The 62,955-nt window shown below is 38.2% G+C and overlaps 2 protein-coding genes across 3 annotated transcripts; both read left to right on the plus strand.

The window, feature by feature from the left end:
- Positions 1-16,498: 16,498 nt before the first annotated feature.
- On the plus strand, positions 16,499-27,963 carry LOC133778822 (WAT1-related protein At2g37450-like). The gene is made up of 11 exons (XM_062218844.1): positions 16,499-16,701; positions 16,827-16,854; positions 18,438-18,590; positions 18,665-18,815; positions 24,063-24,187; positions 25,243-25,322; positions 25,453-25,530; positions 25,615-25,646; positions 25,958-26,082; positions 27,394-27,471; positions 27,901-27,963. Exons 1-11 carry the CDS (start codon positions 16,499-16,501, stop codon positions 27,961-27,963), a joined length of 1,116 nt encoding a protein of 371 aa, XP_062074828.1.
- Positions 27,964-51,305: 23,342 nt separating this feature from the next.
- On the plus strand, positions 51,306-59,724 carry LOC133834364 (monooxygenase 2-like). 2 transcript variants are annotated; one of them, XR_009893344.1, is made up of 8 exons: positions 51,306-51,628; positions 52,536-52,682; positions 52,817-52,882; positions 53,476-53,641; positions 54,508-54,736; positions 54,886-55,426; positions 58,840-59,012; positions 59,438-59,724. XR_009893344.1 is itself a non-coding variant. In XM_062263952.1 (6 exons), exons 1-6 carry the CDS (start codon positions 51,396-51,398, stop codon positions 55,407-55,409), a joined length of 1,365 nt encoding a protein of 454 aa, XP_062119936.1. In that variant the 5' UTR covers positions 51,306-51,395; the 3' UTR covers positions 55,410-55,520. The 2 variants fall into 2 exon arrangements, 1 of the variants encoding a protein (XP_062119936.1); XM_062263952.1 differs by lacking the exons at positions 58,840-59,012; positions 59,438-59,724 and having other exon boundaries at positions 54,886-55,520.
- Positions 59,725-62,955: the final 3,231 nt, after the last annotated feature.

Below are 62,955 nucleotides of genomic sequence, written 5' to 3' on the forward strand. Positions count from 1 at the left end.
CGACTAACTCAGATGGAGGAGCTGATGAGGAAGCTCCTGACGGAGAAAGAAAAAGATGAGTACAATTCAGGGGACGAGATGGAACTCTTCGCCCCCAGTATAGCAACAACGACGTACCCACCTGGCTTCCGTATGCCGCACCTGTCAAAGTTCAATGGAGACGGAGACCCGTCGGATCATCTAGGGATGTTCAGCACCTTGATGATGGCTCACAACATCGGCCCCGAGCCGAGATGTTTAATCTTTCCTTCCACACTGATTGGACCTACCAGGCAGTGGTTCAAGCAAGGTAAAAAGCAGTCAATCAGCTCCTGGAAGACTTTCTCGGCAGATTTCAAAAGGGCATTCCGAGCCTCCCAGGCCGCCCGCGTTCAGGCCGACTCCCTGGCTAATGTGAGGCAGCAGCCCGGTGAGACCCTGAAGGCTTACCTGAGCAGATTCGCGAATGTCGCTGCTCGGGCGAGAGACGCGGATGATAGCTCCAAACTTATGGCCATGAGAACTGGAATCCTCGTCGGAGGGGATCTCTGGAAAAACATACAAAGAAAGGGAGTCAGCTCGGTTAACGAGTTCCTTAACAGGGCCCAAGAATGGATCAACTTGGAGGAAGCCGAAGCCTCAGCCGCAGGAACCAGCCAGGTCCCTGATCAGCTCGCTGGAGCAGGGACGGAGGTCGTAGCTGCGACTCAAAATGTCACACAGAACAACCAGCTCGGTGGAGGCAAGAGAAAAGGAAATGGTGAAGGCAGCCAGTACGGCCAAAAGAAGAATAAGTCCGTGGACAAGTTCAAGCCCGTTTTCACAACTTATACAGAGCTCACCCAGTCTAGGGAGAATATCTTCCTAGCCAACTCTACTCGAGTCCCCTGGAAGAGGCCGGAGCCATTAAAGCACCACAAGGGGAAAAGAGATACCTCCAAGTTTTGCTGTTTTCATAACGATGTTGGCCACAATACCGACGATTGTAGGCATTTAAAAGATGAGATCGAGACGCTCATCTGAGCTGGCCCCTTGGCTCAATACGCACGGAACAGGGTTCCAACAAGTCGACCTGCTCCTAAAGTCCCGGCCAGTCAGCCCGGGTCTCGGATAGACCAGGATGTACCTCATCCCGTGGTAGGAGGAGAGATATCCACCATCTCTGGAGGTCCGCATATGGCTTGCACGAGCAGGGGTGCCCAGAAGAGATACGTGAACGAACTAAAATCTCACAATGGAGTAGAGTTCGTCTCGGAGCAGCGCCTGCCAAAGAAGCAGCGATTGGAGAAGCAACCGATCATTTTTACAGAGGAAGATGCGGGCCATGTCCAGTTCCCTCACAATGACCCTTTGGTCGTGGCAGTTCAGCTCGCCAATCAGAGAGTCAGGAGGGTGCTAATCGACAATGGTAGCTCGGTGAACCTCCTATTCCGGTCCACCTTAGAGAATATGGGTTTGACCGTCGTCGAGCTGAAGGCGACCTCCATGATGTTGTATGGTTTTTCGGGAAAAGGTTCAGCAACAATTGGGACGATCGAGCTGGTGATCACCCTAGGAGAAGGATCTCAGACAGTCTCCAAACTCCTCGAGTTCGTGGTCATTAACTGTTCCGCTACCTACAACGCCATTTTGGGACGACCTATGCTCATAGCTTTCGAGGCCGTCACTTCCGTTCGCCACCTCGCAATGAAGTTCCCCACTTCGACGGGAATCTGCACTATCCATGGCGATCAGCTCGCTGCCAGGGAATGCTACAGCATTTCCATGAAGGGAAAATCTAAACCCGGGCAGCTGGCACTGGCCATTCAAAATGGTGAAGAGGAATCTCAGGAACCCTTAGCTGATCCTGAGATTGAAAAACCTCAAAGCGCCGAAGGGGAAAATGTCGTCTTAAGCGAGGACATTGACCCCCGAATAGGCGAGGACAGATCTGAGCTCCAGGCTATTGAGGAGCTCGAGGAAGTGAACATCGATTCGCAGAATCCTTCTCGGAAGGTCAAGCTTGGAAAAAACCTCTGTAGCGAGAGGAAGGCGGAGCTGACCAAGTTTCTACGGAATAACCTGGACGTGTTTGCATGGTCACACGAAGATATGGTGGGAATCAGCCCGAGTGTCATCATGCACACACTTCATCTGGATAAGAGTGTTCCCGCCAAGTCCCAGAAGCAAAGGCATTTAGGAACAACTCGAGCTGAAGCCCTAGAGGAAGAGGTAGCCCGACTCAAGAAATGCGGCTTTATCTGTGAAGCCAAGTTTCCGATCTGGGTCGCCAACCCCGTGCTAGTTCCGAAGCCTAACGGGAAATGGCGGACCTGCATCGACTTTTCCGACCTGAATTAAGCCTGCCCCAATGATTGCTTCCCATTGCCAAGGATTGATCAGTTGGTGGATGCCACAGCAGGGCATGAGCTCATGTCCTTCATGGACGCATACTCAGGCTACAATCAAATCGCCATGAATCCGGCGGACCAGAAACATACCAGCTTCATGACCCTGACTAACATTTATTGTTACAAGGTCATGTCGTTCGGTCTGAAGAATGCCGGAGCTACCTACCAAAGGTTAGTAAACAGAATGTTTGCCAACCAGATCGGGAAAAACATGGAAGTGTACGTTGATGACATGCTAGTCAAGTCAAAGACTGCCGATGACCATGTTTCCGACCTAGAAGAATGTTTTAAGATACTACGGGAGTATGGCATGAGGCTCAATCCACAGAAATGCACCTTTGGAGTCACGTCAGGGAAATTCCTGGGATTCATAGTCAATACCCGAGGAATCGAGGCGAACCCCGACAAGATCAGATCACTGCTTAAGCTTCCCTCGCCTAGGTCGCGAAAAGATGTCCAAGGCCTGACAGGAAGAGTGGCAGCCCTCAATCGGTTTATTTCCAAGTCCACCGATAAGTGTTTACCCTTCTACAACCTGCTCCGAGGAAACAAGAAGTTCGAATGGACAGAAGAGTGCGAAAGCGCTTTCCTCGACCTGAAGTCACATCTGGCCGAGCCGCCCGTGCTATCCAAACCAAAAGCAGGAGAGCCTCTTTTTCTCTACCTGGCGGTCACTAAGGATGCATCCAGTGCCGTATTGGTCCGGGAAGAAGACCGAGTTCAAAGACCAGTCTACTACATCAGCAAGAGACTTCTTGGGGCTGAGTCCCGGTACCCGTTGATGGAGAAATTGGCGTTCTGCCTTATCACGGCTTCGCGAAAGCTCAGGCCGTACTTCCAGTCCCATTCAATACACGTCATGACCGATCAGCCTTTAAGGCAGGTTTTGCAAAAACCTGAAGCATCGGGGCGTTTGTTAAAGTGGGCAGTCGAACTCAGTCAGTTCGAGATTTTGTACACTCCGCGAACTGCTATAAAAAGTCAGGCCCTGGCCGAGTTCGTAGCAGAGTGCACAGGGTTCCGGGAGGATCCCGTAGAAGAGTCGCCCCAGGTCACCTCATCCCAAGCATCATGGAGAATCTTCGTGGATGGTTCCTCCAACGAGAACAGTTCCGGGGCTGGAATCATTTTGATATCCCCTGAGGGACATAGATTCCACTCGGCACTGAGATTCGGATTCAAGGCCTCCAACAACGAGGCCGAATACGAAGCTTTGCTGGCCGGGCTGAGGATAGCCCAGGAGTTGAAGGCGAGCTCCGTCCAGTGCTTTAGTGACTCCCAGCTCGTGATAAACCAGGTTCTGGGCGAATATCAAGCACGGGGACCCAAGATGGCCGCCTATCTGGCAAAGGCAAAAGCTGAGTTATCCGCGTTTGAGCGAGGCTCGATCGAGCAAATACCTCAGGAACAGAACGCCAACGCAGACGCTCTTGCCAAGCTCGCCACCTCTGGAGAGACGAAGACCTTGGGGTTAGTACCAATAGAATTCTTGGAAAAACCAAGTATAGAAGAAGTCAGGACGGAGGTTGAGATGATCGATACCAGGCCGACCTGGATGACCCCCATCCTTGAGTATCTCGTCGAGGGCAAGCTGCCTGAAAGACGTAATGATGCACGGCGAGTCCTGTATCAAGCTCCTAGGTATACGATAATCGGTGGGGTGTTGTACCGACGTGGGCACTCCCTACCTCCCCTCCGATGTGTTCTTCCAGGAGAAGCCAAGTCCATCCTACAGGAGGTGCACGAGGGATTTTGCGGAGACCACACCGGGGGGGGGGGGGGGGGGGGGGCAAAGCTTGGCCTTAAAGGTTCTGAGGCAAGGATATTACTGGCCAACTCTGTCCAAAGACTCGATCTCATACGTAAAGAAATGCGACAAGTGCCAGCGGTTTGCTGTGGTTGCATGAGCTCCTCCAGTCGAGCTGACGATGGTCTCGTCCCCATGGCCGTTCGCAGTTTGGGGGATTGACTTGGTAGGCGCCCTCCCTACTGGAAAGGGCGGGGTCCGCTACGCCGTAGTAGCCATCGACTACTTTACGAAGTGGGCTGAGGCAGAACCTTTGGCAACGATAACGTCCAAAAAAGTGCTTGACTTCGTGGTTAAAAGCATTATTTGTTGATTCGGCCTGCCCAAGAAGATCGTTTCTGATAACGGCACTCAGTTCGACAGCGACCTGTTCATCGAGTTTTGTGAAAGGCACGGAATTGTGAAAAATTTCTCCTCTGTGGCTTATCCTCAGGCGAATGGCCAGGTTGAAGCTGTCAACAAGACTCTAAAGGCGAGCCTCAAGAAGAGATTAGATGAAGCGAAGGGGGTCTGGCCAGAACAGCTCCCCCAGGTCCTATGGGCATACCGGACCTCGCATCGAACTCCTACGGGTCATACTCCCTTTTCCCTAACCTTTGGGAGTGAGGCAGTCCTCCCCGTGGAGGTTAAGGTGCTATCGCATAGAGTCCAGTCTTACGACCAAGATCGAAACCACGAGCTACTGTGCAATTCCCTTGACCTAGTTGATGAAAGGTGAGAAGATTCGCAACTCCAGCTCGCCCATTATCAATAGAAAATCACTCGCTATTTCAACTCCAAAGTCAAAAGGCACGCCTTTAGCATTGGCGACTTGGTCCTAAGGAGAGTTTTCCTGGCCGGGAAAGATCCAAAAGATGGAGTCTTGGGACCAAACTGGGAAGGACCATACTAGGTCATCGAGATCATTAAGGAGGGAACTTATAAGTTAGCTCGGCTTGATGGAGGGGCAGTCCCGCGGACTTGGAACGCCATCCATTTAAAGAAATATTATCAATGATTCACTTGTAAGGCCTAGGAGGGTAATTTTTTATGTATTAAGCAATGAGAATCAGCTTTTGTTTGTATTTGTACATAACTTCAAGTGTAACCAAAAGTAACCACGAAAGACCCTTTCCCAGTTACTTGGGGGGCATATGGTACCTGGATATAACCAGGTCTCCTTAATGACTTAGAAGTTGATTTAAATCTATTGATCGTTCTTCTTCTTAAAGAGCTCGAGATATGGATAAAAGTTAACGCGAACTAAGTTTTCAAATTAAGTTCCTGGTCCTAACCGGGTCATAAAACTTAGAAGTTGATTTAAATCTATTGATCGTTCTTCTTCTTAAAGAGCTTGAGATATGGATAAAAGTTAACACGAACTAAGTTTTCAAATTAAGTTCCTGGTCCTAACCGGGTCATAAAACTTAGAAGTTGATTTAAATCTATTGATCGTTGTTCTTCTTAAAGAGCTCGAGATATGGATAAAAGTTAACACGAACTAAGTTTTCAAATTAAGTTCCTGGTCCTAACCGGGTCATAAAACTTAGAAGTTGATTTAAATCTATTGATCGTTGTTCTTCCTAAAGAGCTCGAGATACGGATAAATATTAGCGCGAACTAAGTTTTTCAAGAAATTGTAACCAAAACGCGTAAAGGCAAAAAAGAGGATCAATTGAAAGAGTTGAATAAAATTGTCTCGAGGTGGAAGCACCTCATGCAAAGGTTACATAAAAAATATTTAAAAATAGTGAAGGGCACAAGAGAAGAAACGCCCTAAGCTCCGCCAGGTGGCCCCTTGGAGGTCGCCGTCTCGCCTTGTTCAGCTGCGCCAGAGCCTTCCCCGGTCTCAGAAGGCACCTCTTTATCAAGGCGAGCTTGGAACTTCACCAGCAAGCGCTCCCAGAGGCTCGTTGACATGAAGGAGAAGTCAGCGTCTGGATTGTAGGCCCAGCAGTGGTAGAACAGATCTTCCATGGACTTTTCCGAAGTTGTCCGCTCGGCCTCTAGGGTAGCCTGGGCAGCTTGAACCTTGATCTTCGCAGCATCTAGGTCTATCTTCAAGGTGGCGAGGGAGGTCTCGAGCTCTTGGATCTTCGAGCGGGATTTTTCCAACTATACCTGAGAGGCCGCCAAGGCATCCTTAGCCGCCTGCAGGGTAGTCTGATGCTCATTCCTCATGTCCTCGAGTTGAGTTTTGGTCCTGATGATGCTCTGATGAAGGGCGACAGCGCTCTGCGAAGACGGAAAGACAATTGCCTTAGAAAAAAGCAGGGCAAAGTATAACAATATAAAAAACCACAAAAAGGTTAAGGTTAGCTTACCGTCATGGCCATGCCTAGCGAAGACTCCAGCACGCCCACCGGGCTCCTGGTTTCGATGTCCCGGAGCTGCTTCTCGGTGAACTTGTATATGTGGCTGACGGCGTAGTTCGCCGACTCATACACCGTTCCCCAGAAGGCCTCAGGGTTCTTCCCCAGGTCCTGGGAATTGACTAGGATGCGTACATCGGAGGGTACGATGGCCGAAGTCCCGACCTCCGTTCCTGCGTCCCGGGCGGCGGATGGAGATCGCGGAGCCGGTGGAGGCATGTTGCTTCCCCCTGCAGCAGGAAGAACCGCTCCCGCGACCTGTGCAGCTGGGGCTCGCTCCTTCTCCTTTGCTGGAGACTTGGTGGGGGTCCCGGCGGTGTTCTTGGATGTCCGGAGCCTCTTCATTCTTGGCCTAGCTGCGGAGTTCCCCCCCGAAGACCGCACCTCGCAGACTCTCCTCGGGCTGAGACATTTCTTCTGTCGAAACACAAGCATGGTTAGTACAAGTTGACAATCATACAGAAACAAAAACAAAGGGGTATTGAGAGAAGTTCAAGTAGATGTATACTAAAGGGAATCCTAACCCCCGAGCTAGTAGAAGAATCTAAGTCGATTACTTCCCGAGCTGGCGCAAGTTCTGGGTCCGAGGCTGACTCAGGGCTAGATTCCTCTACATATTGCCTAAGCCCCGGAGCTACGGCACCCCCCCGGAGTGATGGCCACGACCGAAGGTTGGTCCCGTACTCCTCGAATAGGATCGAACTAAAGGCTAGGGTGTTATCTACTACTACGGTACCCCTAGGCCGGCTATCTTGGTAGTCCAGCATGAGCCGGTCGACACAGTGGAGCAGGGTTGTGTTCAGGTCCGGATCACTTCGATGATGGTGGACTAGCTGTCTAGGATTGAACCTAGCTAGCCGGGGGTCGGCAATGGCCCTATCTAGACTCCTAAACATGTAAGGGTTACCTTGGCCAGAAGGACCTGCGGCTGCTCCGGACTGGGTCCTCTCTTCGCCCGTCCCCGGGACGACCTCCAAGGCCCGCTTCCGGTTCCTCACGAGCGAAACTTCATTGTCCTCGTCCTCCTCATCTTCATCTCCCGCGACCTCCTCCACGATGGTGGGTCTGGTGTCGCGAGCTGGGGGAGGCCCCCGGGGCCTTTTCAGGTTCAAAGTCTGATTTGGGAAAATCAGCTTGCAGGCCACCATCGTCTCGTCTGTCACAAGTACGCGATAATCTTTCTCACTGGGGGGCAAGCCCGCCAGTGTCTCGTATTGGGCCCCGAGGGTCACAGATTTCTTTGTCCTCGCAAAGATGGCTGCAGGATTAGTCTAAGTCAGAAAGGGATTCATGAGGAATTGTATGATACTTAACGTACGAGCTAAAGTCGGAGAAAACTTACGAGGGAGATTGAAGTAGTGGTGCTCGCAGCTCCGGAACCCCGTTGACATAAAGAATTGATCTTTGAAGTCATTGGGGTGGCTGGGCAGCTCGATGACCGTAGCCCTATTAGGAAACCGGGTTAGGTAATAAAACCCGTCGCCTCGCCCCCGCTGATCCGGGCTGGCCTTGAGGCAGAAAAAGTATAAAATGTCTGCAGGAGTGGGGACCTCCCACTCGTGCTTCTGAAACAAGTATTTCAACCCCGCCAGCAAGCGGTAGGAGTTAGGGGGGAGCTGAAATGGGGCCAACTCTACGTAATTGAGGAAATCACCAAAATACTGATCCAACGGGAGGAAGGCCCCTGCCTTAAAATGCTCGCCGCTCCAAGCCGCGAACGATTCGTCGAGTGGCGCACAACGGGAGGTCGGGCCACCACAGATGCCTTCCCCAGTGCGATGTTGTGGGAAAGGAAGATTTTGTTGATTTTCACCTGGTCGGTAATTTTTGAGACGATCCTCTTCGCCTCAAAAAATGCATTAGGAGCCACCTCGAGCTCCTTCTCCACTGCCAGCCCAAAGCGGGGGATCGAGGAGTCAGGCATCACCGCTTTGCCTTTGTCCTGCTGGGAGGCCGAGCTTCCGACGGTCTTCTGTGGGGCATTCCTCTTTGGTGCCATCTGGTCGCCTAGCGAACAAAAGAAAAGATTTTAGAAAAGGCGACCTAAGCATGAGGAAGAATCAAAGTGTTATTTGCACGAGCTGAGGTAAGCCCAGCCCGTGGAGAGTGAGACCACGCGGTTCTATGAACACGCGTCTGTGCTCCCAACAGATCCCAGATTACTCGAATTCGTGTGTCAGGAGGGTCAGGATAGAATTTGCCTTGGAGGGAAAGTTCCAATAGGCATGAGAGGCAAAACCGCCTGTGAGGCGTGTCCCCTAAGCTACCCAGTTTTGCACCCAAAATATGTCAAAAATCCTACCCAGAAATTGTCCCCAGAAAAAGCATCCTGTAAACCACACTCTTAAGTGATTTCCTACAGCAAAAATACCCTAACCTAAAAGGCTTTCACCCTCCGTATCCACAAAACCCAGTAAACCCTTGCATACGACTACAGTAAAATATTTACCTAAGCTACAGTGAAATATATTTTCAAAACACACATGGTCAAGAGACTTACAGTGTTTGGCTAGGAGGTGGGTGAAGGTGTCGCCTAGGTGGAAACTTCGTCGGAGTGTTTGTTTCCAAAGCTTTGAAGGAGTCCTTACGACTGAGCTTCTTGAACGCTGGAAATAGCAGTCACAGAGAAGGGGGTTTTTCTTCTGAGATGAAGAGAGAAGAAGGAGACAATTCTTGAGAAATTTCAAATGAAAGGGTGGCCCATGCTTGGGGTGGCCATCCCTTTTATATACGTGAAGGATCACGTAAAGAGGGCCGTTGGATGGCCCAGACGTGGGATCCAAGGCCCTCCACTCGAAATACGAAACGACGGCTGGGCATAGGCTAGGCCATTAAATGTGGTTCTCGGAAGACGTACCGTCACCAACCATGATGTTCCACGTATCAGGCGCTTGCGTAAAATATGGAATATGAAGAGTTCGTGGGGGAGCCTAAAAGTCCCTACTGTGGCCTTATACGGCGTCGTATTCCACGAGCAGGGGCTTGGGGGACAGGTGTACGCCTGATCCAACCTCCTCCCTAACCTCCGACCACCACCAGAACCCCCATCCCCTGCGCGCAAAACCCCGTCGCAACCCCAGCCATCCCCATCGTTTTGTGCAGCTTTGAGCATCAAGAATCGCACTGAGCCCAGGCGCCACCCTTCTCCATTGCCTCCGACCACCACCAGCCCATCCCTCGCCTCAGCCTATCCTCGTCGTTTTGGATTTGGGGGCTCGCGAATGGAATCGCGCAGAGATGCGCATATTGAGGCTGTGTTCGTCGATGGCGCAGCTGGGTGTTCTTAGCTGGGTTTCACGGAGGGTGCGCCTAAGGTGAATCGCTGGTGGTGAGGGTGGGTGACCGGAGAAGATGGTGGAGATAATGAGGCAAACGAGTGGAGGACGGGGTGGTGGCGGCTAGGGAAAAATGAAAGAGAAGAGGTGGCTTGGCTAAAGACACGATATGGACTCAAGATTCAGATGATGAGTTTTTGCTATGTTAATTACCATAGTACCCCTCCTTTTGCTGATATTTTTTTGTTTAATTTTGAGTTCCAATATGTGATTAGTTTTCTCATAAACTGAGTATTTGTTAATTAAATTTTCCCATACAAATTACGAAAATTTTATGTAATGTCCCAAGTTCCCTAATGTGGTTTAATGCCTGGATTAAATGCATGATTATGTGAATTATATTATTATATGAAGATAATTGCATGCATGTGGGCCCACTTCTTATCAGAAATGCATTTTCGTAATTTTGGCCCATTGTGAGCATATATGTATATTTATGTGCATGTTTTTGATTTATGGGTGAGACCACATTATTATGTGGATATGTTCGAGCCATTCAGCATGAGACAATCCTAGAATGCAAGTTAGCGGTTTAGTCATAACGTGATTAATTACCGGGCTCGGAGTGAGTCTGAGGGTAATTTGATGCTTAGTACATTACCAGGAATGATTGGGTAATGAGATATGATTTAATTATTATTTGAAGAAATTGAGAGTAACGGGAATTGGAGGTCGTTAATTATGATTAACGGGATAGACGGGAAATGACAGTTTTACCCTTGCTAGCCTTGAGAGATTTTAAATCGCCCTAAGGGCATTTTGGTCTTTTGACCATGGGATATGCTTAAGCTAAGTAGGCTGTCCAAGGAAGTAAGCAGCCAAAACAGAGTTTATTTCTATCTCTCTCACTCTCCATCATCTCTCTCTTTTTCTCGGGTTAGAATTTTGAAGTAATAGTATTTTTAATAATTAATTTATTTTAAGAATTTTATTTTGAATTATGTATAATTGAATATTAAATTATAATGAAAACCAATCAAACACTACTCTACTTTATTGATATTTCGTTTCCCTTTTTAGTCTAAGAAGCATCAAGCATCAAGCCCCAATACCATAATAAAATTCAAAACATTTAACGACAAAATATGAGTTACTAAAAAAAACAGTAGAGTTATTGTAAAAAAAAAAAAAGACAATTTATTATTGCTAACATTGTGATTTAAACAGAGATGATAGTTATTTAAAAAAAATATGAAAATTCAGCTCCATTTTATTTTATTTTATTTTTTCTTACGTTTAATAGATATTTTGTTGTTTTCTTCAAAAAAAAAGGGAAAAAAAGATATTATGTTCTTATATGGAAAGATGCAGACACTACTACAAAAACAAGCTTTTAGGACATTATTTTAGGGCACTCACCTAGATGCGAGTCCTAAAAATATCTCTTGGACTTTTTAGGACACTCAATGAGAGTCCTTAAAGAATTTCTTTTAGGACTCACAACGCGAGCCCTAAAAACCGATGCGTGCCCTAAAAGTTTGAATTTTCTTTTTAACAAAAGTTGTTGGACTTTTTAGGATATTCATTGAGAATCCTTAAAGAATTTCTTTTAGGACACGCAAAGCGAGCCCTAAAAGCTTATGTGTGTACTAAAAGTTTGATTTTTTTTTTAACAAAAGTTCATGGACTTTTTAGGACACTCATTGAGAGTCCTTAAATAATTTCTTTCAGGACACGTAAAACGAGCCCTAAAATCTTATGTGTGTCCTAAAAGTTTGAATGATTTTTTTAACTAAAGTTTTATTATGTATTAAACCACAAAGAAAAAAAAATAACAGCCCATTCTCTCTCTCTCTTCTTGCTCTCTTCCCCCATTTCTCTCTCTCTCACGAACTCCACTGCCCAGCCACGAACGGCGGTGCTCCGGCCACCCCCTGCCTACACGCACCGGCCCACGGCGTTCCCAGGCTGCCGAAACCCCCAGCCCCGCGAGCCCATGGCCTCACGCGCCCCCAAGCCTAGTCGATGGAGCCTCCAAGTTCAGAAACTTTTGTGGGTTTCTCTCACAAAACCCCACTGCCTAGCCACTTACGGCAGCTCTCCGGCCACCCACTGCCTACATGCGCCGACCCATAGACTTCCCTGGCCCCCGAAACCCCCAGCCCTGCGAGCCCCTAGCCTCACGCACCCTTTAGCCTAGTCGACGGAGCCTCCAAAGTTTGACGACCATGTGGGTTTCCGAAGCATTTTGGGCATTTTTCGACCACCTCGAGCCACCCCGAGCCAAATGACCACAACCACAGTATTCCTTGTGCTTTGGGCTTCAAAACCCACTAAAGGATCGGACCGAACCACCACCGTGGGGTGGTGGCGCCGCCGTCACCATTGTAGCTCCAGTGGGAGCTTTGGCTACACTACTACAAAAAAGGGTTTTTAGGACTCGCGGAGCGCGAGTCCTCTATTTGAGAGCCTTAAAAACTGGGGTGTTTTAGGACTTGTGTTGCAAGTCCTAAAAGAATGTGCGAGTCCTAAAAAATTTTATTATTAATTTTAAAAAAATGAATTGGTAGCCAAAGCTCCCGCCGGAGCTCCGGCAACAGCGGCGGCGCCACCACCCGCGACGGTGGTTCGAGAAAACAATGATTGGCTTTCGAAGCCTAAGGCTCGGGGAATGTCGTGGTAGTGGTGGTTCTTCGTGGAACAGAATGTGGTGGCCAGATTGGAGGTAAAAAGTTTCAAACTCCATAGATTCCGACGAACACTAAAAATGAAATCCGATGACTTCTAACCCGATCCTTGGTTGGGTTTTGCTCGTATGAAAGTGTTGAGTACGATGGTGGTGGTGGCTCGACTCACAACGACCCAAGGTGGTCGGAATCTCGTCGAAAACTTTGGGAAAACCCAAAACCGATCTTCTCTGTTGTCCGTCTTAGGTGGTGCGTGAGGGTTCGAGCTTGCGGAGGTCGAAGCTTCGGTGGCCTCCAAAGCTCCCTGGCCGGCGCGTGCTGCTGGTGGCGGCGGGGAAGACGGCGGTCGGGCTCGACAAACTTTCAGGTGAGAGAGAGGGAAGGAGAGAGAGGAGAGAGAAAGAAGAGGGGGCTAATAAGTGTGGGTTTGTTTTTTTTAATTTAGTTATTTATAAAACTTTAATTTGTTTTTAGGACACGCATTAGATTTTAGGATTCACGTTCCGAGTTCTAAAAGAAATTCTTTAAGGACTCTCAACGCGAGTCCTAAAAAGTCCAAGAGATTGGAGGGAATTTGTGACTTTTTAAAATTCAAATTTTTAGGAGACACATAAGTTTTTAGGACTCGCGTCCAAGAGGTGTTTTTTTAAAACCCAACATCAAACTTTTTTAGGACACACAGAGATTTTAGGACTCGCTCTGCGAGTCCTAAAAAGTCCAGAAGCTGTTTTTAGGACTCGCATATATGTGAGTGTCCTAAAAGGATGTTTTTGTAGTAGTGCTACCATTTAATTTTTTAAAAATAAAAAATAAATTTTTTTAGGACTCATAATGCAAGTCCTAAAAACATTCTTTTAGGACTCGCTAAAAAATCTTAATTTTTACGCGAGTCCTAAAAATTTTTTTAGGGCTCGCAACGAACCCTAAAATGTTGTTTTTGTAGTAGTGAGGGTACAATTCTGCATATATATATATACTATAGTGTGAAAGCAGGTTAGGTTACGAAACCCATTATTGTCAAAGGTCATAATGTAAAGAAAATGACCTTCTTCTACAGTAAATTATTTTTGTCCCATTTGAGCTTTCTCACAGCTCTAAAGGGAGGTGAGGGAGTGAATAAGTCCCCTATAAATAATGACAAAGGGGAGCTCGTTGGCCATACATTAATGTATTTATAGCTATTATACAGTTTCAATGGCTATAGTGAATTTGATCAAAAAATGGTTTGCGCAGTCCCAAACAGTGTAAGCCATGATATTGATTCAAGCTTTCGCAACCGGAATGCAACTCCTCTCGAAAGTCATTCTGACTCAAGGAACTTTCATCTTCGCTTTGATAACCTACCGTCACATGATTGCAGCAGTGTCTGTTGCTCCTTTTGCCTGCAATTTCGAAAGGTACATACATATACATATACATATACTTCTTATGCCTGTTTTTTCTTTCTTTCATGGCTGCCCTAGTTATAGCCCTTCTGGTTATATATTATATATACAAGTGATGGTTTTTTCTTTGGTTGGCAGAGGTGAAGAAAAGAAGTTCAGTGGGCTTGTTTGGTTCTGGATATTTGTGAATGCATGATTACGTGAATTATATTATTATATGAAGATAATTGCATGCATGTGGGCCCACTTCTTATCAGAAATGCATTTTCGTAATTTTGGCCCATTGAGGGCATATCTGTATGTTTATGTGCATGTTTGTGATTTATGGGTGAGACCACATTATTATGTGGATATGTTCGAGCCATTCGGCATGAGACGATCCTAGAATGCAAGTTAGTGGTTTAGTCATAACGTGATTAATTACCGGGCTCAGAGTGTGTCTGAGTGTAATTTGATGCTTAGTACATTACCAAGAATGATTGGGTAATGAGATATGATTGAATTATTATTTGAAGAAATTGAGAGTAACGGGAATTGGAGGTCGTTAATTATGATTAACGGGATAGACGGGAAATGATAGTTTTACCCTTGCCAGCCTTGAGAGGTTTTAAATCGCCCTAGGGGCATTTTGGTCTTTTGACCATGGGATATGCTTAAGCTAAGTAGGCTGTCGAAGGAAGTAAGCAGCCAAAACAGAGTTTATTTCTATCTCTCTCACTCTCCATCATCTCTCTCTTTTTCTCTGGCTAGAATTTTGAACTATATAGTATTTTTAATAATTAATTTATTTTAAGAATTTTATTTTGAATTATGTATAATTGAATATTATATTATAATGAAAACCAATCAAACCCTAATCTACTTTATTGATATTTCGTTTCCCTTTTTAGTCCAAGAAGCATCAAGCCCCAATACCATAATAAAATTCAAGACATTTAACAACAAAATATGAGTTACTAAAAAAAACAGTAGAGTTATTGTAAAAAAAAAAAAAAGACAATTTATTATTGCTAACATTGTAATTTAAACAGTGGTGATAGTTATTTAAAAAAATATGAAAATTCAGCTCTTGTTTATTTTATTTTATTTTTTCTTATGTTTAATAGATATTATGTTGTTTTCTCCAAAAAAGGGAAAAAAAATATTATGTTCTTATATGGAAAGATGCATGACACTACTACAAAAACATGCTTTTAGGACACTTTTTTAGGACACTCACCTAGATGCGAGTTCTAAAAACATATCTTGGACTTTTTAGGACACTCATTGAGGGTCCTTAAAGAATTTCTTTTAGGACTCACAACGCGAGCCCTAAAAACCGATGCGTGTCCTAAAAGTTTGAATTTTTTTTTAACAAAAGTTCTTGGACTTTTTAGGACATTCATTGAGAGTCCTTAAATAATTTCTTTTAGGACACGCAAAGTGAGACCTAAAAGCTTATGTGTGTCCTAAAATTTTGAATTTGTTTTTAACAAAAGTTCATGGACTTTTTAGGACACTCATTGAGAGTCCTTAAAGAATTTCTTTTAGGACACGCAAAACGAGCCCTAAAATCTTATGTGTCCTAAAAGTTTGAATGATTTTTTTTAACTAAAGTTTTATTATGTATTAAACCACAAAGAAAAAAAAATAACAGCCCATTCTCTCTCTCTCTCTCTCTCTCTCTCTCTCTCTCTCTCTCTCTCTCCTTGCTCTCTTCCCCCATTTATCTCTCTCTATCTCTCTCTCTCTCACGAACTCCACTGCCCAGCCACGAACAGCGGTGCTTCGGCCACCCCCCACCCACACGCGCCGGCCCAAGGCGTTCCCGGGCCCCCGAAATCCCCAACCACGCGAGCCCATGGCCTCACGCGCCCCCAAGCCTAGTCGACGGAGCCTCCAAGTTCAGAAACTTTTGTGGGTTTCTCTCACAAAACCCCATCGCCTAGCCATTTATGGCGGCTCTCCGGCCACCCACCGCCTACATGCGCCGACCCATAGTGTTCCCCGGCCCCCGATACCCCCAGCTCTGCGAGCCCTTAGCCTCACACACCCCCTAGCCTAGTCGACGGAGCCTCCAAAGTTTGACGACCATGTGGGTTTCTGAAACATTTTTAGCATTTTTCGACCTCCTCAAGCCACCCCGAGCCAAATGACCACAACCACAGCATTCCTTGTGCTTTGGTCTTCAAAACCCACTAAAAGATTGGACCGAACCACCACCGTGGGGTGGTGGCACCGCTGTCACCGTTGGAGCTCCGGTGGGAACTTTTGCTACCATTTAATTTAAAAAAAAAATAAAAATAAAACTTTTTAGGACTCGCTAAAAAACCTTAGTTTTTAAGACTTTCAAATAGAGGACTCGCGGGGCGCGAGTCCTAAAATGTTGTTTTTGTAGTAGTGAGGGTACAGTTCTGCATATATATACTATAGTGTGAAAGCAGGTTAGGTTACGAAACCCATTATTGTCAAAGGTCATAATGTAAAGAAAATGACCTTCTTCTACTGTAAATTATTTTTGTCCCATTTGAGCTTTCTCACAGCTCTAAAGGGAGGTGAGGGAGTGAATAAGTCCCCTATAAATAATGACAAAGGGGAGCTCGTTGGCCATACATTAATGTATTTATAGCTATTATACAGTTTCAATGGCTATAGTGAGTTTGATCAAAAAATGGTTTGCACAGTCCCAAACAGTGCAAGCCATGATATTGATTCAAGCTTTCGCAACCGGAATGCAACTCCTCTCGAAAGTCGTTCTGACTCAAGGAACTTTCGTCTTCGCTTTGATAACCTACCGTCACATGATTGCAGCAGTGTCTGTTGCTCCTTTTGCCTGCTATTTCGAAAGGTACATACATATACATATACTTCTTATGCCTGTTTTTTGTTTCTTTCTTTCTTTCATGGCTGCCCTAGTTATAGCCCTTCTGGTTATATATTATATATAGTGATGGTTTTTTCTTTGGTTGGCAGAGGTGAAGAAAAGAAGTTCAGTGGGCTTGTTTGGTTCTAGATATTTGTGAATACGCCCTAACCGGGTAATTAAGCCATTAATTTTATCATTGATATGATATATATATATATATATGACATTAATGATTAGGGTTTATTATTTGGAAAATTGTTTTAACTAAAGGCATTCAATGTTGAATATCTTTTTTTCCCTTCTTTATAAAATAATGCTCCACTAATTATTATTTTTTCTACATAACTCTAATTTATGTTTATATATAATTTCAAATTTAACTATTGATCCGTTAAATTATTATTTTTTAAAGGAAAAACTAAGTATCATGTTTCCATATAAACTATATCATAAATAAATAATTATAATTAAAAAACAGCTAATATATAATAGCTTGGCATAAATAATTTTTCCATAAAACTACTCTAAAACGTAATTATTATTTTTATATAAAAAAGATCTTCATATTTATTTTATTAAAATATAAAATTATATATGGTATATATATAGGGAGAGATTACAATGCATCATTTTTTTGCAACACTGGTACATTTTTTATCTATTTCGGTACCTGAATAGTTATAATTTCAAATTTTTTTATATGATGGTGTACATTATAGTTATTTAGAATATCCTACAAATTTTCAAGAAATTCTGAATAAATTATGGTACAGAAACAGAGTCTAAATTGTTTGTTGCACGTGTGCCTGTTTTTTTGTGCACGCGTGTAAAATTTGACAGTTTGAACTCTGTTTTCGACTTTGTAAACTATTCAGAATTTCTTGAAAATATGTAGGATATTCTAAATACCTACAATGTACACCGTCATATAAAAAAATTTGGAATTATATCTATCCAGGTGTCAAAAATAGAAAATGATACACCGATATTGCAAAAAAAAAGATGAATTGTAGTCGTTCCTCAGTATATATATTAAAGTGAAAATAGGTCTAATAAGGTAACTACTGTTGAGTCTAGGGTGGGCCTCAACAAGATTATTGAGGATATCTCCTTTGACTTAACCCATTAAAATCTTCATTGCAGCTTTGTGTATCAGATGATTGAGACATATATATATATATATACAACTATGCATTTTGCATTTCTAGGATAATTGTCAGTCTCTACCATGGTCTGCATCATCTGCATCTGCATTTATACATGTGCATTTATACAGCTATATACAAACTTTCTGAACTTAATCTAAGTTGTCATGCTTATCTTATTTATCTCTTGAATTAAGATATATATTATTTATATCAATTGATAAGGTCATAATTAATTAATTTGTAAATTAGAGAAGGTGAATGTGCATACAAAAATAAGTAAAGTGAAAAATTTGGGAGCAGTGATCTGTCTGGACAAAGGAGAAGCATTTTACATTGGTCATCATCATTGTGACCACTCTTCTCATATAATTACTTCTAAGCCATTAGATTCCCATTGGGTACGTGACACTCTCATGTTGCTCGGCAGATGCTTCTCCTACTTGACATGGTTTCTCATACAAGTAATATTAACTACTATATATTATATATGGTTTGTTGTTTAATGAAAATATGTGTCGTTTTGCCTTCTGTGTAGTCTCTTATGTTTTTTTTTGTGAATAACTGGTGAAGTTGATGAATGTATTCCCTCACAAGTATTGGGCAACTATGCTCACATGTATCATAGCAGTATTGCAATCAGCTGTGTTGGGCTTGTGTTTAGATACAAATGCAGTTGCATGGAGACTTGATTGGAATCTTCAGCTACTCACTATTGTTTACTCGGTAATTAATAATAAGCTAATTACTTTTAAATCCTGATATTAATTAATAATATTATTAATTTTTATTTAATATAGGGAGTGTTTGTTACGACTGTAACATTTTGCTTACTCACTTGGGTGATCTCAAAACCAGGGCTCACTTATCCTTCTATGTTCAACTCACTAAATATGATTTTGGTAGCTGTATTTGAAACTCTCTTCTTGGTGAAGCCATCAGAAGTGGAACGTAAGTACCATATTATAATTTGCATTAATAATATAAAAAAGCTTTATTAATTATATATATATATATACATGCAAACTAAATAGTAAATGTACATGTATATTATTTTTCCAGTTTGATTGAGATGGTGCTGATAATGTACATGTATATTATTGTTGTTGTATATTATTATTCTCCTTTTTGGGGATAAGAGAAAGGAGACCGAAAACCTGGTTCAACAATAACAACAATTAGAAGGTGTAAACCCAGAAATTTATGGTAATGATCAGTCTAGTCCTAGTGGACAATAGGCATAGGATTACATATTGAAACCTCAAGCATATGATGATATAAGAAGAAGAAAATAATGAATAATGATTTTATAATACATAGGTGCTTATTAGAACTCATTTAAATATTTATTAAGTGCTGAAATTAAGTTGCAGACTCATTATTATTTAAATGAGTTCTAATAAGCACCTAGGTATTATAAAATCATTATTCATCCTCTTCTTCTTATATCATCATATTCTTGAGGTTCCAATATGTAATCCTATGCATGCATGTCCACCAGGACTAGACTGATCATTACCAGAAATTTATGAGTTTACACTTTCTAATTGCTGTTGTTGTTGAGCCAGGCTTTCAGTCTCCTTTCTCTTACCCCTAAAAAAGGAGTACAATAATATACATGTACATTTTCAGCACCATCCCAATCAAACTGCAAAAATAATATACATATACATTTACTATTTAGTATGCTTATAAGAGAGCTTTAAATATAGCTACCAAAATCATATTTAGTGAGTTGAACATAGAAGGATAAGTGAGCCCTTGTTTTGAGATCACCCAAGTGAGTAAGCAAAATGTTACAGTCGTAAACACTCCCTATATTGAATAAAAATCAATAATAGTAATAATTAATATCAGGATTTAAAAGTAATTAGTTTATTATTAATTACCAAGTAAACAATAGTGAGTATCTGAAGATCCCAGTCAAGTCTCCATGCAGCTACACTTGTATCTAAACACAAGCCCAACACAGTTGATTGCAATACTGCTATGATACATGTCAGCATAGTTTGTCCAATACTTGTGAGGGGATACATTCATCAACTTCACCAGTTATACACAAAAAAACATAAGAGACTTCACAAAAGGCAAAACGACACATATATTCATTAAACAACAAATCATATATAATATAATATAGGGAATTTACTTATTTGGTACCATATGTTTTTGCAAGGTATCATTTTGGTACCCTCTGTTTTTAATAATGCTCATATAGTACTCGGTATTTTAAAAATTATACATATTTGATACCATAGACTCAGATTTAATAGATAAAATTTTGTCAATATGATCAAACTGTCATTAGTTATATGTAATTAAGTAATTAAATTTAAATTTAGAACTTACATAATTGACAGCTGTTTGATTAAATTGGTAAAATTTTATTAATTAAATTTGAGTTTAGGTACCAAATATGTACGATTTTAAAATACAGGGTACCATATGAGCATTATTGAAAACAGAGGGTACCAAAATGATACTTTGCAAAAACACAGGGTACCGATCTCCAATTGGCCCATGATATATAATTAAAATTGAAAATTAATTTTTTTTTATTAAAAATGCTAGGTTATAATTATAAATATATATATAATCAGAATTCAAAATTCGAAATTGAAATTTTTTTTTTATGAGAAACACTTTTAACTGCGGTTGTAGTAGTGATACCGATCTCCAATTGGCCCATGATATATTTTGAGCCAAATTTGGCACAACTTTTAGTATGTGCCTATAGTTTATAAATATTAATTTTATCATAAGGTTTGATTAAAGAAGATAGTCCTGGGAATACTAAAAGTTGTACCAAATTTGGCACATGCTAAAGTTGGGCCAAATTTGGCTCAAAATATAGCATGGGCCAAATTTGGCCCACAATAAATATCACATTTTTAATTACTCATTTGTCACTCATTCTTTCTGGAGTGGTTCGTATTGGAGATCAGTATCACTACTACATACAGGTATGTATCTGCATTTATAGGATAATTGTCAGTCTCTTCAGCTATTTATGGTCTAATATATATATATATATATATATGCATGCACATGTAAGATAACATCTACCATGAGACTTTACTATTATGGTATCAGAGACACAATGACAACCTATGCTACAAACTTTCTGAACTTAATCTCAGTTGTCACATTTATCTTATCTATCTCTTTCAGGTAATTAAGATATATATATGTATATATTATTTATATCAATTAATAATGTCATAATTAATTAAGATACAATAATACAACATTAATTCATTTGTAGATTAGAGAAGGTGAATGTGCATACAAAGGCAGGTAAAGTGAAGAGTTTGGGAGCAGTGATATGTGTAGCCGGTGCTTTGACGACCAGTCTATTCAAAGGAGAAGCATTTTATATTGGTCATCACCATCATGACCACTCTTCTCATATATTTACTTCTAAGCCATCGGATTCCCATTGGGTACGTGGCACTCTCATGTTGCTCGGTAGTTGCTTCTCCTACTCGGCATGGTTTCTCATACACATAAAAAAATTAAACTTCATAAATAAATGACATTAATCTAACTAACAAATCACTTTGTACTGGGAGTAGATTGTCATTGACATTGTATTCCTAAGTTTCATACCACTACAAAATTGACAAGTTAACATAGATTAGATGATTAAATACTATATCTAGTTTTTCTTAAGCAAAAAAATAAATATAAAATATAACATACTCTGTTCTTGATAACTTCTGCCGGATTTGGTGCATTTACAAGATCATAGAAGTATCTTAGTACATAAAAACTGCATTCGTGACTTTGGGGCTGTTTTGGGCAAGAACCTCTCAGCAAATTCCTAAATGTGCCAATGTATTCATTTTTCGAACATTGTGCGTTTGCTCTACAAAAATTAAAATTAAGTAATTATATATTATACTTTCAAGTCTAAAAATTTAACATTGCACACATATTTCTCTGCGGTTTTCCTTATGAAACCGCAGAGAAAATGGTATTTTCCAAATATTTCTCTGTGGTTTTCTTTATAAACTGTAATTATATATTATTTTTTTTCCCGTTTCATGTTTCAGACTCATTTGAACCTTTTCTCTGCGTTTTTCATTTAATGCTAAAAAAAAAAGCGCAGAGAAAACCTATATTTGTAGTAGTGAACCCATTAAAATTTTATTTGTAGCTTTGTGTATCAGATGATTGAGACACATATATATATTTATATACATTAATACTTATTCCTTCTGGAGTGGTTCGTATTGGAGATCAATATCACTACTACATACATGTATGTATCTGCATTTATAGGATAATTGTTAGTCTCTTCAACTATTTATGGTCTAATATATATATAAATATATATATGCATGCACATGCAAGATAACATCTACCATGGGACTTAACTATTATGGTATCAAAGACACAACGACAACCTATGCTACAAACTTTCTGAACTTAATCTCAGGTGTCACGTTTATCTTATCTATCTCTTTTAGGTAATTAAGATACATATATATGTATATATTATTTATATCAATTAATAATGTCATAATTATTAAGATACAATAATACAACATTAATTAATTTGTAGATTAGAGAAGGTGAATGTGCATACAAAGGTTGGTAAAGTGAAGAGTTTGGGAGCAGTGATCTGTGTAGCCGGTGCTTTGACGACCAGTCTATTCAAAGGAGAAGCATTTTATATTGGTCACCACCATCATGACCACTCTTCTCATATAATTACCTCTAAGCCATCGGATTCCCATTGGTTACGTGGCACTCTCATGTTGCTCGGCAGTTGCTTCTCCTACTTGGCATGGTTTCTCATACACGTATAAAAAATTAAACTTCATAAATAAATGACAGTAATCTAGCTAACAAATGCCTTTGTAGTGGGAGTAGATCGTCATTGACATTGTATTCCTTTTTGTCATATCACTACAAAATTGACAAGTTAATATAGATTAGAGTAAATATTATATCTAGTTTTTCTTAAGCGAAAAAATAAATATAAAATATAACATACTCTATTCTTGATAACTTCTGCTGGATTTGGTGCATTTACAAGATCATAGATGTATCTTAGAACATAAAACCGCATTAGTGACTTTGGGGTTGTTTTGGGAAAGAACCTCTTAGCGAATTTCTAAATGTGTCAATGTATTTATTTTCCGAACATTGTCCGTATGCTCTACAAAAATTAAAATAAAGTAACTATATATTATACTTTCAAGTCTAAAAATTTAACATTGCACACATATTTCTCTGCGGTATTCATTACGGAACTGCAGAGAAAATGGTATTTTCCAAATATTTCTCTGTGGTTTTCTATATAAACCGTAATTATACTTTTGTTCCTGCTTCGTGTTTCAGACTCATATGAACCTTTTATCTGCGTGTTTTATTTAATGCTAGAAAAAAAAAGCGCAGAAAAAGTCTATATTTGTAGTAGTGAACCCATTAAAATTTTATTTGCAGCTTTGTGTGTCGGATGATCGAGACACATATATATTTATATAAATTAATACTTATTCCTTCTGGAGTGGTTCGTATTAGAGATTAGTATCACTACTACATACACGTATGTATCTGCATTTATAGGATAATTGTCAGTCACTTCAGCTATTTATGGTCTAATATATATATATATATATATATGCATGGACATGTAAGATAGCATCTACCATGGGACTTTACTATTATGGTATCAGAGACACAATGGCAATCTATGCTACAAACTTTCTGAACTTAATCCCAGTTGTCACGTTTATCTTATCTATCTCTTTCAAGTAATTAAGATATATATATTATTTATATCAATTAATAATGTCATACTTAATTAAGATACAATAATACAACATTAATTAATTTGTAGATTAGAGAAGGTGAATGTGCATACAAAGGCAGGTAAAGTGAAGAGTTTGGGAGCACTGATATGTGTAGCCGGTGCTTTGACGACCAGTCTATACAACGAAGAAGCATTTTAATTATATTGGCCATCACCATTATGACCACTTTTCTCATATAATTACTTCTATGCCATCAGATTCTCATTGGGTACGTGGCACTATTATGTTGCTCAGCAGTTGCTCCTCCTACTCATCATGCATGGTTTCTCATACAAGTAATAACTACTATATATTATATATGGTTTGTCGTTTAATGAATAAATGTGTCGTTTTTCCTTTTGTGTAGTCTCTTATGTTTCTTTGTGTATAACAGGTGAAGTTGATGAATGTATTCCCTCACAAGTATTGCAATCAGCTGTGTTGGGCTTATGTTTAGAAACAAGTGCAGCTGCGTGGAGACTTGACTGGGACCTTCAGCTACTCACTATTGTTTACTCGGTAATTAATAAGCTAATAATTACTTTTAAATCCTAATATTAAATAATATTATTATTGCAAAAAAATTCAAAATTATGACATTATTATTAATTGATATAAATAATATTTATTTTTTTGCTTAAGAAAAACTAGATATAGTATTTAATCATCTAAACTATATTAACTTGTCAATTTTGTAGTGGTATGAAAAATAGGAATAAAATGTCAATGACGATCTACTCCCACTTCAAAGCGATTTGTTAGCTAGATTAATATCATTTATTTATGAAGTTTAATTTTTTATATGTATGAGAAACCATACCGAGTAGGAGAAGCAACTACCGAGCAACATGAGAGTGCCACGTACCCAATGGGAATCCGATAGCTTAGAAGTAATTATATGAGAAGAGTGGTCATGATGGTGATGACCAATATAAATTGCTTCTCCTTTGAATAGACTGGTCGTCAAAGCACCGGCTACACATATCACTGCTCCCAAACTCTTCACTTTACCTGCCTTTGTATGCACATTCACCTTCTTTAATCTACAAATGAATTAATTATCTATTATTGTATCTTAATTAATTATGACATTATTAATTGATATAAATAATATATACATATATATCTTAATTACCTGAAAGAGATAGATAAGATAAACGTGACAACTGAGATTAAGTTTAGAAAGTTTGTAGCATAGGTTGTCATTGTGTCTTTGATACCATAATAGTAAAGTCTCATGGTAGATGTTATCTTACATGTGCATGCATATATATATATATATATATTAGACCATAAATAGTTGAAGAGACTAACAATTATCCTATAAATGCAAATACATACCTTTATGTAGTAGTGATACTGATCTCCAATACGAACCACTCCAGAAAGAATGAGTGACAAATGAGTAATTAAAAATGTGATATTTATTGTGGGCCAAATTTGGCCCATGCTATGTTTTGAGCCAAATTTGGCACAACTTTTAGCATGTGCCAAATTTGGCACAACTTTTAGTATTCCTAAGACTATCTTCTTTAATAAAACCTTATGATAAAATTAATATTTATAAACTATAGGCACATACTAAAAGTTGTGCCAAATTTGGCTCAAAATATAGCATGGGCCAATTGGAGATCGGTATCACTACTACATACAGGTATGTATCTGCATTTATAGGATAATTGTCAGTCTCTTCAGTTAGTTATGGTCTAATAAATATATATATATATATGTGCATGCACATGTAAGATAACATCTACCATGGGACTTTACTATTATGGTATCAGAGACACAATGACAACTTATGCCACAAACTTTCTGAACTTAATCCCAGTTGTCACGTTTATCTTATCTATCTCTTTCAAGTAATTAAGATATATATTATTTATATCAATTAATAATGGCATAATTAATTAAGATACAATAATACAACATTAATTATTTTGTAGATTAGAGAAGGTGAATGTGCATACAAAGACAGGTAAAGTGAAGAGTTTGGGAGAAGTGATATGTGTAGGCCATGCTTTGACGACCAGTCTATACAATGGAGAAGCATTTTAAATTGGTCATCACCATTATGTCCACTCTTCTCATATAATTACTTATATGCCATCGAATTCCCATTGGGTACGTGGCACTCTCATGTTGCTTAGCAATTGCTTCTCCTACTCGGCATGCATGGTTTCTCATACAAGTAATAACTACTATATATTATATATGGTTTGTCGTTTAATGAATAAATGTGTCGTTTTTCCTTTTGTGTAGTCTCTTATGTTTTTTTGTGTATAACAGGTGAAGTTGATGAATGTATTCCCTCACAAGTATTTCAATCAGCTGTGTTGGGCTTATGTTTAGAAACAATTGCAGCTGCATGGAGAATTAACTCGGACCTTCAGTTACTCACTATTGTTTACTCGGTAATTAATAAGCTAATAATTACTTTTAAATCATAATATTAATTAATCTTATTATTCCAAAAAAATTCAAAATTATGACATTATTATTAATTGATATAAATAATATTTATTTTTTTGCTTAAGAAAAACTAGATATAGTATTTAATCATCTAAACTATATTAACTTGTCAATTTTGTAGTGGTATGAAAAATAGGAATACAATGTCAATGACGATCTACTCCCACTACAAAGCGATTTTTTAGCTAGATTAATGTCATTTATTTATGAAGTATAGTTTTTTATGTGTATGAGAAACCATGCCGAGTAGGAGAAGCAACTACCGAGCAACATGAGAGTGCCACGTACCCAATGGGAATCCGATGGCTTAGAAGTAATTATATGAGAAGAGTGGTCATGATGGTGAGGACGAATATAAAATGCTTCTCCTTTGAATAGACTGGTCGTCAATGCACCGGCTACACATATCACTGCTCCCAAACTCTTCACTTTACCTGCCTTTGTATGCACATTCACCTTATTTAATCTACAAATGAATTAATGTTGTATTATTGTATGTTAATTAATTATGACATTATTAATTGATATAAATAATATATACATATATATATATCTTAATTACCTGAAAGAGATAGATAAGATAAACGTGACACTGAGATTAAGTTAAAATAGTTTGTAGCATTGGTTGTCATTGTGTCTCTAATACCATAATAGTAAAGTCCCATGGTAGATGTTATCTTACATGTGCATGCATATATATATATTAGACCATAAATAGGTGATGAGACTAACAATTATCCTATAAATGCAGATACATAACTGTATGTAGTAGTGATACTGATCTCCAATACGAACCACTCCAGAAAGAATGAGTGACAAATGAGTAATTAAAAATATGATATTTAATGTGGGCCAAATTTGGCCCATGCTATGTTTTGAGCCAAATTTGGCACAACTTTTAGCATGTGCCGAATTTGGCACAACATTTAATATTCCCAAGACTATCTTCTTTAATCAAACCTTATGATAAAATTAATATTTATAAACTATAGGCACATATTAAAAGTTGTGCCAAATTTGGCACATGCTAAAAGTTGTGTCAAATTTGGCACATGCTAAAAGTTGTGCCAAATTTGGCTCAAGATATAGCATGGGCCAATTGGAGATCAGTATCACTACTACATACAGGTATGTATCTGCATTTATAGGATAATTGTTAGTCTCTTCAGCTATTTATGGTCTAATATATATATATATATATATGCATGCACATGTAAGATAACATCTACCATACTTTACTATTATGGTATCAGAGACACAATGGCAACCTATGCTACAAACTTTCTGAACTTAATCCTAGTTGTCACGTTTATCTTATCTATCTCTTTCAGGTAATTAAGATATATATATTATTTATATCAATTAATAATGTCATAATTGATTAAGATACAATAATACAACATTAATTAATTTGTACATTAGAGAAGGTGAATGTGCATACAAAGGCAGGTAAAGTGAAGAGTTTGGGAGCACTGATATGTGTAGCCGGTGCTTTGACGACCAGTCTATACAACGAAGAAGCATTTTATATTGGTCATCACCATTATGACCACTCTTCTCATATAATTACTTCTATGCCATCGAATTCCCATTGGGTACGTGGCACTCTCATGTTGCTCAGCAGTTGCTTCTCCTACTCGGCATGCATGGTTTCTCATACAAGTAATAACTACTATATATTGTATATGGTTTGTCGTTTAATGAATAAATGTGTCGTTTTTCCTTTTGTGTAGTCTCTTATGTTTTTTTGTGTATAACAGATGAAGTTGATGAATGTATTCCCTCACAAGTATTGCAATCAGCTATGTTGGGCTTATGTTTAGAAACAAGTGCAGCTGCATGGAGACTTGACTGGGACCTTCAGCTACTCACTATTGTTTACTCAGTAATTAATAAGCTAATAATTACTTTTAAATCCTAATATTAATTAATATTATTATTGCAAAAAAAATCAAAATTATGACATTATTATTAATTAATATAAATAATATATATTTTTAGCTAAGCTCCTTTTAAAATATTAATTATTTCATTTTATTGATTTACTCCTGTTGGAATATCCCAACAAGGCTTGAGACTAATCTAAAACATTCACAGATGCAACACGAAATTACCCTAGTTCAGCCCCAATATGGAACCTACATCCAGCTAGAGCTCGTCCACACACGAGTTCTTGAATCCACTAAGAAGAGTAACAATACAAACCCAGTCAAGACAATTTGTTCTTGACAACTCTCACAAAACTCTCAAACACTCTGTGAAAAATCACTCTTTGAAAAAGACAAACAAGTAAATGGCACACACTCTCTTACTCTGTTTTCTCTCCAAGAATCAACTCACTCTATGTTTCTTTCTATTTTGTTACATAATGAAAAAGTATTACAACTCTTTATATATATACTGACCTAAGTGGATACAAGAAATAGATGAATAATGAATTGACATGTGGCTGTCAATATTGTTACTATGAGAATTAAACACCACAACTCTAAAATTTCTTATGATGAAATATAATGATCAATAAGAAAATACCAGTATTTTTAGCCAAATAAATATTAAAGCACTCTATTCAAAACTATCACTAGGAGTTAGGGATAGAAATTTTCGCCATACGGATGGGCCTCGTTTATTTTACATGATACTTTATGCAATTCCCTAGCATGTTAGTAATTTTTTTTAAAAGATTTTTAATTTTATGCTGGACAATAAGTAATTCTTTGAGTGATTAGTGTAGTGTAATAATATAAATTAGTTTTAGGTAAACTATTTTTTAAAAAAAAATAAATGGGTACTGATCATAGGGATTCCTCTTCCCAACGGGGATTACCCGCCACCGGCGAGGAATATGGTAGGAGGGAAGGTGGGGCAGGAATGAGGATTAAAATTGTTAACAAAGATGAGAGCGGGCGGAGCACCCCCCTCCAATTATCTGCCCCATTTCCATCCCTACTAAGAGCTTGACTTAATTAAAATCTCAACTATATTATTCTCACTTGCTACTATTAGTGTTGCATATTATTTTAAGACTCAAGAACTTAATTTATTATAATAATGAATGAATGCTTAAGGGCCATATATATATTTCCAAGCAACATAAAATAACTAATTGCATTATTTATTAAAAAAAATAGTAGTTTTATTTGAAGTTTATACTAACTTTATATGTATAGGGAGCAATTGTGGCAACTCAATTTTTTAGATGCATTGGTGTCATCACTTATTGTTTTCTTGTTTGACATACATGAATAAGTTATAACTTCATACAACAGTGTATATTGTGGCAATTTAAAATCTATCACATATTTTCGGGAAATTTTGAATTATTTATTATGCCGAAAACATAATTTAAATATCCTATCTAGGATCTCCACGATCTGGTAAGCCTCATTTCTGCACATACGAGACCGAGACCGAGTCGTTTGTCAGGGTAGGCCAAAATTAGCTCTGGCTCAATATCTTTAGGGCCTAGTCCCCTCCCCCCCCCCCCCCCCAATCATGGTCTCTGCAAAAGCCTTCGTGTATTTCTTGCAAGATAGTATGTGCTTCCTCAGGCAGAATACACCGCATGAGGGGTAGCGAATGCCCTAGTCGATGTAGAGTCCCTTCAACCATAACATACCGCGGAGCTTCATATAGCAACTTTATTGTGCCATTTCGATCATCGGGTAACTTACCGGTTGTGAGGTACTCCACAATGAGGGTCATCTTGGTCGATTTTATGTAAATCATTCCGACCTCAACCGATTCTGCTACTATGCTCGGTTTTTCCAAGAACTCCACTGGAAGTACATTAAGTGTATCCGTCTCTTTGGTGGTAGCAAGTCAAGCCAAACCATCAGCATTGGAATTCTGTTCGCGGGGTACTTGTTCAACGGAGCTGAACTCGAATTCAAACAATTCGCCCTTAAACTTGGCTAAGTAAATCGCCATCTTGATATCGCAAGCTTGATATTCCCCTAATATCTGATTAACCACGAGCTGGGAATCACTATAACATTGGATCATCTTTGTTTTTAGCTATTTCGCCACCTTTATTCCTACCAATAGAGCTTCGTACTCGACATCATTGTTGGAAGCTGCGAATCCGAACCTAAGAGCTGTATGGAATCGATGCCCTTCAGGTGAGATTAAAATTATCCCAGCTTCAGGTGAGATTTCTGGGAATGGTTTTCTGAGTTTGGGTCGGTGGCTCTGGTTTCTAGGCAGAGATTTAAGAGTTTTTAGGGTTTTGGTTAAATTTTGTTTAGTTTTTAATTATTCAATTTAAATAATTTAATTATTCAATCTTGTTTATTAAAATTACTTTTTTTAATTAATCTTCTCATTTAAAATCAATTAATATAGTTTTATCTTTTAAATTATCAAATGGCCCAATTAGGTGGTGACAGGTGTTATCCCTTCCCTACACGTCTTTTTTTTTCCCAGGTAACGGAGTGGTAGTGACGGAATTGCCTAATTCATAACGTTTGATATTTAATTCATTGAAAAAAAAATATGGCATATAAGTGTACAAAATTGAAAACATATGATATTTATGTCGCAAATACCCCTTTATATTATATTCAAAATAGACTTTTACTGGCGCCCAGGTGTCAACAGTCAACACTTTGTTTTATAAAGCATCAACAAAAGTGATTGTCCCGATGGAATTTTAGTGACGATTTTTGTAGGAGCCAATTTTGTGAGAAAGTTAGGTTCCAAAATGTTTTATGCTTGATGTGATTATGTTTGTTTCCGATGCTTGAAAGTACTAAATATATGATATATGAATATATTGGTAGTTGAGATTTTTACTATTAATGAAATTTATATATTTTTTTAAAAAGAAATATATAATAATTTTAATAATTAAACTATTTTTAAGAATTTTAATTATGTTTAATTGAACATTAAATTATAAAAATTCCATTTATATACATATCTATATGAAAACCAATCAAACACTAACATCTTTTTTTAGCTCATTGTATTCACATATTACTTTATTGATATTTCTTTTACCCTTTTTAGTCGAAGAACCACCAAGCCACAATATACCATAATCAAATTCAAAACATTTAACAAAAAAATATGAGTTATTAAAAAAAAGTATGAGTTATTGAAAAAAAATGACAATTTATTATTACTAACATTGTTGTGGTATTTAATCCTCCTAAATATTAACTGTAACAACTAACTCCCTTGCTGGATCAGAGAGTTAGTTAGGATCGGTTACAACAACTTTGTAACAGCTATATGCTATAAATAGCTTAAGTTCCTTTCTTTTCAGTCTGTAACTTGTAATTGAATCTCTGAGAGAAAAAGAGAGTGAGAGAGCTATAGATAAAGAGAGAAAGTTATTCGAGACTAAGAACTTGGGTGTACTCGGGGCTAGGGGGAAGAGCTGAGATTGTTCTTTCATGTTTGAGTGTTATATGCTCTCTCTATCATTGGTGTTTGTACAAGTTCAGATTGATCATAGTGGATTCGAGATGATGATGCTCAGCTGGAGTATGGCCAGGGATCATATTGATCTCTAGGACCGGAACCAGGATAAATTGTTTAGTCTTTTTCTGTTCTTAGTCATTAATTGTTGCTGATACATTAGTTTGGATTTTATGATTGTTCCTTTTGATGTGTTTGATCTGTTTATATCTTAGGTGAGTCTGGTTGTTGATTGAGAATTTCCAACAATTGTAATTTAAACCGTGATGATAGTTATTTTTTTAAAAAAATTGAAAATTCAACTCCATTTTTTGTTTTTTTTTCTTTATACTTTTAAAAGATATTAGATCATTTCCAATGTAGTGCTATAAAAGTGTTGTCTAACCATTTTTTAGCCCATCTTCATAATATAAAACTTCAATTGTGGTTTAAAATAGGGAATTTTTCATAAATATGGTTTTATGCTATTGTTGTGCAAAAATATGAGGATAATATTTTTCCTAATTTGTATGGAAAAACTTATTAAAGAAAAAAATAAAGTATGAGAAACACAATTGCTAACTAACTAAATATGACAAACTTGATTAAGAGTAAAACTATGACATAAACCAACTTTTATACAAAAATATAGGAAACTAAACCCATAAAAGTGAAAAATTCTTAAAAAAAAAAGCCATAAAATAACTTTTTTTTTTTTAAAAAAAAACCATATTTTTGAAAACTTTAATAAAAACTCATATGAAATGTAATTTCCTCTTTAAAATATTTGTCAAATTTGGCACATGCTAAAAGTTGTGCAAAATTTGGCACAAAATATAATATGGGCCAAATTTGGCCCACAATAAATATTACATTTTTTAGTTACTCATTTGTTACTCATTAATACGATTTATTAATTAAAAAAGTTTTTTTAATTTTTAATATATCTTTTAATAAAAAAAATTAATTGTTTTGTATATTTTCAATAAGCATTAATAGTTGTACTGACTTTTTTTCAGCTAGCTTGCACATTGTGCATTGGAGTACAAATGCATAAAGTGGGCAAAATATAGTATTGGAAAATATTTTGGGCTACATTTGATACAAAATATACACCATCCATTGAAGATAGTCTTATGTTGTTATATGGAAGATATATGGTATAGTACTCAAACATATACTAGGCCTAGGTATGAGTTGTACTATATATCAAATACATATTGTCACTTTGATCCATTATTGTATGGTTACTCAAACCATCAAGCTCTACAAACAAATATATAGTAATAGAACTATTGATATACATAAATATATACATCGTCTACAACTCTGTTATCATATAGTAGTCTCAATGGATATGGTGGGTTTGGTCAAAATTGGTTTGCATGGTCTCAAGTAGTGTTAGCCATGATATTGATTCAAGCTTTTGCAATTGAAAGGCAACTCCTTTCGAAAGTCATTTTGGCCACTACGCCAAAAACCACCTACGACATCACTTATTAGCTTCGGTTACTACCCTGACGCTGATACATGAGGTCAATAGTGTCAGTTCATCACCAATGCTTATGTTCCAATGAAACGTTGTGTTTCATTTTTAGTCAGGTTAGCGTCGGTTGAAAACCGATGCATTGATAAACGACGTCGGTCTAGTAGTCATTACTGTCGGTTTAGAACCGACTCCTAGCTTAATATAGGCCAAAAATTCAATCATCATTCTCATTTCCCTCTCGATCCTCTTAGAAAAAAATAGTAGAGACGACTGAAACCCCAATCCCAAGCGAATGAAACCCCAAACCCAGGCCCTCTTGAGCTCTCCCAAGCCCTCCCGACCTTGAACCTCCGCCCTTCCGCCCCTCACTCTCCTCCGAGAGCCACTCCCCCACGTACGACTCCGCCCCTCCCCCACGGGTCTCCCTCATCCTCGGCTTCTCTCGAACGCCGAGGACGAGGACGAGGAGCCCAAGCACCTTCGACCGCCAAGCACAGGTTGGTAATGTTTTTGTTTTTTTTTTCATTAACATGTTTATATAAATGTATATACACAAATTTATAGATACATAATTATATGTGGATTTTTGTGTTGGAAAATTTATTGTAGTATTAAGATTAGGATTGTAGAATTATAGGTTTGTAAATTTTATTGTATAGGGAATAGAAAGAAGATAAAATGTAGTTTAGTTTAAGTTTAAGTTTAAATTTAAATTAATAATATTTTTAGTTAGGTTAAATTAATTTTAGATTAATTTAAAGTTTTTGTTATAATTTATTTCAATAATTTAAATTATTTTTGTAATATAATTATATAATTAGTTTTAATTATTAATTGTAAATGTTTAATTGTGGTTAGGTTTGGCGCTTTTTGTTGTGGTTGATTGGATTTGATGGTGATCCCATTTGTGGATAGCTCCGAGCCTCCACCCCTCGCCACCTTCCACAAGGTGAGGTTAATTATTTTTCATTTTTTAATATAGTTAAGTTAATTTTAACAATTTGCTTTAAATTTGATAATATTGAAATTGATAAATTGATAATTAGGTTAAATTATAGTTAGTAGAATTTAGAAATTGAGATTTTTGAAATTAGGTTAATTTATGAAATTGAAATTTTTAATAAAGTTGGTTTAATTTTTAGAATTGGAATTTGTACGCCCTAATTTTCCTCGGGCTGATTAGCAGGCCGAGCTTCGGACTAATCATGGTTAGTCCATAGACATCGCCCAGGTCGGAGCTCCTGTCTTGAGGTCACCCCCCATTTAGCCCGAGGAATCCTCAAGGACTCGCCAAGACTGGAGCAAGGAATCGGAAGGCCGAAGGTCGGGTCAGATGAACAGCTCGTGGTACGAGCTAGATGTGGAGGCTATGACTCCTTGTAAAGTCAACACACGCAAGATAAACGTGCATATATCTGACATCACGTGTCCGATATCTCCCTGACTTCTCGGACACGCAGCAGGAACGTGCGTATTCAGACACCCACGGCTGGGTTGGGCCGTGCGGCCCATTATCTCCTTACCTATCGATTTGACCATACTTATGTGTCAGGTTTAGGAATTAATCATGAATGTCACAGAGTTGATATGAAAAATAAGGTCACAGGATGACCTCCTTACCAACTTCCAGGTGCCTTCTCCTATAAATATGGAGACCCTGGGAGTTGATAAGGGTTGGAAAAAATAACCTCTTGTAAGATATACTTTGTAACCAAATACTCAGTATAGATCAATAATATTGACTAGTGGAGTAGAGGGATTTTAACCTTCGAACCACTTAAAAACGTGTCTTGAGTCACCTAGTTCATTCTCTAAGATTTTATATCTGTGACGGTTCTATATTCAGCACTAATCCTCTCCTCTCTTTCTCTTAATTACCTGTTGGCGAAGAACCGCGTCAACAGTTTGGTGCTTTCATTGAGAGCAAGTTCGATCAGTGCTGCTGCAAACATCCAACTATGGTGACTACTCGATCCAGGCATGGCAACGAAACAGAACAGCAGGATGGGCAGGATGCTCACCATATTGCCATCCCTGATGAACAAATTCCTGAAGTCCAGCAACGGCCAGGAAAGCAGCCGGCGGGCCAAGACGATACTGGTAGTTCGACGCCCCGGCCACCTAATTCGAACCCGTGTTATTATACTGCGGTGGAGATGGAGAACGCTCAACTGAGGAGCTAGTTAGCAGCGGCCGCCCAGCAAATCAAGGATATCCTGGCCTGACTACCCCCTCTCACAACCGACGTTAACATTGGAGAGAGGCAAGGTGAGGCTCCTAAGTCTCGCCGGGGTAACCGGTCCAGGCATAGCCATTCAGATAGGCTTCCGGCAGCCAACTCTACCCCTTCGTCACACCATCGAGAGGCCAACTTCGTAGAAATGCCTGGGACCGGACAACAGCAGTACAACCGTTCGGTTAGGACGTCAACTCCTAGCTCTCAACCCTCCTCGAGGACGCCCAGGAGAGCTCGAGGAAATTCTCGAAGGAGATCCGGGGAGGGCCCGCGACGTCAGCCAGTCCCCGAAGACCGTCCTGCGCCTCGTCTAGATCGCCCGGCGCGGGACCAGCAAGTCGGTAGGGCCGAAAGGCCCCCACCAAATTTGATTTGTCCAGACGGAACTAGGATCGCCTCCCCAGTCAGGCATCCTCCTTCTCCAATCAGATATCCATCTCCTCCTCGGCCTGTCCAAGACATCCCAGCTTACGGAAGTAGTAGGAGAAATCCACCTTCAGCGGGACCTTCCCGGCGTAGCAGAGCGCCGGAAGAGAGTTCAGATCCTCACCACCAAAGACGGACTCCAAGCCTATCCTGCAGGAGCCATTGGACCGGCAGTCGCCGGAGTGATCTCTCTGGAGGAGACCTTCGTCAGCGTTTGAGTTCGGCACAAAGTCACCAGACCACCCAGGGAGGCGACCTTCGAGATCGCCTTAACTCTCATAGAGATGGTAGTCAGGCCCGTTCAGGGGGGGTCCGGTCCGAAGTACGTAACGGAGGGAATGTCCCAAATAACCTATCTCAAGATAGGAGGGGCAATAACCCACCTAATATGTACAATGGGTCCGGAGCTGTTGAGCAGCCCCGGAATAACCCAGGATCTCAGGACCAAACCCTCGAGCGCCTAACTCAGATGGAGGAACTGATGAGGAAGCTCCTGTCAGAAAAAGACGAATATGATTCGGGAGACGAGATGGAACTCTTCGCCCCCAACATAGCAGCGACGGCATACCCATTTGGCTTCCGTATGCCTCACTTATCAAAGTTCAACGGGGACGGAGATCCGTCGGACCATTTAGGGATGTTCAACACCCTAATGATGGCCCATAACATTGGCACGGAGCTGCGATGCTTAATCTTCCCTTCCACACTGACCGGACCTGCCAGGCAGTGGTCAAGCAAAGTAAAAGACAGTCAATCAGCTCCTGGAAGACCTTCTCAGCAGATTTCAAAAGGGCATTCCGCGCCTCCCAGGCCGCCCGTGTTCAGGCCGACTCCCTGGCCAACGTGAGACAGCAGCCCGGTGAGACGCTGAAAGCCTACTTGAGCAGATTCGCGAATGTAGCTGCTCAGGCTAGAGACGCGGATGATAGCTCTAAGCTCATGGCCATGAGAACCGGAATCCTTGTCGGAGGAGACCTGTGGAAGGATATACAGAGGAAGGGAGTCAGCTCGGTTAACGAATTCCTTAACAGAGCCCAAGAGTGGATAAATTTGGAAGAAACCGAAGCCTCAGCCGCGGGAACCAGCCAGGTTCCCGAGCAGCCTGCTAGAGTGGGGACGGAGGTCGTGGTGGCGGCCCCAGACGTCACACAGAATAACCAGCCTGGCGGAGGCAAAAGAAAGGGAAATGGTGAAAACAGTCAGCATGTCCAAAAGAAGAATAAATCTGTGGACAAGTTTAAACCCGTTTTCACGACGTATACCGAGCTCACTCAGTACAGAGAAAGTATCTTCCTGGCCAACTCTACTCGAGTCCCCTGGAAGAGGCCGGAACCATTGAAACATCACAAGGGAAAAAGAGATACTTCCAAATTCTGCCGTTTTCATAACGACGTCGGCCACAATACCGACGATTGCAGGCATCTCAAAGATGAGATCGAGACTCTCATCCGAGCAGGCCCCTTGGCACAATACTCACGGAACAGGGTTCCAGCGAGTCGACCTGCTCCAGAAGTCCCAGCTAGTCAGCCCGGGCCTCGGGTAGATCTGGACGTCCCTCCTCCCGTGATCGGAGGAGAAATATCCACCATCTCTGGAGGTCCGCACGTGGCTGGCACGAGCAGAGGCGCCCAGAAGAGGTACGTGAATGAACTAAAGGCTCACAACGGGGTGGAGTTCGTCCCGGAGCAGCGTCAGTCAAAACAACAGTGATTAGAGAGACAACCCATCATCTTTACGGAGGAAGACGCGGGCCACGTCCAATTCCCTCATAATAATCCCTTGGTTGTAGCAGCCCAGCTCGCCAATCGGAAAGTAAGGAGAGTGTTGGTAGACAACGGAAGCTCGGTGAACCTCCTATTCCGATCCACCTTAGAAAATATGGGTTTGACCGTCGTCGAGCTGAAGGCGACCTCCATGATGCTGTACGGTTTTTCGGGAGAAGGATCGGCAGCGATAGGGACGATTGAGCTGGTAATCACCCTAGGAGAAGAGTCTCGGACAATGTCCAAATTACTTGAGTTCGTGGTCATTGATTGCCCCGCTGCCTACAATGCCATTTTGGGGAGGCCTACGCTCATAGCTTTCGAGGCTGTCACCTCCATCCGACACCTCGCCATGAAGTTCCCCACCTCGACGGGAATCTGCACGATCAAGGGCGATCAGCTCGCTGCCAGGGAATGCTACATCATTTTCATGAAGGGAAAATCTAAACTCGGGCAGCTAGCAATGGCCATTCAGGGCGAAGAGGAATCTCAGGGACCCATGGCAGATCCCGAGATTGAAAAACCTCGAAGCGCTGAAGAGGAAAAAGTCGCCTTGAGTGAGGACATTGACCCCCGAGTAGGCGAAGACAGATCCGAGCTCCAGGCCATTGAGGAGCTCGAAGAGGTGAACCTTGATCCACAAAATCCATCACGGATGGTCAAGCTCGGGAAAAACCTCTGTAACAAGAGAAAGGCGGAGCTGACTACGTTTTTGCAGAATAACTTAGACGTATTCGCCTGGTCGCACGAGGACATGATTGGGATCAGCCCGAGTGTCATCATGCACATGCTCCATCTGGATAAAAGCGTTCCTGCCAAGTCTTAGAAGCAAAGACGTTTAGGAACAACCCGAGCCGAAGCCCTTGAAGAAGAAGTGGCCCGGCTCAAAAAATGTGGCTTCATCCGTGAAGCCAAATTTCCAATTTGGGTTGCCAACCCCGTGCTAGTTCCAAAGCCCAACGGGAAATGGCGGACCTGCATTGACTTCTCCGACCTGAATAAAGCCTGCCCCAAGGATTGTTTTCTACTGCCAAGGATCGATCAGCTGGTGGATGCCACGGTGGGGCACGAGCTCATGTCCTTCATGGACGCGTACTCAGGCTACAATCAGATCGCGATGAATCCGACGGACCAGGAACACACCAGCTTCATGACCCCGACTAATGTCTATTGCTACAAGGTCATGCCGTTTGGTCTGAAGAACGCCGGAGCTACCTACCAAAGGCTAGTAAATAGAATGTTCGCGGACCAGATCGGAAAAAACATGGAAGTGTACGTTGATGACATGCTTGTCAAGTCGAAGACTGCCGACAACCATGTTTCCGACCTGGAAGAGTGTTTTAAAATACTACGAGAATATGGCATGAGGCTCAATCCCCATAAATGCACTTTCGGTGTCGCATCGGGGAAATTCCTGGGTTTCATAGTCAATACCCGAGGGATCGAGGCAAATCCAGACAAGATTAGGTCACCGCTCGAGCTTCCTTCCCCCAGATCGCGGAAAGATGTCCAAGGCCTCACAGGAAGAGTGGCAGCACTCAACAGGTTCATTTCCAAGTCAACCGACAAGTGTTTGCCCTTCTACAACCTGCTCCGGGGAAACAAGAAGTTTGAGTGGACAGTGGAATGCGAAAGCGCATTCCTCAACCTGAAGGCACATCTGGCTGAACCACCTGTGCTATCCAAGCCCAAGGCAGGGGAGCCTTTCTTCCTCTACCTGGCCGTCACTGAGGACGCGGCTAGCGCCGTACTAGTACGAGAAGAGGACCAAGTTCAGAAGCCAGTCTACTACATCAGCAAGAGACTCCTCGGGGCAGAATCACGATACCCACTGATGGAAAAACTGGCGTTCTTCCTGATCACGGCCTCACGAAAGCTCAGGCCGTACTTCCAATCTCACTCAATACACGTCATGACCGATCATCCTCTAAGGCAGGTTTTGCAAAAGCCTGAAGCATCGGGACGTTTGTTAAAGTGGGTGGTCGAACTCAGCCAGTTCGAGATTTTCTATACTCCGCGAACTGCCATAAAAAGTCAGGCCTTGGCCGACTTCGTGGCAGAGTGCACGGGATTCCAGGAGAATCCAGCGGAGGGTTCGCCTCAGATCACCTCGCCCCAATCGCTGTGGAAGATCTTCGTAGATGGTTCATCCAACGAGAACGGCTCCGGGGCAGGAGTCATCCTGATATCCCCCGAGGGACATAGATTCCACTCGGCGCTAAGGTTCGGGTTCAAGGCCTCCAACAACGAGGCAGAATACGAAGCTTTGTTGGCAGGACTGAGGATAGCCGGTGAGTTACAGGCGATCTCCGTTCAGTGCTTCAGTGATTCCTAGCTCGTGGTAAACCAGGTTCTGGGCGAATATCAGGCGCGGGGACCCAAGATGGCCGCCTATTTGGCGAAGGTAAAAGCCGAGCTGTCTACATTTGAGTGAGGTTCGATCGAACAGATACCCCGAGAATAGAACGCCAATGCAGACGCTCTTGCCAAGCTCGCCACCTCGGGAGAGACAAAGACCCTGGGGTTGGTACCAATTGAATTCTTGGAAAAACCAAGTATAGAAGGAGATCGGGCAGAGGTCGAGATGATTGACGCTAGGCCGACCTGGATGACCCCGATTCTTGAATATCTCGTCGAGGGCAAGCTGCCTGAAGGACGCAACGACGCACGACGAATCTTGTATCAAGCCCCGAGATTTTCGATAGTCGATGGAGTGTTGTACTGGCGTGGGCACTCCCTACCTCTCCTCCGGTGCGTTCTTCCAGAAGAGGCGAAGGCCATCCTGCAGGAAATTCACGAAGGATTCTGCGGAGACCACGCTAGGGGGCAAAGTCTGGCCTTAAAAATTCTCAGGCAGGGGTATTACTGGCCGACTCTGTCCAAAGACTCGATCTCATATGTGAAAAAGTGCGACAAGTGCCAGCGATTCGCTGCAGTTGCCCGAGCTCCTCCGGTCGAGCTGAAAATGATCTCGACCCCTTGGCCGTTCGCCGTTTGGGGGATAGACTTAGTAGGCGCCCTGCCTACCGGAAAGGGCGGGGTCCGTTACGTCGTGGTGGCCATCGACTACTTCACTAAGTGGGCCGAGGTAGAGCCGTTGGCAACGATCACGTCTAAAAAGGTGCTTGACTTCGTGATTAAAAGCATCATCTGTCGATTCGGCCTGCCCAAAAAGATCGTCTCCGACAACTGCACTCAATTCGACAGCGACCTGTTCACCGAGTTTTGTGAAAGGCACAGAATTGTGAAAAGCTTCTCCTCCGTGGCCTATCCTCAAGCGAACGGCCAGGTCGAGGCTGTCAACAAGACTCTAAAGGCGAGCCTCAAGAAGAGGCTAGATGAGGCAAAGGGGGTCTGGCCAGAACAGCTCCCCCAAGTCCTATGGGCATACCGAACCTCGCATCGGACTCCTACGGGTCACACTCCTTTCTCCCTAACCTTCGGGAGTGAAGCAGTCCTCCCCGTGAAAGTTAAGGTTCTGTCGCATAGAGTACAGTCCTATGACCAAGATCGGAACCACGAGCTCCTATGCCATTCCCTTGATCTAGTTGATGAAAGGCGAGAGGATTCGCAACTCCAGCTCGCCCATTATCAGCAGAAGATCACTCGCTACTTCAACACTAAAGTCAAAAAACGCGCCTTTGGTTTGAGCGACTTGGTCCTAAGGAGAGTTTTCCTGGCCAGGAAAGATCCCAAAGATGGAGTCTTGGGACCGAGCTGGGAAGGACCATACCAGGTCATCGAGGTCATCAAGGAGGGAACTTATAAATTGGCTCGACTTAATGGAGCGGCGGTCCCGCGGACTTGGAACGCCATCCACTTAAAGAGATATTATCAATGATCCACTTGTAAGGCCTGGAAAGCCACTTTTTATGTATTAATAAAAATCAACTTTTTACGCATATTTGCAAATGTAATCTTAAAGTAACCACGAAAGACCCTTTCCCAGTTACTTGGGGGCATATGGTACCTGGATATAACCAGGTCTCCTTAACGACTTAGATGTCGATCCTTATCTATGGATCGTTGTTCTTCTTAAAGAACTCGAGATATGGATAAGGGTTAACGTTAACTAAGTCTTATCCTGGTTTTAACCGGGTCATAAAACTTAGAAGTTGATTTAAATCTATTTTTCGTTGTTCTTCTTAAAAAGCTCGAGATATGGATAAAAGTTAACACGAACTAAGTTTTCTAAATAAGTTCCTGGTTTTAACCGGGTCATAAAACTTAGAAGTTGATTTAAATCTATTTTTCGTTGTTCTTCTTAAAGAGCTCGAGATATGGATAAAAGTTAACACGAACTAAGTTTTCCAAATAAGTTCCTGGTTTTAACTGGGTCATAAAACTTAGAAGTTGATTTAAATCTATTTTTCGTTGTTCTTCTTAAAGAGCTCGAGATACGGATAAAAGTTAACACGAACTAAGTTTTCCAAATAAGTTCCTGGTTTTAACTGGGTCATAAAACTTAGAAGTCGATTTAAATCTATTTTTCGTTGTTCTTCTTAAAGAGCTCGAGATATGGATAAAAGTTAACACGAACTAAGTTTTCCAAATAAGTTCCTGGTTTTAACTGGGTCATAAAACTTAGACGTTGATGTAAATCTATTTATCGCTTGCTGTTCTTTTCAAAAAGCTCGAGATATAAATAGCGGTTAACACGAACTAAGTTTATCAAAAAGATATATATATTGTAGCCAAAAGCATGAAAAAATATGAATTAAAGGTGTAAGGCAAATTGTCTCGAGGCGAAAACACCTCATGCAAAGGTTACATAAAATACTTCAAAATATTAAAAAAGAAGAAAAAGTGCCCTAAGCTCCGTCAGTCGACCCTTTGGAGGTCGTTGTTTCACCCTGCTCCGCCGCACCAGAGGCTTCCCCAGTCTCCGAAGGCGGCGCCTCTTTGTCGAGGCGAGCTTGGAACTTCACCAGCAAGCGCGCCCAGAGACCCGGTGGCATGAAAGAGAAGTTAGCCTCTAGATTGTAGGCCCAACAGTGATAGAACAGATCCTGCATGGACTGCTCCGAGATGGTTTGTTCGGCCTCTAGGGCGGCCTGAGCGGCCTGAATCTCCGTCTTCGCTGCCTTAAGGTCCGCCTGCGAGGTGGCGAGGGAGGTCTCGAGCTCCTGGACCTTCAATTGGGTCTTCTCCAAGTCGACCTGAGTCTTCTCCAACTCGACCTTCGAGGTCGCCAAGGCATCCTTAGTCACCTTAAACTCCTGAAGGGTGGCCTGGTGCTCGGTCCTCATGTCGTGGAGCTGAGTTCTGGCCCTGGTGATGCTCCGATGAAGGGCGACGACACCCTGCGAGGAATGAAAGATAAATTGGCTCAGAGGAAAAATAAGGCAGAGTGAAATGGTAAAAGCTTTAAAAGGATAGGGCAGCTTACCGTTAGGGTCATGCCCATTGAAGAGTCCATAACATCAACCGGGCTCATTGTCTCAATAGTCCGGAGTTCCTTCTCAGTGAACTTATAGATATGGCTAACGGCGTAGTTCGCCGATTCGTACACCGTTCCCCGGAAGGCCTCTGGGATCTTCTCCAGGTCCTGGGGATTGACCGGGATGCGTACATCGGAGGCCACCACAGCCGGGGTCCCGATCTCCATTCCTACGTCCTGGGCGACGGGCGGAGTTCGCTGAGGAGGTGGGGGCATTTGTCCTGCTCCGGCAACAGGAAGGATCGCTCCCGCGACCGGGGCTGGCGGAGTTTTCTCCTTCTCCTTTGCCGGAGATTTGGTGGAAACCCCAGCAGTACTCTTGGAACCCCGGAGCCTTTTGTGTCTTGGCCCGGCTGAGGGGTTCCCCCCGAAGACTACGCCCCGCAAGCTATCCTTGGGCTGAGACATCTCTTCTGTCAAAAAAAAAAAAAAACATGGTTAGTACAAGTTAGCAATCATACAGAGATAAAAGACAAAGGGTTAAAGCAAAAAATTATGCGAATACTAAGGAAGCCCTACCCCCCGAGCTGGAAGAACCTAAGACGATTATTTCCCGAACAGGCACAAATTCTGGGTCCGGATCTGACTCGGGGCTAGACTCTTCTACATACTGCCTAAGCCCCGGAGCATAGATACCCCTCTGGAGTGATGGCCATGTACGTAGGTTGGTCCCATACTCCTCGAATAGGATCGACCTAAAGGCTAAGGTATTGTCTACTACTATGGAACCCCTAGGTCGGCTATCTTGGTGATCCAGCACGAGCCGGTCGACAGAATGGAGCAGGGTTGTGTTCAGATCTTGGTCGCTTCGGTGATGATGGACGAGCTGCCTAGGATTGAACCTAGCCAGCCGGGGGTCGGCAGCGGCCCTATTTAGATCCCTAAACAGATAAAGGTTACCTTGACCAGAAGGACCCGTGGCTGCTCCGGATTGGACCCTCTCCTCGCCCATCCTCTGGGTGACCTCCAAGGTCCTCTTCCTGCTCCTCATGAGCGGAACTTCGTCGCCTTCATCCTCCTCATCTTCATCTCCCGCGACCTCTTCCACAATGATGGGTCTGGTGTCCCGAGCTGGAGGTGGCCCCCAGGGCCTCTTCAAGTTCAGAGCCTGATTTGGAAAAATCAGTTTGCAGAACACCATTGTCTCGTCAATCACGAGCACGCGATAATCCTTCTCACTGGGGGGCAAGCTCGCCAGTGTTTCGTATTGGCCCCCGAGGGTCGCGGACTTTTCGGTCCTCGCGAAGATGGCTGCAAGATTAATCTAAGTCAGATAGAGATACGGGGAGGAGCTAAGATGATCATTAAAATACGAGCTAAGATCGGGGAAAACTTACGAGGACGATTGAAATAGTGGTGCTCGCAGTTCCGGAAACCAGTCGACATGAAGAACTGGTCCTTGAAATCATTAGGATGGCTGGGCAGCTCGATGACCGCCGCCGTATTGGGAAAACGGGTTAAATAGTAGAACCCGTCGCCTCGCCCCCGCTGGTCCGGGCTGGCTTTGAGGCAAAAGAAATATAAAATATCAGCAGGAGTGGGGACCTCCCACTCATGCTTCTGGAATAAATACCTCAACCCCGCCAGCAGACGGTAGGAGTTGGGGGGGAGCTGAAATGGGGCCAACCCCACGTAGTTCAGGAAATCAGCAAAATACTGATCCAATAGAAGGAAGGCCCCTGCCTTGAAGTGTTCGCCGCTCCAGGCCGCGAACGATTCATCGAGAGGCGCGCAGCTCCGCTCGCCCTCCAGGGCAGGTCGTGCGATAACGGAAGCTTTCCCTAATGCGATGTTGTGGGCGAGGAAGATTTTGGTAATCTTTGCCTGGTCGATTATCTTTGAGACGATTCTCTCCGCCTCAAAGAATGCGTCAGGTGCCACCTCGACCTCTTTCTCCACTGCCGGCCCGAAGCGGGGGATCGGCGAGCTAGGCATCACCGCCTTTCCTTTCTCCTGCTAGGAGGCCAACCTTCCAACGTTCTTCTGGGGGAGATTCCTTTTGGAGCCATCTGGTCGCCTAACGAACAAAAGAAAACACTTTAGAAAAGGCGACCCAAGCAGGAGGAAGGAGTAATTATTATTTGCACGAGCTGAGGTAAGCCCAACCCGTGGAGAGTGGAACCACGCGGTTCAATGAACACGCGCCTATACCCCCAACAAATCCCTGATTACTCGGAATTCGTGTGTCAGGGGGTTCAGAATAAAATTTGCCTTGGGGGGAAAGTTTCAATAGGCAGGAAATTACAAAACCGCTTATGAGGCGTGTTCCCTAAGCTACCCGGTTTTGCACCCAAAAATTCCCAAAACTCCTACCCATAAATTTTTCCAGAAAAAGCATCTTGAAATCCATACTCTAAAGGGATTTCCTACAATAAATATACTCTAACCTAAAAAGGACTGTCACCCTCCATATCCACAAAACCCAGAAAATCCTTGCATGCGGCTACAGTAAATTTTTTTACCTAAGCTAGAGTAGCATATTTTCAAAGTACACAGGGTCCGGAAACTTACAATGTACGGCTGGGAGGTAGACGAGAGTGTTGCGTGGTAGGAGCTTCGTCGGTGCAGTGGCTTCCAAAGCTTCGGAGAAATCCGTACGCCTAAGCTTCTTGAACGGTGAAAATGGCAGCAACAGAGTCGAGGGTTTCGTTCTTCTGGAATATGGAGAGAAAAGAGGAAAAGAGATTTAGAAAATTTCGAATGAAGGGGTGGCCCATGCGTAGGGTGGCCACCCCCTTTTATATGAGCGAAGGATCATGTGTAGAAGGCTCTTGGATGGCCCTGATGAGGGATCCGAGGCCTTCCACTCGAAATACGAAACGACGGCTGGGCATAGGCTAGGCCATTAAATGCGGTTCTCGTAAGACGTACCGTCACCACCCACGATGTGCCACGTATCAGGCGCCTGCATAAAGAGTGGAATGCGGAGAGTTTGTAGGGAAGTCTAAAAGCCCCTACTATGGTCTAAAATGCGGCGTCATATACCACAAGCAGGAGCTTCGGGGGCAGATGTACGCCCTGATTTTCCTCGGGCTGATTAGCAGGCCGAGCTTCGGACTAATCATGGTTAGTCCATAGACATCGCCCAGGTCGGAGCTCCTGTCTTGAGGTCGCCCCCCATTTAGCCCGAGGAATCCTCAAGGACTCGCCAAGACTGGAGCAAGGAATCGGAAGGCCGAAGGTCGGGTCAGATGAACAGCTCGTGGTACGAGCTAGATGTGGAGGCTATGACTCCTTGTAAAGTCAACACACGCAAGATAAACGTGCATATATCTGACATCACGTGTCCGATATCTCCCTGACTTCTCGGACACGCAGCAGGAACGTGCATATTCAGACACCCTCGGCTGGGTTGGGCCGTGCGGCCCATTATCTCCTTACCTATCGATTTGACCATACTTATGTGTCAGGTTTAGGAATTAATCATGAATGTCACAGAGTTGATATGACAAATAAGAAGGTCACGGGATGACCTCCTTACCAACTTTCAGGTGCCTTCTCCTATAAATATGGAGACCCTGAGAGTTGATAAGGGTTGGAAAAAATAACCTCTTGTAAGATATACTTTGTAACCAAATACTCAGTATAGATCAATAATATTGACTAGTGGAGTAGAGGGATTTTAACCTTCAAACCACTTAAAAACGTGTCTTGAGTCACCTAGTTCATTCTCTAAGATTTTATATCTGTGACGGTTCTATATTCAGCACTAATCCTCTCCTCTCTTTCTCTTAATTACCTGTTGGCGAAGAACCGCGTCAACAGAATTAAAATTGAAAATTGAGATGTGAAATTATGAAATTGAGAAATTAAGAATTTGAGAAATTAATAGTTAGGTTAATTTGTTGTTATGAGAATTTAGAAATTGAGAATTGTTAGTTTTTTTTAATAAAGTTAGGTTAATTTATGAGAATTGAGAAACTTATAGTTGTATGATTTTTTTTTTAAATAATTATGTAATTATTTATAATTTTTAATGTTTAATGTTTAATGTTTAATTGTGGTTAGGTTTGACTTTTTTTTCTGTGGTTAATTGATTTGATTTGGTAGTGATCCCATTTGACAGCTAAGTATTTATCTTAGACGAGGTAATTCACTAAAACTTTAATAGTGTATATATATATATATTGAAAGATATAATGAAATTAAATTTAGTGGAATTTAAGAACAAAAGTTAGTGAATATAGGTTATGAGACTGTGTGTTGCGGTGATATAAGGTTGAAATTATGCATGTTAATTGACTATTTGATATTTGTGTATTATATGTTGTGTATATGTACTTTTTGGAATTGAAAAATGGTGTAGAAATAAGGAAAATGTTACCCAATTTTTTTTTCAAGATAATAACATTGATAGTTATGCACGTTTGATATTGATTGATACTTATGCATGTTGATTGATTGTTTGATTTTTGTGTATTATGTGATGTCTATATGTATTATATGACTTTGGGATATGCTATTAAAATAGGGGAGAAGCTGCCCAATTATTTTTTTATAAAATAAATATATATTTTTTTAATAGAGAAATATTTGCCAAAATTTGAATTTTTTGGCTTGTTTGTTTTGTTTCTTAGCAGATTGACAATGAATAGAGATTGGTTATCTTCGAATAGGCTATCAGTGAAAAATAGGGAAGTGCTGAGTATTTATTGCAGTTTTGTGCGAGAAATTAAGAAAATCTCAATTTTGTTCATTGTTCGTGTCTTAAGTGAGGTAACGTTTTGAAGATTAATCTTATTACAGTGAATGAACACTTATTTGGGAACAAGATAGACAAGAATTATAATGTTTGGTTTTTTCGTGGAGAAAAAATTAATCTTAAGGAGGAAGGAACCTCTAAGAAGGATAATGATATTGATTTAGATTATGAAGATGATTATATTGTAGAAATGATTGATGATGTACAATATAAATCTCGTGTGGATTCAAAAAATTCTTAAATTATATACCCTTATTATACAAAATTTACTAAATTATCGACACTCGTTAAAAGATAAATTAAGATATCTACATCATAAAAAATTACTCTAAGAGTTTTTTTTTTTTTTTTAAAAAAAACTACGATTTGATATTTCTTGGAAGAAAATAATATTTGTGCTTTCGTACTTTTGTGTTTTTCTCTCTATTTTTGAAAACTGTTGATTGATATTATTATTATTATCTAAAGACCATTAATATAAAACAATTTCAAGTCAAAATGCTTGAAAATAATTTAAAATATATGAAGTGTCATTGTTTGTCGTGAAGAAAACCCTAAAATATATTTTACTATTCTTTTTAAATTTTATGTATTTTTTTTTATTGTTTTAATAAAAATTGGTGTTTTTATTGGTGTTTTTATGCACTTATCTTTTATGTATTTTCTTTCACTAAAAGTACGAAAAAGGAAAGTTTTCTAACTTAGGATAAAGTACAGCCTATCATGTCCCAAAAGGCAAAGAAATGTAAAAAGACCTAAATACCCTCATAAAAAGGCAGCTCTCCCAAGAATTGGAGGAATAACTACCACAAATTCTACCTTATTCTTTCAAGAATAACACATTGCCGTGGTATACTCTTCATTGATCAGCAATTACCAAAATTCAGCAAGACTTGTTGATTTTTACACAAGTGTATGTGGACGACTGACTATCGGTAGAAAATATATGTATAAATAGTGGACTAATGATAAATTATGAAAATATGTATCTACGTTCTTAGAGTTAATATTTGTATATTTACACTACAAATAAATGTACCTTTTATTGATAACTTTTTAGTCATAATATATATTTTGTGGGACTAAATGCTACTTTTAGACATAATAAAAATTACATGTGATTAAAAACTCATACTTGATCAAAAGTTGTCACTAATGTAGTTTTAGTCACAACTTATTATTTTTAGTGATAAAGTTTGTTGTGATTAAAAGTACATTTAGTGATAACAAATTGTGATTTTTGTGACTAATATTTTTAGTCACAGACTTTTTAGTGAAGACATAGGTAAAATACTTTAGTCATAAATTTTTTACTTGTAGTTACAAAATTTATTGTGACTAAAACTTTTTGTAGGGTTAACGCCAATAAACTCGATTTCGACTAGTTTCAGTTAGTTAAATAGACTCTTGTACTGCAGTTATGACTGTGGCCGACTCTACAAGGACCATAATTTGGAATGGGGAAACATATTTGTCTTAATTTTAGTAGATTTCGTAATAAAATAAAAATAAAAAACAAAGGGTTAAGTAAGATATTTTCATCTAAGATAAATGGGACCAAAATAATATTTTCCAAATTTATTTTGTGGTAGTTAGGCTATTTATAATCGCATTAATTGGGTGTCTATTGCGAGTTGTAGCTATGAATCATGTTCAAATAGGTTTTGGCATACCAAACCTTGGACAAATGCAAGGTTAGATAAAGTATTATATAGCCTAACACTGTGGTGGTTATACTAGTTATTTTATGGTATGTTTTTTTCAAGTGGGAATGTGGATCACTTGTTGAAAAGTAATTTGATTATAGTGCTAATTATAACTAATTATAAAATTCAAGAATGAATCTTTTGAGGCCTATAGGAATATAGACATTTGATTTTCCCAACCACCCTAAGGCATCACATTATTCTTTTCTTTATTAAAATTGGAAAAAAAAACTAACATTTTTAAATCAATAATGTATTAACTCTCGAGAGCATTTTCTATTTTAGCTATTACTAGAATTATTAGTTGTTTACTTGAAATGTTAGGTCACATTTCACATTTCAAGTAAACAACTAATAATTCTAACATTTGTTATTTTTTTGAGGTTTTTACATAAAATACTAATTTTTGTTAAAAAATTACGTTTTTACAATCAATTTTTTTACAATTTTATGATTTTAAGAAATTTTTTACGATTTTGTCTTTTATTTTTTTATTTTTTTGTGTTGTTTTTAGGTTTTTTTTTTATATTTAGTTGTTATGATATATATATTATTTTTGTTATTTTTTAGTTTTTTTGGTTGGTCTAGTGAGTTGTTTTTTAGTTGTTTTTCCTAAAAACCGTATTTTTGTAATTATAAAACTTTGAAAATCGTATTTTTGAAAATTTGAGTGTGTATTTTTGAAGAAAAAAATAAGAACTGTAAAAAAGGTAAAAATAATGTGTATTAAGAAAAAATCTCTATTTTCTTTATTTGATTTTTTTAATAATTTATTAGGTGAGATGATTAAAGAAGATTTCTAGATAAATATCTTCCACTAAATAATTTATCATTTCTACAATTTTTATGTTACCATATAAATTTTGTGACTAAATGTCATTTTTTTGTTATAACTAAAAAAATGATATTTGGTCACAAGTTATTATTAATATAATTTTAGTCACAATTTGTTATATAATAATAAAATGAGCTGTGACTAAAAATATAATATTTAGTCATAAGAAAATACAATTTATTATGATTAATATTTTTAGCCACAAATTTTGTTAGTGATGACATAAGTATATCATAATGATGTTATTTAATTACAAATTTTGTTGTGAACAAAAAATTCTTTTTTTGTGTGTTTTTATACACACATGATATAAAACTTGATTTTCACGTCCCTTTAAGGGACAAATTTTGTTGTGAACAAAAAAAAAAAATTGTGTGTGTTTTTATACAGACATAATATAAAACTTGCTTTTCACGTCCCTTTAAGAGACGTGACACACGTGTCTCGCCCACGTTAAAAGGACATGAAATTCCTCCCATTTTTGATCAAAACCTATCCAATTTTACCTTACGAAAATAAATAAATTACTTTTTAGGACTCATTTAAGATTTCATGTCCCACTAAGAGAGACTTAGTAAAATACATTTCATGATAAAAAAAAAAAAGACAAGAAATAAATTTTAAAATTTTTAATGACCCACTTCTATTTAAGGATCATGAAAAAGAGTCATAGTATATATATCTATATATTATGTACAATTTTACATCTAAAATTACATCATCTTTTTTTAATAAAAATTACATGTGCATATACAAAGTTACATAGAGATATAATAAATTAGTTAAATGGGACCAGTCTCTTAACAAAACTACATCCAAGACCATATATAAATATATACGGAGGATTTTTCAATAGTTACTATCTATAAGTGTGTATCAATAATTATGATGATATAATAATATAATAATTTGGTATAGCAAGTTACTAACAGATAAATATTTTTTATATATAATGCTTAAATAATTTTTTTTAATTATTTAATTTAATAAATATATGATCGTCGTATAATCAAGTAGTTTTTTTCAAAAATTAAAAAAAATCAAAATTTATTTTTAAAAATATTAATTAACAACTATAAATATAGACTATTGATCTTAATCTAACCCTTCATGAGTAATAACTATTACCCATTAAAAATGCCCTATATATATAAATAGATAACAGTATGATACCACAATTTAATTTTATGTGATAGATGATATAGGTTATATATTTACATTAATAGAGAAAGAGAGAGAGAGCAAGTAGACTGGGATGGCCACAGCAACAGCTTATTCCTTCTTCTTCTCATCAACAACTTTTGTGAGGCAATATTCCAAGAGCCAACAATATGGATTAAGTGATAGGAAATGTAAGCCAAATTTGGGATTATTAATGGTGAAAGCTCAAAGTAATAATAGTTATTATAGAAGCCAAGTCCGTGAAGAGGATATCGTCATTGTGGGTGGTGGAATTGCTGGCCTTGCCACCGCCGTATCACTCCACAGGTACCAACCTAACTACTTATTTACCTATATATAATTCTCATCTTATTATACTATATAATCAATAAGAAAAACTATCAACATCCGTGTTGAGAAAAGTTGGTTTCAACGTATGAATAGATATAAATTCTAATTTTTTGTTATCACAATGTATAGTGTATATTGTAGTCATTTAGAATACTCTACACATTTGTCAAGAAATTCTGAATAATTTACAGTGCCGAAAACAAGGCTCAAACAATTGAATTTTTCTCGCATGCATGTTTTTTCGTGCACGCGTGCAACAATCTATGTTTTCGACACCGTAAATTATTCAGAATTTCTTAAATCTTTGTGAGATATTTTTAATGACTACAATATATACACTCACATACCAAAACTAACTTTTGTCACTCTCAACACCATAGTCCTTCCGTATAATCAATATCAATATATATAGGAGAATTCTTCTATAGGGGTTTCACTTTAAGTCCTACCAGTAGGGCTCTTCAGTGTTCTCGACTCGTGAACAGTTTTCGGCGCAATTTTTTTTTATGACCGTATATATTGTAGTTGTTTAGAGCATCATGCAAATTTTCAGAAAATTCAGAATAGTTTACAATACCGAAAACTAGGTTCAAACATGTTGCTTTCCACGCACATAAAAAACTTAGTCACGTGTGCAACAACATATTTGAACCTAGTTTTCGGTACTGTAAACTATTCAAAATTTTCTAAAAATCGCGTTGATGCTCTAAATAGCTACAATATACGCAGTCATAAAAAAAATTGCGCCGAAAACTGTTCAAAGGTCGAGAACACTGAGAGTCTCACCGATAGGACTTAAAGTGAACGCCTATATAAGAAATTTCATATATATATATATAATTCTCATCTTATTATAATATAATTATATGCATATATGTTATAGGCAAGGGGTTGGATCATTGGTACTTGAGCAAGGAGAGTCACTTCGGACTGGTGGAATTGCACTGTCTCTTTACAAGAATGGGTGGAGAGTGTTGGATGCAATTGGAGTTGGCTCTGATATCAGATCCCAATTCATTGAGCTTCAAGGGTGCCTTACCTACCTTATATATATATATATATATATATATATAATTATAACCTTTATTTATTTGTTTCACACAAAAATATTTATTAATTGTTCAAATAAAAAAAACATTATTTAAACTTAAATTTAATGTGCAGGGTGATCATACAGTCAGTTGATGGAAGGGTACTAAAGGCCTTCAATTTCAAGGATGAAGATGAAAGGTTTATTATACACTATATATTATTCTTATTGTTTGGTAAAATAGTTTTTTTTCTTAGTAGATACACTTTGTATAATAGTCTTTAAATATGTATATATATTTTTTGTAAATTAGTTTTCTAAATATAAGTAATGTTTAAAATACCATTTTACAAATAATTGTATTAAAAAAATAAAGCTAAAGTATATTAAAAAATATTTTTCCTAAACACCTCTAATATATAAATATATATTCTATTATAATAAAAAAGGAATACACTTTATTTGATACTTTATGTTTTAATGAAATACAATTTTAATATCTTATGCTCTCGATAATGATTATCCATGTCCTTGTAATTTGAAATCATACATACTCTAATCTCTATATTATTGATAATACTCATTAAGTACATTGTAATTTAAAATTTGGTGTAAAATAGTACCTTATGAATAAACTCATTCGGTACTTTATAACTTGTGACCAACAGTTATCCAATGATCATTTTCGTTAAAATAAAGGTTAGGGTACGAAATAAGTATATTCTCTTATAAAGGTAGTAATTTTACACACGAATTGATGTCGTTCGTATAACTTGAATGAGAATAATTTCAGCCAAGAAGCGCGAGCAGTCGAGAGAGGAGTACTGCTAAAGACTCTTGCAAGCCAGCTACCGCCGGAGACTATTCGTTTCTCGTCGAAGTTGACAAAGATTAGTAGAAGACATATTGGAGATGACACTATGTTGGAGCTAGCCGATGGAACTCGCTTATCTGCCAAGGTCACAACTAACTAACTATATACATAAGTTATTTTAAGTTATGTATACTTTTATTAATAAATTAATTTGTTAAAAAAATATCATTTTAACCCTTGTATTTTTAGCTAAATATCAAATTTGAATTTTTTTTAATCAAAATCAAGCAGATGGTTGGTTTTAGTAAGTTTAATTTGTAAAAAAAAGAAGTTATTATTAAAATTTTCTATGGAGACATCACAAAATCCAATTTGAAATTACAAAAGCTTATTATATAAATTCAACTACATTTGACAATTTGGTTCTGTTTTAAGTCTAAAAAAAAGGGTCTCATTTAAATGCATGGATACCAAACATATTAAAGCAAAAGGTGGAACTAATATTTCGAATATGATCAAGAACAAAGGACCACCACCACTTTTCATGTTCTATAAATGAGTTCCAACTATACTTTAAATGAAAAATTACATAAAATACTAATTTTCGTTAAAAAATTACGTTTTTCCAGTCAAATATTTTTTTTTCAATTTACAGTTTTAAGGAAATTTTTACGGATTTGTCTTTTTTCTTTTTTTGTTTTGTTTTCACGTTATTTTTAGGGTTTTTTTTGTTTGTATTTTCACGTTTTTTAGGTTTTTTTGTTGATATTTAGTTGGTCCAGTGAGTTATTTTCAAATTGTTCTTTAGTTGTTTTTCCTAAAAACCGTATTTTCGTAATTATGAAACTTTGAAAATCGTATTTTTGAAAACTTGTATGCGTATTTTTGAAAAAAAAAAATAGCAACAGTAAAAAAGTAAAGAGAACAAAAAAAAAATGTGTATATAAGATAAAATCTCTAATTTAAACCTATTGACACTACTTAGTGTGGATGTAATCACATCACATGCAGGTTGTAATTGGTTGTGAAGGAATTGGATCTCCCATAGCCAAGTGGATGGGGTTCCCCGAACCTAAATATGTTGGGTATTGTAGCATCCGTGGGCTTGGATACTTTCCTAATGGTCATTCATATCAAAACAACATAACCAACATTAATGGAAGTGGTGTCCGAGCAGGATGGTTTCCTGTTTCTTCTACTAAAATATATTGGAATATAAGCTTTAAGCGCGACTCTCCCGGTACGCACATTCATATACTATATTGACAGAAAAGATGTCATTGAATATAGAGCACGACTACAATGGTGCATGCTTTTTTTATATATGAAAGAGTATTACTTATAGTATGTGACATTTTCTCTGATATACGAATACTTGTTAAAGTGAAGGTCCTAAAATCAGTGACCCAGATGAACTGAGAAAGCAATCGAAAGACCTACTACGAGGGTGGCCTGCCGAGACACTACTAAACATCATTGATCATACACTAGACGATACGATCATTAGAGCACCCACGGCCGATCGATGGTTGTGGCCTGGCCTTAATCCGTTGGCTTATTCAGGAAGAGTGGTGGTTGTGGGTGATGCATGGCATCCAATGACTCCCAATTTAGGACAAGGAGCTAGTATTGCGTTGGAAGACTCGGTTGTTTTGGGTAGAAAGCTTGCACACGCAGTTAAATCGGGATCATCATCGTCAGTGGAAGAGGCTTTGGAGTCATATGAGAGAGAAAGATGGCCCGTAGTGTTTCCTCTGGCCATAAAAGCCAATTTATTAGGAGAGGTTCTACAAACGAGGAATTCGATTGTTGGTTATTTTAGGGACAATATTTTCATCCCAAGGCTAAACCCTCAAAGCATGTTTAAGCATACCAACTTTGATGTTCAGCCCTTAGGCTTACACACCAAATAATAATTTCATCTTCCAAGGTACTCTAAAATTTTCGAAAAAATATTTCTATATTGTATTTTTTATTTATTTTATTCCTTAGTTTTTTAATAAATTATGTATTTGGCCTCCTCATTTTTTTCTTTTATCCTTTTTGACATTTCTAGTTTGACTTCTGCTTTCGTCCCTGTCCACACACATTAATTAGAACACAAAAATACAAGGACTTAGACCATCTCCAATGAATGTCAATGTATATTGAGTGTCTTTGACTCAAAATATATGTCAATGTTATATTTGACCCACTTTTTGCATTTGTACTCCAATACAATAAGTGCAAACTAGCTAAAAAATTATCAATATAACTATTAATGTTTATTGAAAATATACAAAACAATTAATTTTTTTTATTAAAACATAATATAAAAAGTTTTTTCAATTAATAAATCTTATGTGATATTTATTATGGGTCAAATTTGGCCCATGCTATTTTGTGCCAAATTTGGCCCGACCCGAATTTTTAGCATGTGCCTCATTTGGCACACATTTTAGACCACAATTAAAGTTCATTTTATGAAAATAGGCTAAAAAATGATTATAACCATTTTTATAACACTATATTATAAATGCTCTTATATATGCAAGTTATTAACACTTTACATGTAGAGTCCAAGAACTTTACTTAGCTAATTTTTTAGTAGTATTATAGTATGTTTAGTATTATCTTTGTAACTGTGGATTTTTGGTTCAGACCGGGAATTATTTGGACACTCATAGTAGTACTTATAGATTTTCTAAGTTTAATCTATAGTTTAAGAATATTAAGTATAACCTAAGGTTTGATTAATGTGACTGATATTAAGGATTATATTTATTATATTATAAGGTTTAGACATCAACCAATAGGATTTTAAGCACATGTTATGAATGGTGATTAAGGATTAAGTATTTTTGAGGATTTAATTTAATAAGGAGTAAAGTTTGAATGTTATAGGGTCAGTCAGCAGCTTTGAATACGTTGAGGGCTTAGTCAAGGCTGTTTACTCCATTCAAACTTAGCTAAAAATGTGTAATTTCGTGTTTAAATATTCAGCGTGTGCCGATATATCGCAGCTATAGGGGGCGATATGTCGCAGCACGTAGATACGGAAAACACGAAACGATGCACGGTCGCCTTGGGCATACTGGCCCAGGCGATATATCGCCTCGTCCAGCATAAATTCAAACTCTTTTGAATTCATTTCCTTTCAGCCATTCAAACTCCTTCAACAGTCCAGCATCTTTTGAACGAGTCTTCAGCCCCTGCTGAACGATTATTCAAATGATTTTCACCTAAAAAGCCATTATTTTTATTAAAGTAAAATCAAGATACTTTCATTCCCAAACTCTATAAATAGAACCTAGTACCCAGCCATTTCTTCACCTTTTACTCTAAGTTCAGAAGCTGCTAGTGTTAAGTGAGTGTGAGAGTTTAAACACCTGGTTTGGGAAAATCATAAGCTTAAACATCATAAGCTTATCAAACACTTTGGGAAGTGAGGTTCTATAGTATTTCGGTTGTGGTGTAGATTGGTCTTTCAAAGTCTTTAAGGTAAACCCAAAAACTCTAGTTCATTTGTTTTAAGTTATTTTCCCTTCTCTTAATCTTCTATTCAGTCTCCTAACCCCATTTTATTTTGGTTAGGAAATCTAAGCTCTTAAGTTTTGGTAAGTATAACTTTCAATGGTTTAGTCTTTCCATCCCTTTCATTTCATCTCCTTTCTTCTTTAGACTCACTCTTTCTTATGGTTTTAGGAGTGTTCCAAAAAGTCCCAACTCAGTCCACATATCCCGGTAACCTTGGTAAGGAAAATAGGCTAGAATCTATATGTTTATGTTTATGTTATCTTATGTGTTATGTTTTCATATGTTATGAATGTTGGGTTTTATGCCCTTAATAAAACCATATTTCTTATGTAACACGTTATTATTATCAATAAAAGAAGTAGAAATCATTTTGTTTATTCAATTGCATTGTTCGCTTGTTTTATTACAGGTTTATTCAATTAATACAAACATTCATAAAATCCTGAGCATATGGATAGTTACAATTATAGTGACTAGGTCACAGTGGATTATAGTTATAATTATATGTTCAAAAGAACGAGTCCTAGATTAGATCAGTGCATTGGATTTGCACTGATTAGGAAATCTACGATATGATCTACTTACACATTAAGAGTGTGATGTCTTGTCCAAGGCATTGACCAATTAGATATGATCGGATGTATTTGGTTACATCGGACTAGGACCGATATTGATTATTGATTGATAAATAAGTATCGTTGTTATCGAATCTAATCAATATCACAATGTTGACCATAGGTTAAGTCGATCTTAATTCTGAGTGATAATATTCTGCTAATTATATTATTTAAATCTTTTGACTTGTTCGTTACCAGCTTACCCTACGGTCTAGCCCATACTTACATCTTGGAGATTTAGTAATGAAATTGAGTGGGAGTATTATTCATAGATATGAAATCTATAACTTCTGTATGAGAAGTGAAAAGATGATTTCCTTAATTGCTTTGTTCAAAAGGTTAAATGATTGAGATCTCATTTCTGTGATTAAGTTCACGGAAATATCATTTATAAGGAACTTAGTGGGAGTTAAGGATAAAATACTGATGAGGGGTAAAACGGTAATTTTCACCCAACTTGTTAGTAAGTCATCGATAGAGGATTGACTAACTGTAATGGTTATAACAATGGATAACGTATTTATGGTTTGGAAAATACGTTCTATGAATTCAAGAGTTCAATTCCAAGTCTATAGTGGAGTCACGAGGAATTAATAAGGTAGTGAAATTATTCGTAAATAAATTCACAGTAACTTATTGGAGCTTGATTTCATGGATCCATGGTCCCCGCATCACCTTTGAGTAAATCATCTAGAATGTCTCAATTAATTGATTTAATTATCAATTAGGATTTTTTTTTTTAAAGTTGACTAGGTCAATTTTGGAAAATTTATAGAGATATAAGATTTAGAGAATAAAAGAGAATCTTTGGGTAAATTTATTAATATTGATAAATTGGTGTCAATATAAATAAATAAAAATTAAATCAAGTTTCAAATTATAATTAGTTAATTTGAATAAGGATTTAGTTAATTAATTAAAATAAATAAATAAATAAAATGTTTTGAATTTAGGCCCAATTGGGATTTAAATTCAAAATAAAAGTATTGGGTCCAAGTCCTTTTGTGGGAGCCCAAGGCTTTTATCTTTTTGTTTATTAGTTTAATTAATTCAAAATTTAAATTTAAATTTAAATAAAGCCCATTAAGTTGTCTATATAAGGAATATGATATCTAGGGTTTTCAGAAGTCAGTCTCAATTGATTCATTGGGTAAGTGAAAACCTAGACACTCTAATCCTTTCTTAGCCACTTTCTCTTCTTCTTTTCTAGATCTCTCTCATGTGTTGAGAACCAGCCCACACTAGTTCTAGATTGATCAAAGGCTTGGTGAGGAAGACTGTGTTGCTGATCTAGTTCAATCTCTTGATAATACTCTGCTACAGAAAGGAATCAAGAGTTAGAGAGATTGAAGGAAGGAGTTGTTCCAGTTCCGCTGCGTATTCGTAAGTTTCTATATCATTGTGTTTATGTTAATTTACGAATCTAATGTTCATATGTATGTCATGTTATTCTATGTTTCTATTATGTGTTTGGAAAAATAATAGGAAGCATGCATCTAGATTTAAATTTCAAGATCCTACAATGAATATGTTATTGATGTGTATGTTGTAGGCTTGGGCTTATGCCCTATTTGACTAACAAGACCCCAAAAAGATTGTGGGCATAAGCCTATTTAGCTGGTAGGACCCCACTAATCTCATGGGCATAAGCTTGTTTAGTCTATGGACCCCAAGTAATAATGGTCATTATAATAAGTGTATTATGTGTTATGATATGTCTTTACGTTATTATGAAATTGATGTGTATGACTATGTGTTAGATTTTTCCTTGCTGGGCATTAGGCTCATTCATTTCTGTTTATGTGCAGGAAATAAGCTTTAGAGGCGGAAAGATTCGTGACGCTTAGAGGATGTGTATCGATGGTGAATGGAGTCAAAGGGCCGAGCGTTATTCGATTCGAGGATGTAGTTACTGTTTTATGTCTTTTTATGGTTTTACATGTATTTTCCGCAATTCTTATATAATGTCTTTTTATTAAATCATGTTTTGTTTTTAAAGACAATGGGATCCCATATCCTTCTTAGTATTCTATTTATTTGTAACTCTTATTTTTACAAGTTACTCAATAAAATTCATATGGTATTTTCGTAAAAATGTAAGTTTTATGTATAGTTTCGTTAATGGTCCAAATGGTCTAGATTAGTGGGTCATTACATTACATATTGGCTTGGATTTGGATCTTGGTGGATCAATTAATGAAACTATATTGGCTCTTGGAATAATGGTTAATAAGTGATGAAGGTTGGCATGAGAAGGAGGATGATGCGGTCATGGCAGTTTTTCAGTCTTGCTGTATCTATTATAATGTAGTAACCTAAATTATTCCATGACATAAAATTAGTGGTATCAGACTAATATATATATTTATATAAGATACTAAGACACCTAGCCAGAGTTCAAGTCTTGTTCCCCATAAAATATCTAGTTTTATTAATGAAATGGCTAATTAAAGATTTTCCCAAGTGGGGAAATAATAACAGCTGTAATTTTGTTAGAAGAAATTACATGAAATATGATATTTTTTTTAAAACTTTGATAAATATGGCATTTTTTTCCCTTAAGTTTTGTATGGCATAATTTATTTATTTATATTTTTATGGGATTTTTTTCCCATATTTTTGTAATTTTATTAAAATATATCATATAATTTCAATATTGATTTTTTTAATTACTGGATATTTGTATTACTATATTTTTTTTAATCATATTTAAGTTAATAATATATATATACATATATATATACAATTAATCGTATACATTAAACCATATAATTTTTTTCATTATATATACAAATATTATTGCTATTATTATTTTTCTATGTATATACATATATATATAAGATTATAAAATAATACACATTTATATATATATGGATATATTATTATTGTTATTATATTAATTTTATATATACATTCAAATATGAAGTGATGAGAATGACTTTCACTAATTGTGGTGATGATGATGATGATGAAGTCTGGGTTATGTCATTATACATATTATGTTTTGGATTATTGTTGGAGATGTATATATGTCATTTAATTTCATTTTAAATAATAAATGATTACCACTATAAAAATAAATTTAGATTTTTTAGTAATGTGGCAGTAACCAGTTACTACTATCAATTTTAATTGTCATGGCAAGTACTCAAGTGAATTGTAACTGGTTACTGACAGATTTGGAAGAAAAAAAAAACAGATCAGAATACATTCAGTAAAGAAGAAGAAGAAGAAGAAGAAGAAGAAGGTAACCGGTTACCCCTATTAAAATAACTGATTGATAACTAGTTACTGAGCCAAACCTAGAAAATAAAAAATTAATCTAAGAAGTATTAGTAGAAGAAGAAGAAGAAGAAGAAGGTGGTAATTGGTTACCCCTACCAAAATAATAATTAATTAGTAACTAGTTACTTAGCCAAATCTTTAAAAAAAAAAAAAAAAAACTTCATCTGAAAAACAAAATCAGATATGAAAATAACCAAGAAGAAGAAGATCGAAGAAGGTAACTGGTTACTTAGGTAGTTTTATAAAGAAAACCAAATCTGAAAAATAAAATCAGATTTTAAAATAACACATGAAAAAGGAGATTAAATAAGGTAATGGTTACAACTAGGTCCACAAAAAACCTCAGATCTGAAAAATAAAATAAAATCGTGACAGTAATTGGTTACTTAAACCAGATCTAAAAAACAAAATCAGATTTAAAAACAACCATGAAGAATGAAATTAAATAAGGTAACTGGTTACAGCTAAGTCTACAAAAAACTCAGATCTGAAAACAAAACAGAATCATGACAGTAACTGGTTACTTAGACAGATTTAGAAAAAAAAACCAAATTTGTAAAAGAAAACTAGATCTGAAAAGAAAAGAAAAAACAGATCTGAAACAACAAAGAAGACGCAGAAGAACGTAAAGAAGAAGAATGCGAAGAAGAAAACGAATCGGAGATGGTGTCGGCGGTGACCGGAAATATATCGGCCATTTGCCAGTGTGAGAGAGATCCTATTATTGTGAGAGAAAATGGTTGGTTGCCATTGTTGTGAGAAAAATGGAGAGAGCAAGTGAAGAATACGTGAGGGATTGAGAGAAAGAGAAGAGATGGAGAGAAAGAGGAAAGTAAGAGAGAGAGAGTGTGTGTATTTTTTTTATAGTATTTTGTGGGATTCCCATATTTTAAACTTTTTTTTGTTGGAATTACCATATTTTGTGGCATAACTTTAATGCCCATAAATATAAAAGTAATTTATTTTTTCCCATATTTTTTTAAAGTTCTCATATATTAGTTAGGGAACTTTACAAATATACCTAATATTTAAAAAAAAACCAAAAATACGAATTCTCAAACAAATTACAAAAATAAGGAGTAGCATAATCATAAAATTTGTAACAAAGTTTATAAGTCTATAACTACATGTTTCAATTTAGAGACTAAATAGATTACTATTACAAACAATAATAAATCTATTATAAACTATTATCTGTATTTTTTCATAAAATTTCGTATTTTTCATTTTTTTTTTTAATTTACAGTGTTGTAGGTATGATTTATGCCACACAATTTAAAGCTTGCTTTGACATGATGCCCATAAAACTATTGCCATCTTTTACACATGATGTGTGTATGTTATGTATATTTATTTATACACATTATGTGCATATAAATATAAATAGAGGAAATTACACTAAATTGGGAATTTTTTCTTAAACTTTGAAAAGTATGGCAGTTTTTTTTCTTAAGTTTTTTATGGCATATTATTTTAGTTTACATTTTTATGGTTGTTTTTTTCCCATATATTTGTATACCATATTTTATCTTTTATACATTTTTAGTAGCTAGTTTTTATATGTTTTGAGATTATTTTTATAATTTTAATCTATTTGTATTATTTTTATCATTCATATTTTATAAAATATTCTTTTTACATAATTTTTTGAAAAAAAAGATGAGACCTTCGTCACCATACTTTTTATTCCCATTTCTTCTTATTTTCTTCCATTTTTTATCTTCTTCAATCAATACTTTATCCACAGTAACTGGTTACCACAATCAAAATAATTTTGATTTTTTTTTTGTGATAGTAATCGTATGTCACCCTCAATTATTTTAGTGATATGTGGTAACTTGTTAGAACTATAAAAATCAGTTTTATTTTTTAAGTGGAGTTGTAGTAACTAGTTATAACTATAAACATAATTTTGATTTTTTAGTAATGTACCATTATCAAAATATCAATTGAATTGTAACATGTTACTTAGTGAGATTTTGAAAAGAAAAAAAAAATTGATATGAAAAAAATAAACTAAATTGATCGTGAAGATAACTGG

The sequence above is a fragment of the Humulus lupulus genome, chromosome 5 (assembly GCF_963169125.1).
Source record: "Humulus lupulus chromosome 5, drHumLupu1.1, whole genome shotgun sequence".
NCBI lineage: Eukaryota > Viridiplantae > Streptophyta > Magnoliopsida > Rosales > Cannabaceae > Humulus > Humulus lupulus.

Coding starts and splice junctions, on each gene's coding strand:
- LOC133778822 (XM_062218844.1), top strand. CDS start 16,499: ATGGCTATAGTGAGTTTGATCAAAAAATGGTTTGCACAGTCCCAAACA. Junction 16,702..16,826: donor TTTGCCTGCTATTTCGAAAG/GTACATACATAT, acceptor TTTGGTTGGCAG/AGGTGAAGAAAAGAAGTTCA. Junction 25,323..25,452: donor GGTATCACTACTACATACAG/GTATGTATCTGC, acceptor TTATGGTATCAG/AGACACAATGACAACTTATG.
- LOC133834364 (XM_062263952.1), top strand. CDS start 51,396: ATGGCCACAGCAACAGCTTATTCCTTCTTCTTCTCATCAACAACTTTT. Junction 52,883..53,475: donor TTCAAGGATGAAGATGAAAG/GTTTATTATACA, acceptor GAATAATTTCAG/CCAAGAAGCGCGAGCAGTCG. Junction 53,642..54,507: donor GAACTCGCTTATCTGCCAAG/GTCACAACTAAC, acceptor CATCACATGCAG/GTTGTAATTGGTTGTGAAGG.